General features: G+C 44.0%; 3 protein-coding genes across 6 annotated transcripts; 1 reads left to right on the top strand and 2 right to left on the bottom strand.

Moving 5' to 3' along the window:
* Positions 1-1,017: 1,017 nt before the first annotated feature.
* Positions 1,018-11,492, bottom strand: usp38 (ubiquitin specific peptidase 38). Its single transcript, XM_070986629.1, has 11 exons — positions 11,341-11,492; positions 9,395-10,085; positions 7,965-8,100; positions 7,723-7,852; positions 7,069-7,170; positions 6,508-6,666; positions 6,199-6,392; positions 6,028-6,121; positions 5,772-5,878; positions 3,533-4,880; positions 1,018-2,947 (listed from the first exon to the last, which is right to left on the bottom strand). Exons 2-11 carry the CDS (start codon positions 10,074-10,076, stop codon positions 2,780-2,782), a joined length of 3,120 nt encoding a protein of 1,039 aa, XP_070842730.1. The 5' UTR covers positions 10,077-10,085; positions 11,341-11,492; the 3' UTR covers positions 1,018-2,779.
* A 971-nt stretch (positions 11,493-12,463) lies between these two features.
* smarca5 (SNF2 related chromatin remodeling ATPase 5) lies at positions 12,464-20,694 on the top strand. Its single transcript, XM_070982084.1, has 24 exons — positions 12,464-12,729; positions 14,027-14,152; positions 14,244-14,410; positions 14,509-14,609; positions 14,714-14,814; positions 14,916-15,095; positions 15,765-15,920; positions 16,023-16,154; positions 16,253-16,321; positions 16,476-16,585; positions 16,694-16,920; positions 17,114-17,235; positions 17,332-17,484; positions 17,599-17,731; positions 17,924-18,072; positions 18,167-18,289; positions 18,386-18,493; positions 18,601-18,714; positions 18,812-18,934; positions 19,041-19,173; positions 19,273-19,391; positions 19,549-19,761; positions 19,845-19,955; positions 20,193-20,694. Exons 1-24 carry the CDS (start codon positions 12,658-12,660, stop codon positions 20,256-20,258), a joined length of 3,108 nt encoding a protein of 1,035 aa, XP_070838185.1. The 5' UTR covers positions 12,464-12,657; the 3' UTR covers positions 20,259-20,694.
* Positions 20,695-20,889: 195 nt separating this feature from the next.
* Positions 20,890-49,517, bottom strand: frem3 (Fras1 related extracellular matrix 3). Of its 4 annotated transcripts, XM_070981163.1 has the most exons (25): positions 44,489-49,517; positions 44,042-44,131; positions 33,799-33,945; positions 32,804-33,034; positions 32,581-32,706; positions 32,020-32,271; positions 28,863-29,012; positions 28,567-28,776; positions 28,071-28,268; positions 27,821-27,985; positions 27,266-27,448; positions 27,051-27,181; positions 26,278-26,436; positions 25,883-26,186; positions 25,669-25,800; positions 25,236-25,567; positions 24,248-24,440; positions 24,050-24,154; positions 23,761-23,763; positions 23,547-23,692; positions 23,324-23,458; positions 22,937-23,063; positions 22,653-22,840; positions 22,409-22,555; positions 20,890-22,318 (listed from the first exon to the last, which is right to left on the bottom strand). In XM_070981163.1, the coding sequence occupies exons 1-25, from the start codon at positions 49,515-49,517 to the stop codon at positions 21,758-21,760; spliced, it is 9,444 nt and encodes a 3,147-aa protein (XP_070837264.1). In that variant the 3' UTR covers positions 20,890-21,757. The 4 variants fall into 4 exon arrangements, with proteins under 4 accessions (XP_070837264.1, XP_070837239.1, XP_070837247.1 ...); XM_070981138.1 differs by lacking the exon at positions 23,761-23,763 and having other exon boundaries at positions 23,547-23,703; positions 24,037-24,154; XM_070981146.1 differs by lacking the exon at positions 23,761-23,763 and having other exon boundaries at positions 23,547-23,682; positions 24,037-24,154.
* Between the last annotated feature and the right edge of the window lie 12,038 nt (positions 49,518-61,555).

The raw sequence follows: 61,555 nt of genomic DNA, 5'->3' as shown, positions 1-61,555 counted from the left end.
TGTGGGTTGTTTTTAAACATGTTAATTTAACATGTTTCTATAATTTGACTTGATCTGGTTTTCTGTATCTGATCAATACATTGGGCTCAGCAGAGCATCTAGGCTGTTACTGGTGTAATTCAGTGGAGCCCGCGCCGACCAAGAATGGTATCTGAGGAATCTCACTGGTATGCTATTGTAATGGTAAACGCTCGTCCAAAAGGATGTTCCCCGTTGGTCTATGATTAATGACTTTGCCATTGCACAGGCACATTACCTCTTTCAACAGCCCCAGTATTGATGAAGAAACAGGGAGCAATTAAAGCCTGTAGACACATTACACCAATTCCAGTTAACACATTATTGTTCATGGTACCATATATTTAAAACTACAGCCTGAGTCAAACAGCTTTGTGTGCCGTGTCCCTGGTGCATCAGCTTTCATGAAATTGGTGTGTCTAACAGTCATTTGTGTGTGTGAAGCAGTGTCTTTAATGCTGTGTTTAACTCATTTGTAACCACACTAGATGATCAGACCAGCTCTTGTTTCCTGTCTGCACATGCCAAATGAACATGTGCACATACAGAATGTAATGTTTGCAACCACAAAAGCCTAAAAATTATGTAAACACTGTAAAAATCTCCTATGTCATTACATTTAAAGGGAAGATACAGCATCATACCATTCCCAAGAGTTAACATTTCAACAAAAGTGAGGGGAAAAGTGTAATGGTTTGGTTGATTAATAATTGAGAATTATTGATCTATTCCAAATGCCCTTTGAAAGCTTTTGTACTACTGCAATGTTTTTACTATATCAGCTGCTAATTAGTAATAAATGGCACCTTTGCAAATAACTTGCAGTCTTTGTCCTGCGCCTGTGGATAAAGTGTGTGATTGCATGATTTCCCAGTTCCCTTTTCAGTCGCTGCTTTGTTTATAGTCACTTCCATTTGTACAAAAATATTTTGCAACACAAGCAAAAAATGAGAAAAAAAACGATGCTTTTGCTTGTTTTGATGAATTATGCAACACTTTACACTTCTGCATTTTTTAATCAACAAAGTCACACCAAAAAAATTTGCATGTTTTTGAGTGGAATTCTCCAGGTTTTCAGTGTCAATAACAACCACTGTCAGTTTGAAGCATTGAAATCATTAGAAAATGTATAATTTGCAGCTTCGATTCCATCTGGCCACACTTAGATCTCGCTGCCTGGCACCGGTGATGTCAGGGTCTGTACATACTGACAGAAAGAATATAAATTATGTACAGTAGGTGATCTGTTCAAGTGAAAATGAAGCACTGGAAATGGCTCCTAGTGGTCAAGATGCGGAATAATGGAAATGAGACGAGTAAGGTGACGCAGACATTGAGGTACGTTTGAGCGTAACAACACACTAATAACCTTTGGTGTCTGGCTCATTTCCACAGAAATTAATTTGTTTCCAGAAACCATCTGCTGCTTCGTCTCGCCATTCGCTCAATTGAGTATTTATTAATCGCCTCTCATATTCATCATGTCTTATTTTTATCATTTGAATCAGCATGTGTTAACCGTCACATTTATAGCTTAGTCCCCAACATCTGCCCACGTTGGCAGACAGACCACTCTTCGCTTTACCTTACATAACCGGCCCGGTTAAGTTAAGACGATACAACAAATGCTGATTTCTCTTTACTGTGAAAAGTGAGGCCGTTCTGAGCATCAACACAGTACATCTGAGGTGCACATCCTGACAAACCCCTCTTCAAAAATCTGCATTAAATATCAAAAGGCACATAAAATCAGCATGAACACAAAAATCCCCCTGAATGACCAAATCAGAGGAATACATGCCGTCAAACAGCGGACTCCCGCCAAACGTGTTTAAACAAGCAGTTCTGTTAGTGGGAGAACAGCATTAAATACTCATCTTGAAAATGCCTTTATGTTGGAAACGTCCCCTAAATCGTAATAATCTTCCACGTACAGCTCTGTCGTCCGCGATTCTTCAGAACACTTGAAGTCATATGTACATTTATTGCATGGGATATGAAAACTATAAAACACCAAAGCGCACGTCAAAGAAAAGAGTCAAATGTCTCGGAAATTAAAACTCCACAGCCCGCGAAGAAAAGCCGCATGCAAGTCAGGTAAGTAAACAAAGGTTCAGATCTGTGCGTTCACAACTACGAATCAGAACAGTGTGTTTGTCTTACAGCTGAATGCTTTCCTCTGCTCTGTGCACTGCTCATGCATGTATCTGCATGTGTGTGTGTGTGTGTGTGTGTGTGTGTGTGTGTGTGTGTTTGCATGTGAGGTAATATTATAAACACTCTGACAAGCCGAATAATATGAACATGTTCTAAGCTGAACCAGTTCTACATATTTATCGCATATGTGAAGATTCATTAGAAGACTAATGGCTGAAGTTATTTCTAGAAAATGAAATTATATTCAGCTTTTATTTAAAAGGGGTGAAAACATTTGGACCAATCAGTGTTCTGTACCTCAGGGTCTGAAATTTGGAGGATTAATGCGGGTTTAACAAAAAACAATGTAAAAAATGTTTTAAAAGCATTAGATGGTGACTGAGGCAGAGGTGTAAAGACTGCTGAATCAAAACTATCAGACTTTAGCAAAATCAAACGTAGGATCAGAAGCAGTGCAGACGCTGTGTGTGTGAATGAGTGTGTGTGTGTTTTCAGATGCTTTCAGTGCTCTTTTTACGAGGTTATATGCACATCTATGGTATGACAGTTCAGGACTCCCTTCGTGTCAGTTCATCTAGGTTTCCTGCAGCATTTTTTTCTTTTTTCAGAAGACCAGTCTGCTAATGGTGTTGAAGCCCCCTCCCCCTCCTCCTCCTCCTCCAGATGGGCCGCAGCTCCCTGGTGGGTTATTGTCATCTGAACCGTTGGGCCTGAACGAGCAGGAGGATGACGGGGCCTGCAGAGCCTGGGTCCGAGCATTGAGCTCCTGTTCCTGTTGACAGCAAGGAGGGAGGAGATGTGTTTCCAGGTTAGTGTACATATGCTCAGCAGCATCACTACAGCGCCCTCTGGTGGCGAGTTACTTCAGTCACTCATACGGTACAAGTAAGCTGGAAAGTCAAGTCAACACAGCACAGTTCAATGACTCGTGAAATTACACCTCACGTCTTATAAAGGGACAGCTCCGATTTGGCTGCGAGTTCAGTCAAAAAAAAAAAAAAAAAAAGAAGTGCTATCCTCTGCAGGCGCTCAGTTATCTGTAAGAGTACGGTCTGTTGTCCCACAGCTTCTTTCCACTTGAGAGGGTCTTGTACAGTCCTTGACTTTCATAATAACCTCACACTTGGAGGGGTTATGGTGGTAATGATGTCACACGTCAAATCCATGTAAAGCATTAAAGTAAGCGCAGCGTGTCGGCCAAAATATCCACTGAACCTCTCAGTTTAGGTTGAACACCTGCTCGAATGCTAATCGCTTCACACTTGTCTTGCATGTATTGGTGTAATCTACAGACTGATTTCAACGGGTAGAATAATGCCTGAGATGAGTGTTTTTTTTGTTCACCCCCCCCACATACCTGTAAATAGAGCTTGTTGTCCTTGATAACAGCATCCAGCAGTTCTTTCTGCAGGGGGGGCTCAGCACTCAGCCTCATCCCATTTGCCATCAGTCCCCCATTTACGCTCTGCCCCGGTAGCTCCTGTTTCCTGTACATGAGCACATACGCTGTGTCCTTGGGGAAGCGATTAGTAATGTTCTGCACTGATTGGAAGGATGAGAATGTCACTCTGCTGTCGTTGAAGAGCAGCCAATCCTTCGCCTCCTGGCTGCTGTTAGGTACTGCGTCTCCATGTTCAGGTGGAAGCGAGAGAGCTGAGCAGGTGGAGAGGCCACCTTCAGCCTGGCCATTTCTTAATTCCTGCTTGAGGGCAAAGTGACACGCCGGATGCTGCGCTCCATCCGCTCCGTTAATGTTGCGACCGTAAGAGTAGTAATGGCCGCTCTCGGACGATACGCCAGAGTGCATCACCACTGAGCTGAGAACGTAGGGCACCGACTGAACAGACATCTCTCCTCCTCTGCTCATCTGCTCCGCTCCATCGATCCGCTCCTTCCCCTCCTCCTCCTCGTCTTTCTGAGATGGTTTGAGCTTCTTGGCCAGATTCTCGCTGCTCTCAGGAGAATCCACCTGCAGAGGAGAAGAGGTAGAAGAGGAACATTGTGTGGGCGTCGACGGGGCATGTACAGGAAGTCTCATGAGCGGCGGGATGGTGACGTTTTCCAGAATCTTCCTCCGGATGTGGCATTTGGCATCGTATGAGAATCGCAGCAGGGTAAGGATTAAGTACTGAGGTGCTGACACCACCTTCATGGTCCTCTCGGCCCGCTGGAGGGAGCTACACTTCTCACAGAAGTAGGCGTTCTCTTCGTCCAGGATCTCTGGAGCCAGGAAGTAGTTAACCAGGTCAGGCACAGAGAGGGGAGGCTCATTCGTCGCTGGCACAAAGTGGGCACTGCTCGCCGGAGCTTTGGCCGAGCCCGGCTCGGGAATCTCACTGCCGCCGTTGACAGATCCCTGACAGAGAACCTTGGGCTCCTCTGAGGGCCCCCCGGGTTGAGGGCCGTCCTGTGCGGTGGCAGGAGGACAGAAGGCCAAAGAGAGGTCTGTGAAAGGCTCCTCCTTCTCAGAGATGCAGTTACACTGCATGCAGCGAATACCTGTGATCAGTTTCCCACCAAACATCGTTTCTATCAAAGTCCTCCGGCCATCCCCACATTTGGAGTCTCCTGAAGTCAAACAGGTCTCTTCTCCGTCCTCTGGGGAAGTCTGACCTGCTGGGTCTTTGCTGCTTGTGTCAATGGAGGGGGCAACCTTTGGCTTAGTTGATTCAAGGACCTGAAGTGTTTTCTCCTCCTCATGTAACCTTGAGATGAGGAGACAGAACGTCCAACATTAAAGGAGTAAAAACGACAGTGCGCTGATGTTAATTTGTGCGCTGCTGTGACTGTGTCCCACATCTGTTCGCTCCACATTAAACCAGCGTTGGCAATCTGCACCGGTTACACACAGAAGGCAAAATAGATTTTTAAATTCTTTTAATCACCTATAAAGCACTTCACAGGCTGGCCCCACTTCATTGTTTCTGAATTAGTGTCCCCTGGTCACAGTGAGCTCATGCAGTCTTCTGACTGAGGCCTTTTGGCTGCCCTGAAATCGAGGCTTAAAACCAAAGGTGACCGAGCTTTGCAGCGGGAGCTCTCACTCTCTGGCACCGTCCTCCTCAAAAAATACAGACTTTTAAGCTGTTAAAACTCACTTCATTGGTAAGCACTTTGTCCTGTAATGTGTGCTTGCCTTCTGTGTGGTTTTTATTGTATTAATTGTTTTTGTTCTTCCCATTTTATCTACTTTTTTTTCAGTGTTTGCATGACGCAGCACCATGCCACTCTGCTTTTGAAGGGTGGTTTAAAAATAAAGTTTATGTACTTACTTTGCTTTCTAAACAAAAAGCCCTCAGTCGGATCATTTCATTTTAAAGAGAGTGCAGTATGAATTAGTAAGCCCCAGGCATGCACACTCAACACTCTCCATGCTTTAAAATGCATCGTGTTCTTAATAGCAAAGTGTTTTGTTTTCTATTTTTCATTTAGTGACACACAAATGATGCACTAACATTGTATAATTTTGCCTGATTTCCTTCATTTGGCAAAGAGACAACAAAGGAAAAGCAATTTTGTACTTTAAATTTGAATCTCTAACTTGATGCAACCTTATTACTATTGATTCATGCAGTCTGTTTGGAATGCGGCCGCACCTGTCCAGAAGAAATCTGAGGTACTCAGAACAGTCCTGCTGAGAGCCCATGTTGAACCAGGGAGGCCGAGATGCTTCCAAGAAGTTTCTGGGGGCGTATGCTGCCCTCTGCAGGAGACACACATGCACCACACACACACACACACACACACACACACACACACACACATACACACACACAGATTGGTCGTGTCATCAGTCATTGTTGACATCAGTGATAACATTCGGTAATATGTATTACACGGGACAACACTGACCTGGGTGTGTGCAAGGAAAGCAAAGAGCAGCTGGAGCTTCTTCATTAGTGCGTTGGAACCGTTCAGATGTAATGATAAAACATGGCGTCTGAAACTGAACAAAAGAACAACAAGTTCCACTTAGACTGTCCACATCTACGCCTTTTCGATGAAAGTACACACACAACTCACTCTGTGGCCATGAAGAGGGTCTGGATGATGCTGTTCATGTAGCAGGTGTTCCCCAGGTTGACCAGGCCAGTCTTGCCTGTCTCAGACTTCCCAGTTTGCCTCAGAAGACCTGAGGCAAACGAGTTGGACTGAGAGGTCCAGGCACTTTGGTTCAACACCAACTTGATCTTCTCTTCTCCGGGTTTCGGGAGATCCTGAGAAGACGAATTGATTCTATATGGAACACACTTAAGAAGCTCACATCCTTTTTATTTATTACACAGTTTAAAAATGACCTGAGGAGACTTATAGCGTCCCCCATTCCTTTACCTTGATGGCCTCCAGTATGTGGTCGTAGAGGTCAGGGAAGCCGGAGTACTGGTACATCATGCAGTGTATGAGCTCAGTGAACTGCAGCAAGAAAGCTTTACTGGTGGGGAGACCGTCTGTCCTCAAAGACTGGACAAGATGCACCACATGTGGAACAACCTGGGACAGTGAGAGATGAAGCTAAGAGAAAAATGTAGAGGACACTGTGGCGCTGAAAACGTTGGAAGGAGCTGCTGCTATTAATCACACGAAACTGCCGCACGGTCAGCCAGAGGGTAGCTGCACATCAGGAAGCCTACAGGGTTCAGTCTCATTTACCCAGTGTTTTCAGGACTGTTCGTGTTTTTAGATACTAATGAAATTGGCCAACTCAAAGGCCATTGCTTAGCATTAAATGTTTCACACATCATTAGTGGGAGAGCGGTGCCGAGCCCGGGGTTCAGGGAAGAGAAGTCTGTGCAGCTTTGAGGTAATTTAAGCCAGAAGAGAAGAAAATGAGAAAGCCAATAAAGTGGCCATATGAGAGGGAAATGGTCTGTGAGGAGACAGGAGATCCCTTACCAAATGGAAGGCCTCGGGAGAGTGCTGGAAACTCAGCAGCATGTGTGAGAGCACAGCTAGCGCCCCCTGCCGCACAATGGGGTACCACAGACGACTGAACACCTACGGGTTAACAAAGAAATCTTTATGTCATGAATACATTTATGTGAACTGGGGAATTTGCTTCGATAATTCAAGTTAGCCATTTTACCAGCCCGAGGTGAAATATCTTTAAGAAAAACGGCTGCAATCGAGCTTAATTATACTGCACTTTAAAGGTGGGATGAGTCATTCTGGAGAAAGATTGGTGATATTTATCTCCTCACGGTGCTTTCAGCGTGTGCGCTGAAAAAAAAAAATCAGGTTTTTTGTACACAGGCATGGTTCTATAAAAGGGAAACAACTAAAGTGGTTCAGATCGACTCACAAAGCAGTATTCCAGCCAATCAGGGACAGGCGGCGTCCATGCTAATGCACAGGACACGAGGACGGGGAGGAGTGAGAGACACGGTAGATCTGGCATGCTAACGTCAAATCACACGGTGAACAGGAGAGGTGGCAACAATCTTCCTCCAGAATGACTCACCTGATATCGAACATCCAAACCACTCTGAAAGATCCACACAGTTTCCTGAGATCCACAGTAAATCAAAACGAGGAGCTCTCACTACAAACCAGTTCAATTTTAAGCAGAGTGACGTCTATGAGGATGGTGAACTTCTGAACTGCAGCCAGTCCTTTGAGCAGAGCAATGACCCAGGTATCAACATGTTGAGCCAGAGGCCAAGAAAGCCAGTCAATCATCCTGGAGCAAGAGAAGAAGAAGATTACATGGCGTGTAAACAAGGTGCAAAAAATGCAGTAACATTATAGCAACACGTCACATTCATAATGGACGACTGGGTGCGTGAGGTTACCTGCAGAGTGCTTTAGTCATGCTGGCATCTTTGACGTTGTGGTCCGTGGTGAGACTCTTGATGAGCACTGTGATCATCTGGACGGGGATGTGCTGGACCAGGCTGGCCAGAGCAATGGATGGGTCAAAGGAAGGGTCTGCCAACAACAAACCAGAGCAGAAATGCTGCATGATTACACAACCCCACCTTCTCTCTTTCTATCAGTCAGCAGGGGGAACTGTGATACAATGCAGTGCGATACCACCGCAAACACTCTCATTTATTGCAGGCTGTTTGGTTACTTTTTTTCAGGTTGTCCTGTTGTTTTGTCCATCTCCTGTCAAAGCATGTGAAAAACGTATTTCTTCATACATATTACAGCCACACAGAGCAGACTGACATTGTAAACTCTGCAGCCCAACTTTCCTAGATGGGTTCCTGTAATATTTTGTGTCGTATCAGAGTGTTTGTTTCGTATCTGAGAAGAGGAGCCTGGATCTGACAGCACCTTCCCCAGCATGAACTAAACACTGAAGCTCAGCAGCACACTTTAAAAGCTCAGCTCACCTGAAAAATGTCATTGAAATGGAGGCAGAGTGACCTTTTCACCCACAGCGGCTCCGCTCGCATCGCTCACTGTCGCCTGCCGTCAGTGGGCTTTTCAATTGAAACTGCTGCCCGCTGTTTGTTTATTTTGTGCTGCTCCACAGTTCAGTCACAAAGTTGCAACACTGCACTGTGGGCTTAGGACACGTCTAACATTTACCATCAACAAAAGACTGCAGCTTTGACTTCAGCTGAACGAGCCTGAGCTCAAGAACAAAATGCTCGGGCGAAACACTCTCCTTGAGGATTTGAAGGTAATTTCTCCAAGCAATGACAAGTGTGTAAAATGAGACCACAACCTAAAAAGTGAAAATAATCAGTGTGCCAATAATACTGAATATTGCTGGATGAACATCCAACCCATACAAATGAGAGAACTAAGCCAAGGGATCAAAGTCAGTTATTGGCAAGGCCCTGGAAAACCAAAATGAACCAAGTTAACTGTTCCCCAGTGCTTAATCATGCACTAAAAACCCTGATATTAAGGCCAAGATTTATGGAGGGAAGCGTATAAGGCTTGGCTCCATGCTGCCAAATGCAAATACTCTTTTTTTCAGTACTGGTAGGCAGACATCTATAAAATTATGGATAAAATCCAAATTTGTTCATATTTTGAACTTATGTAGGACATCTATGACTATTCCATGGTATGTTACGCACTATTAGCCTGCAGAAAAATGAAGGCAGTTGTCAAACAAGTACACATTAAGATACTTTTTTATTCCTCTAAACTCATATCTCATGCATCATAGCCAATTTATGTGAACAGCAGGAAATATGCAGTACTTACTTATGAGGATTCAAAATAAATACAATTTTGGAAGGAAAGAAGGAACAAGTCTCACCTGTGGAAGAGATAATGGCAAAGACTTCCTGCAGTGAGGGAAGCAGTGTGGCTGGGTCAGTCTTCCAGATGTTCTGCAGCAGCGTGCTGACCTTGGTCACCTGGCCGACATACTCTCTCAGCTCTCGCTCTTGGGTGGCGAAGCAGTGGAAGTAACTGATGGTCCTCACCAGCTGCTGGCAGAACAAAACGCCCGACTTGTCCCTCGGCATGCACTGCACAAAGTCTGACAGCAAAGTGTTCAGGCGGGCGCAAAGAGCAGGCTCTGGACGTTCGCACACCATCCTTAAAACCTCCACCTGGATCACGCTGAAGATCTCCAGCACCGAGGGGCAGCTGATGAGCAGCCGCAGGCAGCAGTGAATGTAGTCTATAATAGCTGGGTCTTTGCGGTCCAGCTGGCCATAGCCCTGCTGGAGAAGACCGAGGACAAAGTCTTTACTGAAGAAACGCTCAAACTCTGGGCGGTGGTAGCGTGCGTAGGCATCCAAAACCTGGAGGCCGATCTGCCTCTGAAAGGCATCTTCACCGAGGAGGATGAGGCGGGTGGTGAGAGTGAACAGCGACTGACACTGCTCCTCAGTCACCTCCTTCTCCGCCGCTTCCACTACCTTCTTCACAATGGCTCTCTTCACCGGCACAGAATGATCGGAGCTCACGAGGCCCTCCAAAATCTTGTCCATGATGGCGATCTGTAGGAAAAAATGACACTTGTTAAAAAGGTCACAGAACGTTTGCACTCATACTCAACGATAAATAAGCTTTAGGCTTTACTGTGACGTGACTACTGAGGCGAAGAAGTTGTTGTACACCATTTGACGATTGGGCCTTTAAGTATGACACAAACACACAACATAATTGCAGGGTTTTTTTGTGTACAACTGTGAAGTGTACAACACAGGAAATAAATATTCTATTATAACACTTGGCACCATGACAGAACACAATATCAACGACTGCTTTTAAACTACAAACTAATTTGAGACAAACTGATTTTTTTAGGTTTTTTTTTAATTATTATTATTTCTTAATCAATTTGATATTTGAATAATGTCAGAAAATAGTGGAAAATGCAATCCAGAACTTACACAGAGTGGATTTACAATGACACAATACAGAGCGAAAAGCAGTCAATTCTTACATTGATAACTTTGGCATTAAATTTATTTAGACATTATATAACTTTATGTGTCTTTGTAAATTGATTTTCTATTGTTTGGTAATCTAATCGACTAATCTTTGCGGTGCCATTCATTACATTTAAGAATGGATATAAACTGGAAATCAAAATAAGATTTTTCTATAGACTGAGCCCCGTGACGGCCAGTTGTCAATTAATACACACATCCCTTTGAAAAACGGATTATTTTCCAAAACATTGGAGATGTGGACAGGCCTGTTACAGATTTGATAAGTGGTTTCAGTCCAACTCTGGCATATTTTTGTCCCAATTTTGGAGGTCATAACAGGTAACTAAAACTGTATATTCTTTACTTCCCTCCGTCCAACACAAAGATTCAACTATTTGCCAGCTGCCGTAATAACTGGACATCAGCGTAAACGACGTAACTGATCAGCATATTATGCACTTAATACTACTTTATACCTGATTGTTTTCTCCTCGCTTCAGAACAGCGACCAACCGCTGTCCGTTAGTGCTGTGTGGATATAGTGGCTAGCATGCTAACGCTAGCTGTAACGTTAGCATTAACTGATTTCTCTATACGTCCGGCATTTAAAACATAACTCACATGCTAAATACGACTAAACCACCCGAGCCCATAGTAACCCATAGCGACAGTTGTTACTAACATCCCCCTGTAACGAAAAAATGAACAAAGCACCCAAACAGGCCTGTCGTTAGCCGAGTAGCGTTAGGTTCCACTGACTTAGCATAAATACCGCAATGTATGAGCGCGACACAGAGGCTTAACGACCTGTACTTACCCAAATAAAGCATGTCAACCGTATCCGATCAGAACATTGTCAGTTGCCGGGAGATGTTAACCCTGTTTTGACAGATTAAACCGCGTTATTTTGGTTCATTTGGTCGCTCAGAATCAGCTGATTAACCTTCCATCGACGTCACTCCTGTAGCCGGAGATGTCGGTAGGACCTTTGTGTGAAGTAATTTTCGTCTAAACATTGCCTGTGATGCAGTTGTTGAATTTTTGGTAATAAAGTCAGTGATTTTACCGTGAACGATATTTTTTAACGTTTCGAATGACAACATTTAAATGTAGTCAAATTCTTATCATGTTTTTTTGGAGTTTCTGCTCCGTTTCTGTACCGTTGATGTGCCACATTCAAATACTCTTCGTACATCCGAATTTTGGGGGTCTTCGGTGAAATTGACTTTTGGTCGAAAATAAATCAGCTATCAAATTAACTGTCGTTCTTTCGGTGTCCCCTGTGAATGATACTCTCTTGTACATTATCTAGTGTATAGTGTAATAGTGTAGTTTCCTGAAATTCCATGTTAGAGGCACAGTAAATACTGTGTGTGTGTGTGTGTGTGTGTGTGTGTGTGTGTGTGTGTGTGTGTGTGTGTGTGTGTGTGTGTGTGTGTGTGTGTGTGTGTGTGTGTGTGTGTGCGCGCGCGTGTGTGTGAAATATATTTACGTATACAATTGTAGCATGCCAAATAAATAGAATCAAGCATCAAGAAAAACAATATTGAATTGATACACAATTAATACAATAACTACATTTATATGTTGTGGTATACACTGTATATTCATATAATAAATTATGTTAATATGTATATTTTAAAGATAGAACTTTTTTGTAGGGTGTTTTACTGAGGAAAACAGCACTGTGAAGCATTGATGTACTGATTATTTATTTTTTTACTTACTTAATTACAGAGTGACAGTGTGGTCTGGTTTAACCAAACCAAAGCGTTTTGTTTGGTTCAGCAAGCTGTTTATCAATTATTGTTTTAAAGCATATGTTAAATCAGCTGTATCTGAACTAAAATGACAATACGCTATTTTGATCTGTAAACCAAAACTTCCAACAACTACTGAAGGCAGCATACTCAAGTCTCGCGATAGAGCGCTGTGAACGCGGGTGCCCGAGAACAATCTTCCTAGCGCGAACGTGCTGCTTCCGACCAACCGGTGTGTCTTTCATTATAAACAACGAGATAGTTGTCATTTATCGTGAGAAAGTTCGGAAAATCTTCAACATTTCTTATACGGGATCACTTAAGGCACCAAGTAACGGACGAGATATCTGAATCGAAGGGGAAAATCGGTAAAAATGTCCGAAAGCGCAAACTGCGTGGAACAGCGGGAAGAGCAGACTGAACTTGAAGAAGCCGGAGGAGCAGAGGTAAGGTTTAAAATGGGCATTGTCTTCCTCTCAAAACCGTGTACATCTCTCACAGACCTGTCACACAAGCCTCTGTCTCTGAAAGCTACCCTTACCTAACAACACCCGTACCTCAAATTCCTGTGTGATAAACTTTCACTTTGTCAACGTTAATGCGGGCTGTTTGAGCTAGTTAGCTAGCCGCGGCGGTGCTATCATTAGCTCACGACAACAGCAGCTCGGTCCCATCCACTCGGGACTGAAGCTAACGTTACAGCACGCAGCAGCAGCAAGGCCAGCCTGTTTCATAAGCGCTCAGGCTACTAGCTTAGCCCCGCTAGCCACTCATCGATTTTCGCTCTAAGAGTCCCGGCGTGCTTTTTGTTTACTCCCAGGCCAGATTCACTCAGCGAGGCGGTTGTAACTGATCAACCTTATGGAAAAACCTTGTGAAAACAGCGAAGAGCAGCGCCCCGCTCCAGCTGTCCCATCCGCGGCTTTGTTTTCAGTGGGACAGCGTTGGCTTTTGTGACCGAGCTACAGCACTGCCTGTCTGTAACTTGCTTTCCAGTGCAGTTTGGGTTGAGTTTTGTTTAAAATCGTGAAATAAAACGGAAGGGATTTCCAGGTGTGCAGCTCAACAGTTGAAACGAGATCGGATGAAACAAACTTTGTTGATTTGAAATGTCACAGCAGTTTAAGTACAAAAACAGACATAGAGTATAAAGAAGTAGCCTTAAAAGCTATCATGGGCACCTACTATATACAAAATAAAGTTCGAGAAATAACAACAGGGGTACTAAATACAATACATGCTTACATAAACAGTCACAACACATGTACAGAGACAAGAACAATTCATCTTAATGCAGAAATAGCACTTCAGGGAATCAAGCTGTGTGGTTTGAGTGTCTTGTTTTTGCAAATAGCAGTTAGCAGCATCACCTGCAGTAAAACAAAATCTGAAATGTTTGTTTTATAATGTAAAGGCAGTAGTGCAGAAGGTGGGGGACTGTGATTGACTTGCACTGCGGTTGTTTTGGTCCACAAAAAGCAGCGGTGATAGAAGAAGAACTGACTTAAGATGATGTTCACACTGCAGGATGAAGGGTCGGCCCAGAGCGTTTAAGGTTTCAAACAGGGGACGTACGGAGATGTCCTCCATGATAGCCAGGAGTTTTTCCATCATGTGTCTCTCTCCCACTTCCTCTGTGGGGAGCTGGCTGTTTGTTTAGTCTCTTCCTGTCTGCTCTTGTTGGACAAATCAGAGGCTGTCCACTAAACAAGATGGTTTCTGTTTACGTTTTTTTGTGCACAGGAGAAGTCTGACTCTTCAGATGCTGGAAAAGAGTCATCCTCAGATGCTGGGCCTGATGGACAAGATGGATCCTCCTCCTCCTCGTCCAAAACTAAAGACACTGCTCCGGGGTATGAGGAGAAAGTGGTAAGGACGCTTTTTTCTATGACTTAGATGACACGGCTCACTACTTTGTTCTTGGGTAAATATGTTAACGCGTCTGTCTTCCTGTATGTAGCAAACAGACCGGACCAATAGATTTGAGTACCTGTTGAAGCAAACAGAGCTGTTTGCTCATTTCATCCAACCAGCCGCACAGAAGACCCCCACCTCCCCACTGAAGATGAAGCCTGGACGCCCTCGCATCAAGAAGGATGAGAAGCAGAACCTGCTGTCTGCCGGAGAGTGAGTACACGACCACATAATACAGATTTGTTTAATTTGTATTAAAGTTATTAATTTACTCATTGTGATTATGACTTTTTTTGTCTTCTGTTTGACAGCAATCGGCATCGTCGCACTGAGCAAGAGGAGGATGAAGAGCTTCTGAACGAGAGCACCAAGACCACTAATGTGTGCACTCGCTTTGACGAGTCTCCGTCCTGTAAGCAATGACTTGATTTTATTTAACAGGAGGGCACATGGCAAATATATATGATGAGCAGAGGTCATGAGTTTGAGTTTTTCTGTTTGTTTGTTTTTTTCTAGACATCAAAACAGGAAAAATGAGAGACTATCAGGTCCGTGGTCTGAACTGGCTCATCTCTTTGTATGAGAATGGAATCAACGGCATCCTTGCTGATGAAATGGTCAGTGCTTTCAGTCAAAACCGTTACCTCTGAGATTAAGGGAGAGTGAAAAATATCTGGCATGTTGTATTTACATGTACTGCTCCATCTCATACACGCAGGGTTTGGGGAAGACTCTGCAGACCATTTCCCTGCTGGGTTACATGAAACACTACAGAAACATCCCTGGTCCCCACATGGTGCTCGTGCCCAAGTCCACCCTCTACAACTGGATGAATGAGTTCAAGAGATGGGTGCCTTCACTCCGGGCAGTCTGCCTGATTGGAGACAGAGATCAGAGGGTAGGCTGTGTCAGAATATTATGTCTGAAAGGCCAAATTTAACTGGAAGTACTCAATGTATTTGATATTGATTCATGTTCATATTTGTTTGAAATTAATGTCCTCATCTTGTCAGCGTTCATAGTTTTCATTTTGCAAGTCAGTTTTTTTTTTTGTGCAGAAGCAGCATTTTTGAACGCATCAGTTGTTCGGCTGATGCCTGCAATAGCACAATTACAAGTGTGATTGGATTTCATGTGCAAAAGTGCTGAAAATGGCCTTCGGTTTGGACGTAATGATATGGACCCAAACCAGAACAACTGACGCAGATTTATTCCAAGTTACACCAGCAGTTATTATAGACACTTCAGATCATTTGATTGGTTTCTCTGGTGGGTTACAGTGAGTGCTGGATGTATGTAGTGTACATCTCAGCAGAACTGTGTGTTAAGTCATGGATTTTACTGACTGAACTGTATGTGTGGAAGCAACCAGGAGTGAGGGGACACTTCAGCATGCACATGACAATCTGTCACAGAGTGCTACACCAAACTTTTGCTTCTCTGATAGATTTATTTGCTAGTTGTCTATCCAGAACATATTCTAGCTGGTACTGATGTGTAAGTTTGCTGTGTGATACTCCTCTGACCAAAGCTAAGTTATGTATTGTTGGTTAAACGTCACTTTCAGACTGCCCTGATCAGAGATGTGCTGCTGCCTGGAGAATGGGATGTGTGTGTCACATCCTATGAGATGCTCATCATTGAAAAGGCGGTTTTCAAGAAGTTCAACTGGAGATACCTGGTCATTGACGAAGCCCACAGGATCAAGAATGAGAAGTCAAAGGTCAGACAGCCACTGAAGTAAAACAGATATTTACATGTCAGAACCGCTTAGTGTTTTACGAGATCGCCTAATGAAGCAAAAATGCCGTTTTACTTCCCATAGCTTTCAGAAATTGTGCGAGAATTTAAGACCACCAACCGCTTGTTGCTGACTGGAACACCCCTGCAAAACAACCTCCACGAGCTGTGGGCTCTGCTCAACTTCCTGCTGCCTGACGTCTTCAACTCATCAGAGGTAAGAGTCACCTGGAAATGCACAATATCAGCAGGGAATTATTATTTTGAAGAAACATTTTCTGCACTTTGGTACTAATTGCATTTATTTCTCCAAAGGACTTTGATTCCTGGTTTGACACAAACAACTGCCTGGGTGATCAGAAGTTGGTCGAACGTCTTCACACTGTATGTATCGAATGTTCCTCTGACTAATCAGCTTCTGTTGTGTGCGTGAAGCACTTTCTAACCATGTTTTATACAAAGCGCTATGTGATTGAAGCTTTTCTGACTTACTTTTAAGCCATCTTAAAACACTCTCGACTTGCTGTTTTTCGTGCAGGTTCTGCGCCCTTTCTTGCTTCGTCGTATAAAAGCTGACGTAGAGAAGACTCTGCTCCCAAAAAGAGAGATCAAGATGTATGTGGGCCTGAGTAAGATGCAGCGAGAGTGGTAAGAATCCTCCTTAAATTACTCCTACACAGCTTGAAGCTACCTGGATACTGACGGTAAATGATTGCACGCTACATTTTAATGTGAACTCATGTCACAACTCACCAGGTACACAAAGATTCTGATGAAGGACATTGACATCCTGAACTCAGCGGGTAAGATGGACAAGATGCGTCTGCTGAACGTTCTCATGCAGCTCAGGAAATGCTGCAACCACCCGTACCTGTTTGACGGGGCCGAGCCCGGCCCCCCTTACACTACTGACCTCCATCTGGTGGTGAACAGCGGCAAGATGGCGGTGCTGGACAAGCTGCTGCCCAAGATGAAGGAGCAGGGTATGTAGATGGGTATGGTGTGTTTTCAGCAGAATGCAATGTTAGGTACAGTTTTTTATTACAGAATAGAATATCAGGATTCAGTCTAACAGAATACCACCTGTGTTTGTGACCACACCTGGTCACGTGTTTATCATTCATAAGCACTGGAGGAATCAGACAAAATGATGCCACTGACTTCCCCTCCTTCCAGGTTCTCGTGTGCTCATCTTCAGCCAGATGACCAGGATGCTGGACATCTTGGAGGACTACTGCATGTGGAGGAACTACGGCTACTGTCGCCTGGACGGCCAGACACCGCACGAGGAGAGACAGGTGTGCTGCTGGTTTAGGCCCATCCATCAACTCAGGAAACGCAAGATGAGTTTAGCAAAGTAAGTTTCATTTTCACATATGTTTGTGTGTCTTCAGATCTCCATCAACGCCTACAACGAGCCCAACAGCTCCAAGTTCATCTTCATGTTGAGCACCAGAGCTGGAGGCCTGGGTATCAACCTGGCTACAGCAGACGTGGTCATCCTGTACGACTCAGACTGGAACCCTCAAGTCGACCTCCAGGCCATGGTTAGTACTAGTACTACTACTACTTAATCAACAGTAAGGAGTTACAGGATCTGATATTTTCTTTCGAGCTTGGCTGCCTCATCACTTCAAGGACTTTTTTTTGTTATATTTCAGGACCGAGCTCACCGAATCGGTCAGCAGAAGCAGGTACGCGTCTTTCGTTTCATCACTGAAAACACGGTGGAGGAGAGGATTGTGGAGAGGGCGGAGATGAAACTGCGCCTGGACTCCATTGTCATCCAGCAAGGTAACTCCTCTCTCCTCTTACAGAAACATTGCTGTGTTAAAAGTACATAAAAACAATGAGTTATCACGTTTTATTTTATGTTTTGTACAACGTCCCAGCTTTTTGGGAGTCACCTTAATTCATGTGTTACATTACAGAAAATACCAATAGAGATTTGAGTGAGCCGTTAAGTTGCCTCGATTTGTTTAACAGGAAGGCTTGTGGACCCGAGCGCAAACAAACTGGGCAAAGACGAGATGCTGTCCATCATCCGTCACGGTGCCACACACGTGTTTGCCTCCAAAGAGAGCGAGATCACAGATGATGACATTGATGCGATCCTGGAGAGAGGTGAAAGGAAGGTGAGCGTGGATGCGTTTGAGAGAATCTGTGGACGTCATGTGTTTGTGTCTAGTTTTCAATTTGCCATAAAAGTAAGACTTTGTCATCTTCTAGACTATGGAGATGAAGGAGAGGCTGGCGACGCTGGGCGAGAGCTCTCTGAGAAACTTCACCATGGACACAGAGAACAGCAGTGTGTACACGTTTGAAGGGGAAGATTATAGAGAGAAGAAAAAGGTAAAGAGGTGACCAGCGTCAGCGTTTAACAGCCTGATTCCAGCAGCACGAGCCATCGAGTCTTTACCTCGTTTCCCCTCTTGTGTCTTCATTCAGGTCATTACCAACTGGATTGAACCACCCAAGAGAGAAAGGAAAGCCAATTACGCTGTGGATGCCTACTTCAGAGAAGCTCTGAGAGTCAGCGAGCCCAAAGCGCCCAAGGTAGAGATGGATCACCCTATCATGACCTGCACAGCGTGCCTTTGGTGCTGGATGACAGGCTGTCCTGTTCATGGAATAACGTTTGTGTGTTTGACTCCTCTTCCCAGGCTCCTCGTCCTCCCAAGCAGCCAAATGTCCAGGACTTCCAGTTCTTCCCTCCACGTCTTTTTGAGCTCCTAGAAAAGGAAATTCTGTTCTACAGAAAGACAATAGGCTACAAGGTACACAGCTGTCTTCTCACACGAGGACTGGATTATTTGTCCTAATCTGGTTGGAGAAGGACTGTCTCTAAATCAGTCTGTGGCTGCGTCTCTTTAGGTTCCCCGTAATCCAGACATGCCTAACTCGGCCCAGCTGCAGAAAGAAGAGCAGGCTAAGATCGATGAGGCGGAGGCTCTCACAGAGGAGGAGCTGGAGGAGAAGGAGAACCTCCTGCAACAGGTGCTGATTACTCTCACTGAAATTCATCAGTTCATGGCCGTTATGCTGCAAGTCAACATTAAACGTTTGATCGAGCTTATTTTGATCAAGTGTACCTTCGTTGCAGGGATTTACTATTTGGAACAAACGTGACTTCAACCAGTTCATCAAAGCCAACGAGAAGTGGGGAAGAGATGATATTGAGAACATTGCCAGAGAGGTCGAGGGGAAAACTCCCGAGGAGGTCATGGAGTACTCAGGTGATGACTCCTTTTTAGCCTCTGTTCAACAGAAAAAAATCCAGACTTCTCACCTTTTTTAACACGCTCAGTGAATTCATGTGTGTGTTTGTTTCTCAGCTGTGTTCTGGGAGCGCTGTAATGAGCTGCAGGACATCGAGAAGATCATGGCTCAGATAGAGAGAGGAGAGGCCAGGATTCAGAGAAGGATTAGCATTAAGAAAGCACTGGACTCAAAGGTAGCTCACCGTCAGCTGTTTGTCTGTTCATTTCTTTTTTTCAAACTACCCCATGAACACTTAAACTCTACATGTTGCCCTGATCTCTTAATTATCTCTTCATCATCACATTATCTGCCCTTCCTGATTCATTTAGCGTGTTTCTCTTCTTGCTCAGATCGGTCGCTACAAGGCTCCTTTCCATCAGCTCCGCATCTCCTATGGCACCAACAAAGGCAAGAACTACACGGAGGAGGAGGACCGCTTCCTCATCTGTATGCTCCACAAGCTGGGCTTCGACAAGGAGAGCGTGTACGACGAGCTGCGTCAGTGCATCCGCAACTCGCCTCAGTTCCGCTTCGACTGGTTCCTCAAGTCCAGGACCGCCATGGTACGTTTAGACTTCTTTAAGACGTTTCTGGTTTTCATGATGTGTCGAGAAAAAATTGAAATTATGTTTTGATGTGTGTGTAGGAGCTCCAGAGGCGATGTAACACCCTGATCACGCTGATCGAGAGAGAGAACATGGAGCTGGAGGAGAGAGAGAAGGCAGAGAAGAAGAAACGGGGCCCAAAGACCGGCTCAGTAAGTTACAGAGGAGTCTCATTTCTCAGGAAGCAAGCCGCTGTTCACTGCTGCTGAGTTGTAGAAAAGTTTATTAGTTAAATTTGCCAAAATAAAATGCCAAATTAGAGATTAAAAGTCTGACAAGGCCTTCAGTGAAACTTTCGGTGCTTCTTATTTTGATGCGTGTCTGACAGGCTTTGAGTTTTATGCCACTGCTCGTGAAGTCTTTCCTAATAATGTCCTCCTCTTGTCCAGGCCCAGAAACGGAAGTCAGAGGGAACCGCAGACGGCCGCGGACGCAGGAAAAAGCTCAAATTGTGAAGCTGTTCACCCTTTGAATCTACTGCACAGTGTCCGAGTTGGAGAGCAGCAGCCAGTGTTAGTCCTAGTGTCTGTGTTCGTTCTGCAGGTTGTGATGATGTACTGTGTAAAAAACCCTCTGATGGACTGATGTCGTGGTCTTAGGTTTTAGGAAGTGCTCCTTTACAAGCCTGCCTTGATGTCACTTACCTAAACGCTGCAGCTGTGCTGGTTTAGTTGTTTGCTAGTCCTTTTTCTTTGTTTTGTTTTGTTTTTTTTTACTAGTATTAACTTGAAAGAAATGTATTTATGCCTGTTGGTTGTACCACATTCCATTGCTTGAAACAATACGTACCCTTTTTATTTTTAAGAAAACATTTGTTCTTTTATCTTCCTATGTGAAGTAGAAAATGTCTTTTTGAACATCACAAATAAAAGTTCCCTTTTTGTAACAATGCGTGCGCTTTGATCAATAAGACACCGATTCAAAAAAGGACATTTATATTTGGCAGTTGAAGTGTACAAACATCCAAACTCTTTAGATTGACAAAAAATGGAGAAGCCATAAAAGTCGAACAATCGGCACAATAAAATAAACGTCACCTGTAGAATAATTCTAACTTTTATGCTGCACTTGTTTTTTTTTTTTGTTTTTGTTTTTTCCAGGACTTGATCAACAAACCAGAAAGACATATAGTTCATCATTTTTCAAGTTTCACCAGGGTGTAATAATACCTTTTTTTTCCATAGTCCTACATTGTTATGTACACAGTGTTATATCTGATTTCAGCCACATTGACCTGAAAAAATGTGAGACAAAGACGTAAATTTCTGCTTTCTCAGAAGACTAAACTGACATTTACAATCCCTTTCAGTGACACCGTGTTGGTACTGTTACTCGGCGGTGGGCAGGTTTACTGCAGGCTTTTTAAAGCACAACAGTGAAATATCAATACTAAAAATCATTTCACGTTATCATTCATTAAGGTCAGCTTCAACTAACATTCAGTTCATTTTGCTCTGCTCTCCACAAAAATAATGAACACAGTCAATTACAGTAATAAAAAAAACTTGGTAAACTAGTTACTTTGACAGGAGGAACATAGAAAATTATTTTCTTTAATGAAATTTAAACTTAGGAAATAATTGCTAAATTGGGATTTTCATGCATTTGCAAACATTGGATAAAGCAGGATATTTTACAACTTGGCAACCAATGAAGCAGGTGAACTGTTTTCAGGGGGCTTCGACGTACATCCATGATTAAAAATAGGTTGCAACAAAAGAAACCTACAGTACATTACAGCAAGAACTAACCGTTATCAGAGGTCAATAGGCCTCTGAAACCTCTGGTGCGTTCTCTGCGGGTACGCTCCAAACACTGACATTTTGTGCTGTCCACAGGTTGTACTGGGCTCTATTCAGTGCTACAAGAGTTGGGCTTTGAAGGCACAATGGTGGAGGAGACTATCATAGTCTTTTTAATAGGGGCGGGGGCTTTAGGTGGAGGGGGTCCACATCTAGACCTCAGAGCTGTCTGCACTGCTCCACATGCTCGCTGGCTGGCTGTAGCCACTGTAGGCAGTGGAGGAGGAGGTGGTGTAGGGAGGGAGCTGGGTCTTCTTTTCCCTCTTCTTGCGCCGCAGCAGCAGAATCACGATGGTGGCGATGAGGCAGATGAGGAGGATCAGACCAGCGAGGCCCACTAACATGGGCAGGGTGGTGGTGTTGGCCGGCTCTCTGCCGGAGCTCTCCAGCAGGGGGCGCTCCAGAGTGGGGTCACGGTTAGGGGACCAGGGCTGGCGCTGGCTGACCACCATGCGGTCTGCTCGGTCCAGAGCGATGTGCTGGATGTTGGTGCCCCGGTTGTTTTCAACGCCAATGTCCTGGGCAGGGGTGGAGAGAGCAGGTGCGGCACGGCGGTGGCGGTGGGCGGCCATGTTGGCGGTTTCTGGCTCGTCAACAGACGAGATACTGTGACGCAGGTACTCCACGCTGCGCTTGCCAATGTTGCGGTTGGCATTTTCTCGGGAGCGGACAGTGTAAATAGCGTGGATGAACCACTCTCGACCAGCAGCCACCTGCAGAGGAAACACGTTTGAGTCCGTTTCTTATTTCTGGACGTGTTCATGCAAAACATGCAAATACTGCATTTTGAGAATCCAACAGACCTGGAAAAGTGGAGATGAGGAGAGTGTGAAGCCATCGGATCCTGGCTGTCTGATCAAAGACAGACTTCCAGGTGTGTCTTGAGCCAGTGTGGCCTTAAAAGCAACATCACCAAACACTGTAGCTTGAGTCTCTGGTTGGGCCTTGTCCTGCAGACGACACACAGAAATCAGATAAGATGACTTTGGCTTCTTCCTGTTCTCCATCCACAACACACTGAAGCTCACTGGACTCATTGTGTCTTACCAAGATCTTGAATCTATAAAGCAAAGAGGGAGCATCTGCCAGGCAGCCATACTCCTTGTTGGTGGGGTTGTACTTGGGGACGTAGCCATCTGCTCCAGTGCAGAGGAAGACTTTCTCAATGCTGCAGGAGAAGGAGTCACCCAGGTTCTGGACCGGGTCCACCATCACACGACCGTAGATAGTGGATCCTGAAGCAAAGAACAGATGAGTGAGTATTCTCAGAGGGTTAATGCTCCTCAGCTGTGATGTTTGCTAAAATCCAGCAGGGGGCAGTGTTGTAGTACCGTCTGAAAAAGCAGCATCTGTTCCTTCTCCAAAGCCCATGGAGCCATCAGACAACCACAACTCCTTCTTAGAGAGCAGGAACATCTGAGTGTTGAGGCTGAACTCTGCTGCAACTGGATCACTCACCTGAAGCACAGAACGAGGGTTACCATACAGACAACAGAGCCTGTGTGTTCATGAACGTGGCTGAAATGGCAAAAAGCAGCCATCTTCACATGTCATTTTGGAGTAAGTGTTGTAATGAATACTGAGAATCTATAATGAGGCGTCCATGCAAAGAATCCTCCTGCATGTCGTTCTAGTAATAAAAATCTGTGTTCTTAAATTGGATCTGACTGTTGTGAATCCAGAACTACAAACTACCAGGGTTTTTTTTCCAGGCTAACCTGCTGGAAGCGAATGTCCATGTCAAACGTAAGTGGCTCTCTTGGGTGGCACACAGGAGGGATGCTGAACTCCCCGTTGGGTGACGCGATGCAGGGGATCATCTTCACTGTGTAGGTCCCAGAGTAGTCTCGCACCTAGAGGTGACACAGGCACGATGTTAAGGCGAGACGTTTGAGATCGTTTCACCGCAGCGGGCAAGTTTTCGATCGCATTTGGACTCACGGCAAAGTCTGAGACAAAACTCCACTGCTGCATGGGCTGGTTGTACGTCGGCTCAGTCCTGACCAGGGCGAGCGTGAACGTGAGTCCGGGGTGGTCGGCACACATCACCATGGACGACACGCTGGTTCCTGAAAGCAATCGTAAATCTTCAAAGCTGCTTTTTGTGTGTCTACCTTTGTATTTATAGAGTGACCCTCCACATTGTTTGAGTCACTTGCTTCCTAACTGTAAACACTGTGGGGTCATTTTGACATTTGCTGAAATGACCTCAGGCACTTTCACACAGGAAGGACCCAAAAGAGAAGCTCCAGAAATAGATGAATAGAGGATATGGGCCACAGGGTAATCCAATAGGAGGCCGCTGTATAGTGTGACCACATTGGATAGATTTAGAGGATGTGTGTGTGTGTGTGTGTGTGTGTGTGTGTGTGTGTGTGTGTGTGTGTGTGTGTGTGTGTGTGCGTATGTGTGTGTGTGTGCATGCATGGGCGCCACTCTCTTACCTGGATGAGACATAACAAACTGTCCCCTGAAGCGAGCTTCTGTCTTGAAGTTGACCACCAGTCGTCCCTCCTCATTTATACGCATACTGGTTGGGTACATGGCTCCTGTGAGAACAGGGAACAAAGTTTTACAGTGCTTCACATGTGGACTTCAATTTTGTTCCCCTCCTGTGAGCACCAGCAGGGGGCAGCACATACCTTGCAGCTCAGCCTCAGGTGGGCTGCCGATGCCGTCCTGCCACAGAATGGCAGTATCGTACACAAAGGTGAGTTTGAGCTCTGACTGGAGGTCAAAGTGCTGCCAGCCTCCCACAGCCACTGGAGAGTGGAAGACGTAGGACACGAACAGAGGAACACGCAGGGTGACGTAGGACTGGACCAGGTTCAGCACCTAAAGAAGAGGAAATGTTTAAAAGTTTTAAGGCCTGATCGCACCAGAAAGTGACACAGTGAAAATCATCCACCATCATAAATATATGGTTCTACAAGCTTGGTGACAGGAGTGGTTGGAAAATTACAGCAGCTGTCAAGCTAGCCTAGCCAACATGCTAATGCTGTCATTAACTATGGCTCACACAGCTTCTTTCTATTTTCTCTTTACTGAGTGATTTAATCCCTTCATTTTGTTTCTTTCAATTGTCCATAATTCAATTTAAGAGTTTTTGAACAGGAGGAATAAGCTCTCTGAGCTAGCTAGCTTGCTAACCAGTTAGCTTTGTCCATTTTTGGATTAGCCTTGATAAGATGCTAACAGCCGGAGCCACTGACACTGAGCTTCACAATGGCTCTTCAGAAACCTATGGTCCATGTTTTTAAGTCTATGACTCCAACAGAGGAGGTAAAGGGGATGGTGCACCACAACTAACGGGCCGCTATTACAATCACAATTAGTCATTTGGCAGACGCTTTTATCCAAAAAAAAACAATGGCACAGCATCAGGGGCAATTTTTTGGGGGTTCAGTGTCTTTCCCAAGAATGCTTCGGCATGTGGACTGCCAAGGCCAGGGATTGAACCACCGACCTCCTGATGGGTGGGCGACCACAGCCGCCCCATACTATACTGTCAAGACAGTGTGCAACTGGTCAATGGTGTTTGCTTTTACATGTCAAAGATCACAGAAGTTGTCATAAAGAAGTTTGAGCATGTTTGATTTTCTGTAGTTTTGGCCTTTCTGTGCGTCTGACCTGTCCGTCGGTGCCTATGGAGCCTCCACAGTCATTCAGCAGCTCTGACATGTCGTAGTAGCTGGTGAACTCCCAGAGGCAGGCCTCTAAGTTGAGGTTCCTGTAGAAGCGCAGAGAGTTGGCGGAGCGCATAATTGTGTTGTACTGGTAGGGTGAAGTCTCGCCAATGATTTCAGGGTTCTTTGTTGCATCGGTGATGAAGCCGTGGCCAGTCTGGATCTCATTGAAGTCCAGCAAGTTGGAGCAGCGATGGTTGCCCACACGTGTGCCGTCTGGGCTCAGGGTGAGCTCAAAGTTGGACAGGGGCCTTGTGGAGATCACTGGCAACATGCCTGTCGAGAGTGAAAAGCTTGTTAAGTTTCCAGTTGTTTGTCTGGATTGTGAGGCAGTAATGACTATAAATCAATGGATGAAACAAATGTTTACTGCCCACCATCCATGTGAGGCATGTTGACAGTCAGTTTAATAAGGTTGGGGAAGTCTGGGTCATCTGGACCGGTGTAGCGGATCTTAGCAGAGAAAGGTTCAGCTCCAACGGTGCCGGCGACACGAGGCTGACACATACCTGCAAGAGGTAAAAGTCAGACAAATCAATGAACTCTGTGCTCAGCATAATTTTGAGGCGGTCCCATCAGTCCTGCACCCACCCTCCTCCTTGCTGATGACAGTAATGGGGCTGGACAGCTCCAGGCCGGCGTCTCCGTTGGCATTGAAGGCTCTTGCTGCACACTGAACCCTGGAGCCGGCCTGGAAGTAGATCGAATCCAACGTGACGGACTTGGTGTTGGTGAAGAAGGTATTGGTGTCCACCTCCCTCATGGGGCTGGTCACTCCATCAGACCCCGTGGGGGCGCTGACCAGCCAGCGGTATTGAGTGAGAGTGTCGTTGATGTTCTCCACGGAGCAGATGGAACCGGTTTTGTCAAAGTCGTGGTACTTTGGGTTGCAAGCCTGCAAGAGAAGACGAGAGACGTCAACTGACAAATGAAAGCAATCCGGAGGTTTGTGTTGCTCTCATAAGGAGCAGGAGCATTAAACTCACCGTCACACACACAACAGGGTATCCATTGGGCGGGTGGGGCTTGTCTTTGGTTTTAGTTGTGTCGTCATACATGAGCAGGGAAACCACCTGGGGCACGGCAGGGAAGGTGACGTCCGCCACACTGTCCATCTCCTCGATGTACACAATGGCCTTGTTCATCTAGGAAGAAGACAAAAGGCAACGTTAGCTGCTTATCAAGTTTAAAAACTGACTTTGAATGGTCTAATCTCATACTTCACTCAGTACGACTACCAACAATTACATCTGATTATATTCTGATGCTTTACAAGAGCGATAATGCCCAAACCAATGTAGGTGAGGTGTACATGAAGCACTTTCTGGATGCCTTGGTTCAAGACAAACCTCTGCGTATAATGTCCTTTCCACCTTTTCTCCAACAGATTTCCTTCTGCCGTATCTTCCTCAGATTTTGGTACCTGACACAGTAGAATTTGTCATGTGGGCGGCACATGCCTGATGCAGATTATATGAGTAGAACGTCCCAGTTCTGTTTATAGGTTTGTCTACTGTTTGGCTCTGCTGGGACATTCCCATCAGCATCTCATTCCAGTGGGAAAAGCTTTTTATAAGACTCTGTGGTTCAGGCGTGCTGACAGCAATGCCAGCTGCTGCCTGGCTATTTTAACACAGGCTGACACGACAGGGCGTGTGCTCACGTGTGTCGATATGCAGCGCCGTACGCGTGCACAGCAGGACCGGCTACCGGTTTGTGTTTGTTTGTGCGTACGCACCGTGTGGCCTTTGTGTGTCACCTGAATTTCAGCCACCATGTTGTCATCAGGCTTCATATGTACAGTGAAGGCCTCTCTCATCTCTCTTTGGCCATCATACAGGATCTCAATCTCCACAAAGTGTTCCTTCTCACCCTCCTTGAACTCGACATCTTAAACGCACAAACAGCATAGTGAGAAATGATGAAAAACATGTATGTTATAGGCAATGTGCGGCCACTAAACCGGGTTCTTACCCTCTGACAGCGGGTTGTAGTCCTCTCCGGAGGTTGCCGAGCCGTCCTTGGTGTGCACTCTCACTACTGAGACCTTTGAGGTGTCTCCAACGCGCAGGACAGGAATCTTCAAAATGGCTATGTCACCTTTGACCTGAGGTTCACGCACACTGTACTTGATCTCAGAGAAACGGATGATGGCCTCTAGAGCAGGAAGAAAATGTAATAAATAAACATAAACATGAGCCAAAAAGCCATAGTCCCCCTTTTGGGTCTCTGGCGTTAATGCTGTTAACTGCAGGAAAATACTTAGATTCTATACAGTTTCTATGATGTAAAATTAATTTGCATGTATTTTCATTATATATGTATTGAATTTGCAGCAACATCCTGCGTCATATTTGTGGCCTGCCTGGTAAAAAACACTCTGCACTGACTGGCCCAGTACTTAGGAGTGAAGTGCTGGGCCACTCACATTTTTTAATCCCTCTAGGGATTAAACTACACACTCCTACTATTATTGAATTTATTTGTAATGTTTGGGCCTTGTGTGTCATTAAATTAGTCTGTACATACTGTCTTTCTCATCTGTAATCGTGACCAGCGCCTCCTTCTGCTCCCCGATAGAAGCTCCATAAACAGACTTGCTCTTCGGAGTTCCGAGGACAAGGCGGAACTCCTCATCCTCCTCATGGACGGAGTCGTCCATCAGGCTGACCACACACGGCTTCTCAATTTCACCTGGAGAGAAGTGGTTAACACGCTCAGGTGAAGTGCTGCAGGGCGTCAAGGAACACAGAGATTGGGCGAGAGAGGGAGGTCTCACCTGGCAGGAAAGTGATGATGGATGCGTCAGTGTTGGGCCTTTCACTGTAGTCCATCATGACCTGAGCGGAGCCTTGGCGAGTGTAGCAGCGCACCGTGGACCTGACGTTAACGTCTCCACTGCGGTACACTATGGCCGTCACCTCCCCGGCAGACTCATCCACCTTGTAGCTTCCTTCCTTAAACTGAACCTTCGGCACTGCAAAGGCAGCAACCAACTTGTCACAAGAGAGTCTCGCTGCGTTTGAGTGAAGCTATGGACTGAAAGTTGCTTTATATATATTACAGTGTGTTTATCAACCATCTATTAACTGTGTATGTACTGCTTATTAATGCTATACAGGGGGATAAAAACAGCGTCATCAGTTTCTCTAAAACTGAATGTAAATGACTGTATTTCAGTTTCAAAAAACTGCCAACAATCACAGAACTGTTATGTTACTGTGATCATAGACACGCATACATAATCAGGTTTTGTGTGTGTGTTTGACACTCACAGTCGGTGACTGTGTCATTAATGGTGATGGTGGTCTTGCTTGGTTCTCCCAGCACAGCATTCATGGGCATCCGTAACACGAGGTCAAAGGTCTCGGGCCCCTCCAGCTCCGGCTGACCCAGATCATCCAGGATGGTCACTCTGAACGTCTGCATTGTCACTCCAGGGGCGAAGTCGAGATTACGACTAATGCCGACGTAGTCCAGTCCAGCTGCAGAGAGAGAGGAACCATGAAGGAACGCTGTGATGGAAAATCATGACTAAACGCTGTTGATTCACTAAAACTGCTGATTTTACCTTCTGCAGAGACGGGATCACTCTTCCTGGAGCGGACGGTGACAGTAGCCGTCTTGGACAGGTCAGTTCCTGTCCTCCAGACCTTCACTTCAACGTAGCCTGAACTCTCATCCACGACATACTCAGGCTCCCCAAAATACAGCGAGGGCTCTGTGGGATGGGACAGTCAGTATCTTTTTAATGAAATAATCACATTAGGATAATTCCCAAAAAAGCAAGAGAAATTTGTTTATCATCATTGTATTTTGTTATAATCTTGTGGACAATTTTCAGCACTTTGCTTTTTGCTGGAACAAAAGTCTTATTGGAAGGACAGAGCGACATAAGCTTTTAATCCATCCTGGACATTTGGATGTTTGTGGTAACCTTTAATCAGGCTCAGGGACAAATCTTCATGAATAGCTGAGCAAACTCCCTCTTTTCTGACTCAGCACAGGAAGAGAGCTGTCATCCCTCTTATCCCGTTCTCCTTCAACCTTCCTCCCCCACTTATCTAAATCCAGACAGCTCTGTCTGAACTCAACGCCAAAGGGCTGAGGATACACCTGAAGAACAGGGTGTGCGCTTGTGTGTGCACAAATGAAGGGATGTTCCCAGTTTCTGATGATAGAGCAGCTGATAAGCAGTATGGCGAAGGTTTGGCAGAGACAGAGAGGCAACCATCCACTTTGCAAAGGCAGAGGGCAAGAATTCAGACCCCTGGAACACACTGTCAATCCATCTCTCCTCACTTCTGTATAAAGTGTGTTTTCATCACACTCTTAGAGATCAACTGATAGAGGCGCAAATTCAGGCTTAAAGCTTTTATCTGGGAACGTAAACTAAGGCAGAAAAGAAAAGAAACTTTTTCTGAAAGAAGAAATAAAACCTTCTCCTTCTTCTAAAAAGTTGAATTCATCAGCGTCTTTGCCTTACTTGTTCTAGCATGACCACCTGTAGCTTATTGTGGCTAATGTTAGCTAATGTTAGCAAGTACATGTGTTTGGGATAAGGTCGTGTGTGTGTATTTGATGAACGTGATGACAACCACAGGCTAAAACACGTCAGTTCTCACAAAGACGCTGCTCTAAATCATCGGTGCTGGAGCAGAATTTGTAGATCTCGGGTTCATCCAGAAGTTGACTGATGCTGCAACAGTCGACTGATGCTGGAAGAAGGATCTCTGGCACACGTTCAACGCCTTTCAGCCTCCGAGCCGGCTATTTAGTACCAGAGGGGATGAGGAGGGGGGGGTCGTGTGAGAGGAATGAGTGCCAACATGGCAACCTTAAAGATCAGTGTGAGGAAGAGCCAGATAAATACAGTAACAATGGAGGCTCGTTGCTGGCGAGAGGCCAAACCACAAGTTTACTCAGGCAGGCAGATGGTTTTACACACACACACACACACACACACACACACACACACACACACACACACACACACACACACACAAACACACACACACACACACACAGATTTATGGTGGGGTGTTACTTCAGGACCCACCAAGAAGTGTACCACAATAGAGGTTTACACTGAGGAGTCTTCTCTTGTCTCTTCACATGTCTGGGAATGCACGCTGATTATTTCTACATAAAGTTCAGTCGTGCTCCTGTTCCAAATTGGTTGGGAGGGACGCTTGCTCCATGAGCAGGTCTGTCACTGCAACAAGCGAGTCCAGGAAATGAGCCCCGGTGAAAGGCTGGAGGTACGGAGGAGGAATGTGAGGAGGGCAAAATGACCAAATGAGTCTGCGATTACTGGACGCAACGGAGAGACGAGAAGGGTCTAGAGGAGAATTTGAGGGCTGCGATTAGTCAAATTTGTTAAGACATTTTCTTTGACGGGTCAGATCAAACCAATGACATATTTGTGATTTATAGCTTTAAAAAAGAAAAAACATTCCCTCTCATGCTGAAATCTGAAGTCTAACATAAACAGGCAAAACAGGCCTGAACACCACAGAACAGGGGAAGGAGTAAAAACACGCCAGTCATTTGGATTCCCGGCATAATGGCCCCCCTCTCTCTCCACCACCTGCCTTTTGGTCCCTGCAGACAAAGGGATGCCCTCTGTTTCCCCTGAGCTCCCCTGAATGCCAATGAGGACAGAGGTCGCTCAAGGAGCACATTGAGGTTTAAAGCCCTTTTATCTGTCAGACAGGCTACAGTGCAGCATAACATCCACTGAGACCGCCATTCTCCCTCTCAACACCTGTCTATTGTTCTCTTGCTGCATACGCTCACTCAGGCTGACAGAGGCAGGCAGAGAAGGGTGGATAAATGAAGCAGAGTGGGTAAACAAAGCAGCCAGATTCAGGCCCGGGAAGGGTAAGATACTGCAGACACTGCAAAGCCATTAAGACATGTACAGCATCCAGGGCTTTTTGCTCTGTGAGTGTTGTTTGTGAGACACCTTTGGTGGCTTAATGGCAAAGCAGAGAATTAAAGAGCAACAGGATCACCCATGACCTTCAGCAGCACTGTAACCACATCATAAATAACCCGTGAGTCCATTTGCCTGCAAAAAGTGCCCAGATTTGTATTTTATGAAAAAATGGCAGACTTTACAAAGGAGCACCGAGCAGGACACGAATGAAGAGAAAGAAAGAAAATGCAGATAGACAAACAAAATGCTTTCAAAGCAAGGAGCTGCCTTTGGGCTGTAAGCTGTGAATGAGAATCACACCCAGACCTGGATGCCAACACAAATATTCAGAGTCACAGAAATCAGTTCAGTAAAAACATGATTGTGCAAATATCAGTGCTCTTCTCTAAAGCTGCAGAGTTGAATAAAAATGCTGTAATTTGTTCATAAATCAGCTCGTCGCTCTCTTGCCTGGTCTGGTTGGCCTTTATAGCCATCAAATGCTAAGACAAGATGCATTTCTTCCTCCTGTAAATCCATAAATGTAACTTTATTAGATTATTTGCAGGTTTGTTGGTAGTTTTTTAGTTTAAAAAGGTTTTATGGACAGATGAGAAGACGGCTTTGGGATTGTTTCTATCGTTCACGTTCATTCGTTTGTATCGTTCATCTGCTAAACTGACCCCATCCAGACACATGACGCTTTCAGGGGTGAGGAAAGTGTCATTACAGCAGAACAAGCCCAGCTCTGTTCACATTATTGGTGATTAATGACTCAGTTTCACAGGCGAACACCGGCTCCACTCACCGTCGTCGCTGTCTGCCAGGATGGTGACCTTGGCGGTGGGGAAGTTGGCGCCCACCTGGCCTCCCATGGGCATGCTGAGGCTGACGTTGAAGCTCTCCTCCTCCTCATACAGGGAGTCGTCGATGATAATGATGCGGCAGAGTTTCTCCCGCTCATCCTTGTCAAAGCGCAGCACGCTGGTGTGGTCCTCGGGTCGGGTGATGTAATCGGAGTAGGACAGCACGGTGCTGGGTATGGTGCCACTGGCCGTCGCTGAGGAATCATGGGAACAGGGAGAGGACAGGAGATTAAACCTGAAATGTCAGTTATTCCTGTGGGGATGCGAGCAGCATGAAGTCATAGGATTCAAAGGGGAAAAGGTCATATATTACATACTCACAGATAAAAACAGCAACAAATATGGAGTGAAAATAATTATAATGGCAGCAGAGACAGCAGTAAAAAATTGACATATGAGCAAAATTAGGTTATTGCACCTACATTTTAATTACCATTCATTGGTAACAAGGTTTCTTTGGAAGCTTTTCTTTGGCCACAATCATTACAAACGCTTCATCTCACCTTGCTGAGTGTAACAGACGACCATGAGCTCCTGGCTGGCATCTCCTGAGCGTCTCACCGGCACCAACAGCTCTCCAACATCCTCCTCGATCTTGAACTCTGCTTGAGGAATGAAGACCGTCGATTCTGTTTTGGAAAGAGAAACGCAGATGGTGATGAGTAAGGTTGACACTGCTTCCACTCAGGTCTTTGGATTGAAGAGGCTGTTTTAAAAGATTCCTACCATCTCCGGGATCCACGATCTCCACCGTTGCTGTGTCGGGAAACTCCAGCACAGCCATGACTGGGTCTGACAGCTGAATCTCGAAGGTCTCCGAGGTCTCGAACTCCTGGTCTGTGAAGATCTTCACCTTCCAGGTTGCCGTAGTCTGGCCGGGGTTGAACTGGACCTGCTTCTGGGCTTTACCGCGGAAGTCTTTGTCCTTCTCAGCTGTTCCATCCTTGGTGGCAATACCTGAGAGAGAGGGATGTGAGCAACACGTGTCGTGATCTGATTTCAAAAACCACAGAGCCGCAGAAGTCAACATGCAACAACTGCTTGGGTTTATATTTGGATAAAATCTGCATCTGTAATGTCATTCATAGGCGTGTTCCATTGTTTCCGTTCTTGCATCTTCAAAGATAGAAGTGCAGACTGTAACATGTGCTGCTGTAAATCTGCTGCGCTCAAACGTCTGACGCAGCCAAGCACACCAGAATGTTGACATTTCCTCGCGACCTTTACCAGGAAAGGTTGTACGTGCTCTCAATCACACCTCCTTCAGACAAGAAGGGAACTCAAGCAGCGGTCAAACAGGAACAGAAAAGACTCACACCTTAAGCGACACAGCATTGTCATTAGTGTTAGGTTGGTTTTAAATCTGGCTGAGTTTAACCGAAGACTTCCTGCAGGTTAACGTGAATCTGCAGAGATTTTAAATGAGACGTGTGGTGCTGATGGTTTATAGCGAGGCTGCCCTTTGAAATGGCACATAAATAACAGTCTAAGGGGCAATAATTCCTTGTTAAACTGTCAGTTTAATAAGGGCATGTTGTGTAGCGTCCTCATCCTTCATATCAATTCACTGCTGACAGGAACAGAAACACCACAAATTCTCACGCTCGCTCTCAATCTAGCCATTAAGTTACAAAACATAAAGTCAATCCATTAAGTTTAAATTCCAATGAAAAGCACCTCCATTCGTGACACATGCCAAACAAAGGGCCGTCAACACTTACTGACGAAGGAGGTTTCCCCCAGGAAGCCTCTGCGTTTGAGCGTCACCTCCAGGAATTTGGCGTCCTCATCCACCAGATAGTATTCCTTCTCCAGAGAGATCCAGGCCCAGTTGAGCCGGAATGGCTGAGGCTTTAGTTTGTTTCCACCTAAAAGGGCGAGAAAGAGCTTATTCCAGCAGGTCTGTGTTTGGAAGACTTTCCCCGCTGCACAGTACAATGAGGAAACAATCTAGTTTGTTCATGTTCGGAGCCGCTGAGGCATATAAACTGCTGCCTGCTCTGGGCTCCAGGATAAAAGAATCAAAGGGGCATTTTAATTTCGGAGGGGAAACATGATAACTTAATGCAGGGCTTCCCTGAACCTCCCTTCACTGAGCCTCAAGCCTTCTTATTCCACCTGGACGTTCACACTCTCAACCCTCAGCAGAGCGCGTACAAACGTACATATCCACGATCTGCTTTTGGAAGAATTCTCTGTATGATTTCTTTAATGAAGCTGGCCTCATCGTGTCCACGCTCTGCTGCTCTGCCTCTTGAACAAGGTGAAGGTTTGAATGTGAGAAGTGTATTTTCAGGGCTGAGAGAGCAATGAGGCTTCTTTTGCTCCAAAGGGGGACTGCAAAGACAGATTTTTACCCTCTCTTAAACTAATAAAACCTTAACTTACCTCAGCTTCTTGTTTGACAAACTCACATATTCTGCACTCAATCTGACTTTGATTTAGCACGTCTTTATCATGTGTGAAAGAGGCCGTGCTCATAAAACACTCTCCGGCAGAGTCACCTGCCACTGATCCACATCTTCAGACCCAATCCTGTCCTTAATCCATACTATCTCATGACTCATGTAATCCCTCAAACTGTCAGCTCAGTTTTGGTTACTGATGCGATTCTGGCCGCCTCAGAGATATTTAAGATTATAGGTTCTGCTACATAATCTGTTTTTTTAACAACAGCGGCGAAAGTCCCAAATGTCTTCTCCTTCAGCGAGGCGAGCCCGGTGACCTGTGACTTTTGATGTGAAATGGGTCAAGCTCTGCGGGTTCTTCAGATCAGGGAAGTTAGAAGAGTGCCTCTCTTTAGTCTTGCACGGCCGGGCACACCGACAGCGGCCCTGTTGACCTAACTCTGCTAAAGACGCTTAGACGAAGGGAACTTCACAGGGTCAGACGAAAACGCGGTGTGGGAGGACAGCTGTGTCTTTCTTAAAAACTAATCATGCTTAATTTGGTGTGATGCATGTCAGAAATTGTAAACACGAGGGTGAACATAACATCATGCCTGTCAAAATAGCTTGAAAAATGAAAAAGTGTACAGAGAACAATGGCAAGGAGCGCCTGCCTCTCCACACAATGAACCAGCATTGAGCTCAGTTTTGCCTCAGTGAGGAGGAAAGAGGCTGCAGTCTTTGTGCTGTGTGGCTGGGGAGAATGAAAACACTGGGGGGGGGGGTTGAGGGTGAGCATTCAGGATGGGAAGGGGGCCACTTCCTCACACCCACATGTCAACACCGAAGTCGAACCTGGTCAAGTCAAACGGGGCGACCCAGTGCTCAGATGGAGCCGATAGCATCAGGTGGATTTTCTGGGACTGACAGTAAACATGGAGGCCCTTTTCAGCAGACTGAAGGCGACTGCAGGTTCAGATAATCGCAGTGCCGTCCTCCACACACACAAAAGGACACATGAACGCCTGGTTGAAGGCAGGCAACATGGAGCCGCAGCGCCCAGCGGGTGCAGCGACCCTCGACCAAGCTCCACGCTCAGGTTTCCAACAGTCATGGCTAAAAATACAGGAAACATGGATCATGTCTGCTTTTGCTCAGCCTGAATTCCTTTTTAGTGTTTATACAGGACATACATACAACGATAAATTTAGAAACCATACAGTGTGACTTTGTCGTTTTCGAAGCAGAAACAACACACACTGACTGTATTCTGAAAATGTACACAAACCTCTGACCGATAAGACTTCAGCTCAATCTGCACTGCTTCATGTCCTGAATGGATAACCGGCTAAAGAAAACTCCTTGTTGAGGCCTGATGTCTGTCTTTGACAAACTTCAATTATCAGGTTGTTTCTGAGCTGGACAAAGTGTGTCCTGGCAGCCAGCCTTATTTGGAGCTGATATGAGGAGAAGCTTAGTCCGTGGCTATCAGCGCGGATTATCAAACGAACACGGCAGAGACAAAAAAGCTGCCTCTGTTTTGCCATCGAGCAATCAGGCAGCTTTGGGTTTCTGCATCGCTGCAGGGACTAAAACAATGGAGGTTTTATGAGTGAGACAAGAACGCTGCTATTGCATCTGCATTTCATAGACTGTTAGACTACAGAATACTCTGCTGAATAACACCCTTTTAAGAGGTTTACTGCAGTACTGTGGCACTCATCTGTCATAGTGTCCTTCTATAACTACATTTTAAACTTTTTTCACAAGATTATGTCAAAAATATATAAACACCGATCAGATTTACTTGCATAGATTGACTCAAATGTTGCCTGACGTGTATTTGCAGTCCAAAGAGACTTCATTCGTCTTCATTGCTGTAATTTAACATTTGATTTTGTGCAACAGCTCATCTTCCGCTTTTGTCCAATTGCCATTTCAAAGGTCAACAATAACACTTCAATCTCAAATTATGTCTCCTTTTTTCATTAATATAACCTTCACAACTGAATGAATCCCGGCAGGAAGAGGAGACCAGCGAATGAGCTACATCTGCCATTTTCCTCGACATGTGTACACTGTGTGGTCAACAGGTGCTGCTGCTTTGCAGTACAAGCAGTACTTTTGTCCAGAATAACCACTGTCAGGGTCGATGTCTCTCTTTCTCACCCCTCCAAGGAATTTCTAAGGCATCTCATTCACTGTTAACTTCTCATAGTGGCATTAAGTCAGAGGGAGGAATAACAAGTAGAACAGTTTTCTGGCTGAGCTCAGCAGTGTTAAAGCAAAGACTCCCGTCTATCGCTCTCTGTCTTTGTCTGTCTGCGTCCCACGAAACCTTCCTTCCCGCCAGACTCCCAGATTATGTGGAGCAGAGTGACAGCTGTACTCCACAAACCCCCCTCCATGTTCCCCTTCCTCCCTGTGTCGGCTTTGTTCGCTGAGGGGCTGGACAACTGAGAGCGACAGCAGGCCACAGTCTGGGTGGGCCAGATCTACCACCATGGCATGTCTCCCTGCCTGCCTCCGCATTGTTCACAGCAGTGTAAGAGAGGGGAATCTCCCTGTTCTCTGACTTCTATTGTCGATGTCAGACACTGAGGCTGGAGCTGGCATGAGTCTCCACAAACCAAGAAATAATCAAGATGCCAGACTTCCCAGAGTAGCACAGATGGAGTGCTTCAGGAAGGAGATGGTTTGGCTTCCCTCAGAATAGAATTGAGAGAAAGGTCTTCAAACACGGAAGTCAAAATAGCTTCTCTGACACGATTTTAGACATGATTAATGAGCTAATTTTTACGACACACATACTATATTAGCCTGGCTATCACATCCAATACATACAGTCGCTGCCCGGCTCAGCTCACATTTCCATTAGCTTTTCAAACTGGCAATCATCATAATTTCTGCCGGGATGAAAAGTTTTATAGCACCCACATGTTTCTAAACGTCCCTGTTAGCAGCTATTTAATAAATTAGCCTCAGTGTGATTGATGCTATGCACTGACAAGGGAAGGCAAAGAATATTAAAGAAGTATGTTAATGTTTTCCTGTTTCAGGACCTGAGTGAGACCTCCTGGATGCCTTCTAGATCTACGCTTGACTTATTTTAGTGCAGGAAGTCTCATAGTGGTACATGTAGCGATTCTGGTGCAGCATTTAACCAAAAAAGATCAGCTCCAGAAACACAAAGCTGTAAATCTGTGAAGGTCCAGCACGGTGAAATGACTCAATGACTGAATGCACTTCAAGTATCCAAAATCCTGCCTCAGCAAAACAACATCCAAACACACGCAGGGCATTATAGCCTGAGAGTTTTCCTGCAGCAGCCTCCTTTGATAGCACATTCTTAATTAGCACCCATTTACACAGCAGTGCTGCGTGCACCATACATAGACGCAGTGGGATAGTGGGTCAGGCCGGAGATATGATTGGAGCGGAAGGTCAATGTGAGGCTTTGACGTTCACCAGCATGATGCAAGGAAGAGCAACCTCCTAAGAATATCCACATCAAGTGACAAGCGTCACCATTATTGCATTTCCTCATTAATCATCCTGTTGATATAAATACTGCGGAGGTTCCAGTCTGCTATGCAAGGTATTTAAATACCAGTTTTTCAAGTATGGTCTATTAAATCACTGGGATGTCAAAAATCGATGTAAACAGAAGAATGTTAACTTTTCTTCTTTACTTTAACATCTTCGGTATATGAAGAGATTTTTCAAATAGTGAAAACTATAGCTTCCTCTCTGCGCTCCCAAGTATTCATGTCAGGAATGCTGCATGATTATCTATATTAATAACTCTTATCATTCCTTCCGGACAGCGCCAGCATGTGCTGTAAATCGACACATCGCAGCGGCTCGATTGCTGCTTCAGGGCAGTACAGTGAAGCTATCTCTGCAGGATGTCACAAATCATAATCTGTCAGGGCCTGAGAGCTTCATCCTCTCTGACCCTCGCTTGCAACACTTGGCAGGGCGACACAGATTCTTGCAACACTTTGGATATAAATCTAATAACATAGCAAATGCGGTACTAAGGCTCTTTATCCTTTGTCAAACTACTCTGTGTAGAATGATGAATAACGATGCACGAGCAGCAGACATAACTAAAAACGCTACAGATGTGCACAAACATTATCCAAACTTATTCCACAGCAGCACACACAGATGCCAAGTCATGCACCGCCTGCTCAAAGTTACAGTTATGTGGAAACACAACAGGATGAGGCTGTAATTAAGCACAGCGGTGCTCTGAACTCAACGTCAGCATGCTAACATGCGGATGCTAACTGGAATAATGTTTACCATGTTCATCATCTTAGTTTAGCATGTTAGCATGCTCACGTCTGTTGATTAGCACCTAACACAAGGCAGCTTTGGATTTTGGCCTTGATGATGCCACTGAATAGAAAGCAAAGGGATGACCCAAGATATGATACCCTACAGGGGGACATGAATGTCTGCAGCAAATTTCATGACAGTTAATCCGAAAGATGTTGAGGAATTGTACTCAAAACTGTAAATTTCAACTTCATGGCGACGCAAGAAAAGTAATGGTACCACCATAATCAGCATGCTTCACCCTTTGGTCACAATGGATGTCTCTACCAAATCTAACAGAAATCCATCAAAACGTTTCAGTCTGATCTAAAATGTCTATTTGGCAGACAATCTGACAGAGCGACACTGCAACAGTGCGAGCGCGGCTAAAAAGAAAAGGACAAGGAAAGGAGTGCCGGTAACTCAATGACAGCTTGGCTGGGGGCAGCAACAGTTTTGCCATATGAGAGCAGATAAGAATAAACGCTGTGGCCATACATCATAACTCCCCTCCCCTGCAGCCCTCCAACCACCATAAATCAAGGCTGAAGAAAAAAGTAGAAAAAGAGAAAGAAAGACAGAGAAGTAGGCGATATCATGGGTCACTGAAAGGGATATGGGGAAAACCCAGCAAGGAAAGAAAAGGGACAGAAATGGAGAAGAGGTCAAAGATGAAGAAGAAAAAGAATAGTAATACCAAGAAGGGGTCTTAGAGGAGGAGAAGGTGTGGTGGAGGGGGACCAGGCCTCAGCTTCCAGTCACAGGGGGCCCAGACTGTGGCACCATTAGCCAGTAAATCTCCTGGTGACTGTTGACACGGGTGACATGTAAGATCCCCAAACACAGTTAGGAAGTTGGGGTGTAACGTGGTCGTGTCAGTCAGCACGCAGTTCCACTGGACACCAGAGTGCAGCAACTGTGCTGAGGAAAGTTCACAGAGGTCTAACTACGGTACAGACAAATATATAAATACACATTTTCCTGCTCTTTTTGCTCATTTTCACGTTCGTGGTATCACTGCAGCCCCTGGGGAAGTGCCCCTCCAGAGCAGGCACCTTCGCAGGGGAAGTTTGCAGGTTATCGGGCTATCTGAGATTGGGTTGGATTTCTGCAGAGCTGGGAGTGGGGTGACGGGGGGGGGCTTTGAAAGGGGATCCCCCTGGAGCCTTCCCTCTCACGTACACACCTGTCTGCTTGGGATACCACTTCACTTCCAGGCCCTGCTCTGTCTGTGGCTCCGGAGTCTGGAGTCTCCAAGGAAGTGCATTCCTCTCCCGGCTCTGAATGATCACATAACACTCAACCCACAGGGGTCTCTGATCCCGCTCCAGAGCTGGAAGACTATATTGTTGCTATTGGAAAAAGCACAGAGGCCGAATGAACTTATCTGAACGTAGAGGCTCTGTTCTCTCGCACTTCTCATCTGTTAATCAGCAGAGTTTAATTAGTACTGCCGTGAAATCTGAGGATATCTTGCACCTAAGGTTCGCAAGTGAAGGCAGCACTTATGAAGACCACTACACTCCAAAGTTAAAAGAGCTGACATCAATTTACTCTTAGTCCTAAGACTAAGCAATGAACAGATGTCTCAACATGTCTAACAGTAAGTAAGGGTCCCCTTTCTTAGCCTGTAGCTCACTGGGCCCATGTCTGATGGACAAGGATATATGCGAGCTGCGTATCCACTTGTAAAAACAAGTATTTATTGCCTCAGTATGCCACACTTTGAAAGGCTGCAGGGAGTTTCAGCCCTGGTCACTTGCATGCAGGTCATTGCTTTTCAACCCAGCAGATTCCCAGCAGATAGACAGAATGACAAGTTGAACTGCTGTTTTTGTTTGAGGTCATTGCCACACCACAACAAGACAGCTGCACTGGTTTTTCAAACTGTGTTGTGGCATTTCATCAGCTATTCTAAATATGAAGGTCAATGACCCAAGTTCAGATATCAGATAAGATAATTTGGTAAAAACTGTTCAGCCCGTCAGTCAATGTTTCTTCATCCCTCCCTGCAGCTCTCACACAAAAACTGTTTGATTCCTCAGATAAGAGCTTTTGTGGGTCATCAAATCATCAATGGCCACACGTATGAGCTTCTTAAGTCCTGTTAAATGATGGATTTTACTTTGGAGGCAGCAAGAGCTCAACATCAGCATTAAGGAAATATTTCTCTGTAAGGTGATGCTAAACATGCTGAAAGTTATGAGACAGCAAATGTTTATCTAATGATATATAAAATCATATTCTGTGGATGTGAAAAGTGCCCTAAATGCACAAATATTTCCATGTAAACTAAAATATTTCAGCACACAAAGGGAGTTTATGTTTGACTTAATTCATGTATTTAGTCGTCTACAATGCACAAACTTGTGAGCAAACATAACATTCCGCATCTCAGCTTCCTCAGGTAGATTCTTTGTGTTTCTGCTTGTCATGTCAATGATTTATGCACCTCCACCGGACTTCTGCAAAGAGGTCACAAGCCAAAAAGCCTGCTTTATGTGTCCTGACTTGATAGAACTACACTAACTTTTTCCCCAAAGTCCAGAATTTAACTGCAGACCAGCAGGTCCACACTGAGACCCTTGATGTGAAAACTGAATGTCCACCCCTGACTTCTTACTAAGACAACTGTGCCTGGCCACACTCATGCCATTGCTACTTCACACAAAGCACATTCAAGACTCTGATTAAGATCTTCATGTATCTGTAAGATACATATTATATAGATAGTTTTAGAAACATACATGTAACATGCAACACGTCTCCTGCTGCAAAGTATGTCAACCTGCTATATTACCCCTTCAAGGTATGTTAATGATTTCGACTCAGTGCATTTGTGTGTGTATTCTTGACTTGTGAAGAAGCATCAGTGCAGTGCATGTAGTGGCAGGTACCCTTTGCAGGCTGCTAAGACCCTTAAGCAGCTGCCCATATCAGTGCATCTGAAGGGTGTTTCCTAAAATGAGGTCACACTCAAGCCATGTTGAATTTAAGAACTTACTTAGCGAAATAGCTCTGAAAATGCTTTGTGCAGGACTAAGCTCGACTCGGGGTAAAAAAGCATTGCTGTCTATGAGGGAGGATTACAGCTCATAAGATCATTGTGGACCGTTCTCTGGATCATCTCTGATCTGCTACTAGGTCACTTTTCTCCCTCTGTCCCTCTTTGTCAAACTACTACAAACCAAACAATTGAAAAATGACAAAAGAAGCAACTGTTTGGATTCATTACAAACTTTAAGATTAGAAATTGTAGTAATTTTTTCTAGTGATGGAGCAACAAAAAACAATTAATTCACAATTTCAGATTAAGAAGCGTGCTGACAGAGAGCATTTAAAGGGGATAATCTCTGGTGCAAACTTCTAAAGATCCAGAGTTTTGCTTCTCACACAAACACACCTACTGAGATTTATTAGCAGATAGGCTGACCATCAGCATGCTCTCCGCCTGCATGCCACTACATGTCCAGGATAATGCTGCCTCCCCCCAGGAGTCACCTCTTCAACACCTCACATTAGTGATTCACCGGTTGGCTTAAATGGCTTTTATCTGTTATTTGATCTTTTTTCCGGAAGCGCCTGTGCATTTGTGCGTGTCTGTGTGTGCCCCTATATATATGTGCAGTGAGTGTGCAGCTGAGCATATGCCAACCAGTTTATTATGTGGAATATGTGTATGCTATTAATTACATGTATGTTGTGGTGTAAGCTGAAGCGTGTGGTCTTCACATGTGAACCGTGGTCCTGCAGAAACACGGTTCTGTTTTATGCCCCAGCCTGCACCACTGCACCTGGTTCAGCTGACTTGGCCGGAAGCTTAAACAATGTACAAAAGCAAACAGAAAAGGGCCTGTTGAGCTAATTGAAGCCCTTGTGTGCCCTTCCTGTGGTTAAACCTCCATTTGAAGACAGAAAGGCCAACCAGCTTTGCTTCAGGCAGATTAATAGGTCACAAATCTATGATAAAGAAATAATCATAATACTGTCGAACAGATTAAAATAATAACGTATGTGTTATTTATTTCAATCAACGTCAGAGCTAATGATGCTCATTAAAATAAATTATCACCTATTACTTACAGTCTGGGGAAAATGTTAATTACTGGAATCCTGGTGAGGCGAATGAGAGGCTTCACTTTGCTGACAAAAAGACAGTAATTTGACAAAAAGACACATCCTCCCAGTCTTGCCTTCTCAATGACCCTGATGGAGATAGTGGTGTTATCACCAACAAGGCCTTCAATCCAGCGTAATTATAGACTAAACTTTCCCTGCTGCATTGATTGCATTTCCAAATCTTGTTTTGTATTTTATAGCTGACACCAAAATAGCAAAGGCCATCTGTTGCATTTTATTACTTTGCATTTTCTATATTTATAATGTCATTCATGTAAATCTACCTAAGAGCTAGAGGTGACAAGCTTATACAGTATATGATCATGTCTGTACTATTTAAGAGGATTCTTTTAGGATAAACAGGATAAGAGCATGTTCACAGATAGATTGTCACGTTATACCTGCAGGTATTAATAATATTCCACAAGTGCAGTTCATATGACAGGGGTCTGTGAGGAAATACAATATTCAGATAGACTCAGAGTTACTGAAAACCAAAGCGTATGAGTGGAGCACCCAAGAAAAAGGAGAAAGAAAGGAATGGCTGTAATTTGAAGTGTAAAGGACCGTACTGGATGTTAATGGCTTGTAAAGCCGAAAGCAGAGACCAGAAAACAGAATATTTTCATTTGAATCACACTGAATGGATTTTGTGAGGCTGATTCCAAGAAGAAAGCATAAAGTGAATACCTCATCAGGCATACCTTTACACGTTTCATTGTGTCACTTCAAGCACAGGATGAAAGGGGACAAACTCAGAAAAGTACCCTGGGGGAGAGGATCCCATTGTTCCTCAACAATAAAGTTTAGAGCACGAGGTTGCCCCACCTCTTTCACTTTTACCAATCCACAGTCAGTGTTTGGCTAATGTCCCCTTTGACCCCGTCCTTTAAACCTGGTACTCTTTCCAGTGGGGCGAAAAGAGACGGTGGCTCTATACTGGGTGTCAGTCATGGCTAACTGCCTTAAGTCTTTGTGATGCAAACACTTGTGAGATTGACAGAGAGCAGGAAGTTTCAATTTTAAGAAGCCTACAGATATAGTTTGAGGACAGCCTTCAGGCAAATGATTCCTGAGTATTGAGCCCCAGTTTGGTGTTGGTGCACACAAATATGAGATATTGGATTCCTACCCTTGTCTTCAATTGTGAAGTAGAAGATGTCACTTGTGGCGTTGCTCCCATCCAACAGCACGTAACAGATCTTCATGTCATCGATATCAGCTGTTGGTATGACAAATATAGACAGATAGAGTGTTTGCTGAAAGCGTGATAACTGACAACTGTGACGACTAAAGCCACTTTTACAAGGTTTTAGTTTCAGCCCTCAGGATCCAATTAAAGTGACAAGGACCCCAGGAGATGGGCTTTGAAACATTCAGGACTGTTTTATGTTTTAAATATTTTGTCAAATACAAATATCTATTACAGAAATCTCATCTTGTTATTATAATGATGACGATTATCAGTTAATTATCAATATTATTAGTGTCATTATATGATCAGTTATTATATTATATGTGCATGGTATCTTATAAGCATAGTATAAATAAATGATTAAATGATGAGACATTATCTTACCTTGTGTGAAGGTCTTGATGCTGTCATTGCCCTGGGCAGTGTTGATGATGAAGCCATGCAGGGGAGCTTGAGACACTGTGTATTTAAGAACTTTCTGGTTACTGTCACGGTCCTCTGATCGAAGGGCCTTGCTGGTGATCAGGAAACCCAGGTGGCCTGTTTGGAGATTCTTCAGTGAGGCAGCGGCTTTGTTAACCACAATCTGGGGCACACCATTGTCTACAGTATTGATGTGAATCGTCATCATCTGGGGCTTGCGTGTCTCATACACAGTGTCAGGAAAGACATAAAAATCAGTATGAGTGCCATCTGTGACAGTGAAGGAGAAGCTGTCTTCGTTGGTCTCAGTGCCATCATGTTTATAGCTGATAAGGTTCTCGTTTAGGTCCTGTTTGGAAAAGGTTACAATTGGTTTGGTGTTGTTGAAAAGCAGCTGCCCATGCACTGGCACCTGGGTGACTATGAATCGCAATAGGTTGTCTGGGGTGTCACGGTCCTCAGCTGTCAATTCAAATGGTGTGATGAGCTTGGTTTCTCCTTCCTCCACAACCAATTTGTTTATAGTCAAGACAGGCTTCTTATTGTCTACATCAGTGATGGACACTCTGAAGGTACGGAAGACAGGGTTGTAACCATCTGTCACCTCAAACTCAAAGCTGTCCATTTTCATCTCATCATCAGAGGTGTGGATGTAATAGATCTTGTTACCAGCAAGCTGCAGTTGGGTGAAGGTGGAAATGGGAACACCTGGGTGGTCAGTGCTCTCTAAGTGGCCTCTACTAGGTGCTCTTGTGATGCTAAAGCTGAGGTATTCATCAGGACTGTTAATGTCAGTGGTGCTGAGGAGGTCAGTGGTAAGAGTTACTTTTCCTCCTTCTTTTAGAGTCACTCCTTTGTTGATAACATCTGGAAAGACCATGTCAATGCTTCCAATGTTGATGTAAAAGTAACGGTCAATAAGGGGATTGATGCCATCTGTGACATCAAACTTCAGCAGGTCACGGATTCCCTCCTGTCCTGTGTGTACATACTGGATGAGCTGTCTGTCGATTTCGTCCTGTGTGAAGTTCATCCCGAGGGTTATATTACCTAAAACATCACCAAACTTACTGATACGTTGAAGGTAACCTTGGCCCGGGCCGTAGCGTACAACATATGTTAATTCTTTGTCTTCAGAGTCAAGATCTGTGGCCTTCAAAACCCTGTTGCTGATGACTTTTGTCTCTCCAATCTCAACATCAAGGCCATCATTTATAGCCATTCTCGGTGTCTCATCGTCAACAGGAATAACCATTATAAGAACCGTTTTTTCCACTTTATGTTTCCCATCCGAGAGCCTGATTTCAAAGCTGTCCTCTTTGGTCTCTGAGTCATCGTGTTCGTAGACAATGTTGGATGCCTCTTTGATCTGTTCCAAGTTGAAAGTTTCCACAGGAATAGTGCCAGTGCTGAGCTGCTGAACTATTGTACCGTGTTTGGGGTTTTTGATGACCTCAAAGTGTAGCTCATCCCCAGGGATGTCAGCATCAGCTGCATTCAAAATTGGTGTGTCAATGACCAGACTCATGCCCTCCATTACCACAAACTCACGGATGAAAATCTCAGGCTTCTCATCATTGGCTGGAATGATGACTATGGGGAAGAAGTGGCGTTCAGAGAAGTTAACACCATCTGAGCAGCGAAAGGTGAAGCGATCTTCAACAGGTTCAACGCCTTTGTGTATGCTTTGGACATAGTAGATATGACCGAGGGCAACATCTTTAATGTTAAAGGCAGTGATGGCTGTCCCAGTCCTGGATTTCTCAGAGCCTGCAGCTGGGGAGATGTTCTCCACATAACCAGATGTCGGTTGGACAATGATGGTACACAGGATATCATCATTGTCAGTGTCGATATCCTCAGCTTGGATGTGGTCCAGAGTAATGACATTCTTTTCCCCTTCCACTGCAACAAACTGCTCTCCAACACTGACAATAGGTGGAATGCTGTCAACAGGAAGGATGGTGACATGAACTGTTATACCTTGGACCTTGTTGCCACCAACAACCCACTGATCTGACAAATCAGACAGAGTAAGGTTAAAGGAGTCGTGTTCTTTGATTGGTCCGATTTCACCAGATGTGTGAGCATACACCACTGCCCCATTAATGATGTCTTCCTGGGTGAATCTCTCAGAGGGAGCACCATTAACCAGGATCTCTCCCAGCCTGGGAGGCTCTTCAACAATGAAAGTGAGCCTGAGGTCATCTGTGTCTTCATCACGGCCCTGAATGACATTACTTGTAATCTCCGTGGCTCCATTCTCCAATACATCGATGGATGCTCCAAGCAGACCTGCTGGGAGTATAATAGTGGGGGTCTTGTCATCAACTGGCTCGATGGTGATCTTAATGGTGATGGGAACCTCGTGAAAACCATCACTCACATCAAGCTTAATGACATCACTGTGGGATTCCTCTCCACCGTGGATGTAAGTTAGGCGACCATTTGCGATGTCTTGAAGTACAAATATTTCACCATTTGACATGTCGATCCCCAAATACTGCAGCTGCCCATATGCTGGAGTTTGGGTCACGATGAAGACAATATTTTCATCCTCTGTATCTGTATCTGTGGCATAAAGCTCTTTTGTTGTAATGACATATGTATTTCTTTCCATAACAGTGAACCCTGTGTTGGTGATAAGTGGGGGTTTGTTGTCAAATGGTTGCAGGAAAATGGTGAAAAGTCCATCTACTGTATTACCAGAAGTGTCCTCCACAGTGAACGTGAACTGAGCCACTTTTGGAGTGATGCCCAGCTCCTGGTCTGGAGGCTTGTAAGCTACTTTGTGGTGATTAACCTGGGCCTGTGTGAACTCTGTAATTACAGTGTCAGGGCTGTCAGTCAGCACAATTTCACCCAAGGGGACTGGATTGTTCTCATCTGTGTCAGTTGGGGGCTTAGTGATGGTGTACTTCAGGTCCCTACCATCAGAATCGAGATCACTATAACATAAGAATTTCTTCTTGAAGTGTGTTAGCTCATACTCCTGAACCGTCATGTGAAGGGTGGTGCCCGGAAAAAGGTCTGGGGCGAGGTCATCGACAGGATGTATTTTGATCGTGAACATATGTTCACCTGATTGATTAGGAGGGTCATTATCATCTTGGACCCGGAACACAAAATGATCAATCACAGTGGTAGTACTATGGGGTCCGATGTGATGATAGAACAGTTTTCCATCAAGAATATCCTGCTGAAACCATTCAGTCACCACCTGCTCAAACATCTCATCTGTCTCACTGAACTTCCAGAGAGACGGGTCAGAGGGAGGCTCCACTTGCCTTAGCAGGAGTTCCCCTACAGTGGAGTAAGGTGCTTCCAAGACAAACTTAATAGTGGAATCTTCTGAATCAATATCTGTGGCGCTCAGGATGAGGGGAGAGATCTGCATGACTTCATTCTTGAATAGCACCAGGCCAGTGTTAGCATTGATAATAGGTGGCTCATCATCAGTTGGAGCAATAGTGATTGGGAACAGAAACTCAACTTCATTACTGCCATCAGTCATTCTGAAAATAATGTTGTCACTATAGGTATCGCTGCCATCATGTTGGTACACCACAATGCCTGCATCTAGATCAGCAGGTGTGAAGAACTTCCTGCGAGTGCCAAGTATGGTCAGGACTCCATGCTTTAAGCCATCAACAACAGTTATTCTCACATCTTCCAGGTTATCCTCATCACTAATCTCTAAATTCTGGGAGCTGGAGAGAGCTCGGGACTGCCCTTCAAACAATAGCTGCCCTGTATTTTTGGTCGCTACAGGAGCCAAGGTATTCATAGGCTTCACCACAATCATAAAAGCAAATGTATCAGACACAGCACCATCAGTGTCTACAATTTCAAGCTCTAGCTGGAAAATCCTCTCCACTTCTGAGTCCTCTGAGGGTGGCTTATAAGCTATTTTAAGATCTTTGATGTCTCGCTGATAGAAAGAGGTGATAGGCAGGTTCTGATCATCTGTGCTGATGATATAGCCCTGCTGAGGGCTCAGCGGTGAGGTAATGTTGAAGATTAAATCATCTGGGTCAGATTCAACATCTTCAGCAGCCAGCATGTCACTTGTAATAGCTGTCATCACAAACTGATCAACCTCCATCATCATCATAGCTACAAAGCTGGGTTTAGGGGCGGTATTCTCTGCACCCTCTCTGATTCTAACCATCATTTGGAAATGCTCTTGCATTATAGTGTTGCCTTCGCTATCCCGCAGCTCTACCATCATTGGAATATAGTCTCTGTTTGGTGAGTTGGTTTTAGCTGTGTGCTTGTAGCGTATGCCCAGTTTCACAAACTCATCACAGTCAACCATTTGGCCATTTGAGGGGTTATTCAAAAGAGTGCCATACCTGGGAAGACCTCCTTCGCCGATCAGAGTGGTGATCTTACACTGTGTGACACCATCCTCAAAGGAAAACTCCAGGCCCTTATTATCAACAGGGTTGCTTTCACCACTGAGCTTTTCAACATTAAGGGGCATATTCCTGGTGAGGATTTCAAGCTGCTGGAAAACCACCTCAACTTCCAGCATGAGAGGGATGATAACTGTGTCTGTCTGGGAGTCATAACGAAGTTGCAATTTCACGCGATCCTTGCTGGGGCTCCGGGATCCAAAATGAGTGTATTTCACGTCATCTGGTCCAAACGAACAGGGGAACTTTTTAGGAGTCAGCATCCCTGGTTTCTGGGCCAGTGGGTTGTTGTCCAAAACTGTGATGTGGCAGCGGTCACCTGGCTGCACTTCTGTTACCAGGTCATTCACAGGGTCCAGAAACACAGACCTGCCAAAAGGCACCCTGATCCCATTGTTAGCGATGATGATATTGTCTTCATTAGGTCCAGATCTATGGTGATAAAGATGACCTTGCTCAAATGGCTCTGCATGTACTGAGGCAAAACAGATGCTGAGAGCAAATGTCACAAGCAAGCATCTCAAAAGTGCCCACTTCTGACAAAGTGGGGAACTTTGCAGACAACCAGCCATGTCCACTGCTAGTTGCCTTGCAATTTATTTCACAAGTCAGCAGTAGCAGGCAGATTCCTGTCCCAAATAGACAAAAAGCATACAAAAAAGAAAACTCTCTCTGATGGTTTGGGTCTTGGAGTGTGTCCTCTGTGCCTCTCTCTGTTTCTATGCGGCCACACAGAGACACAAGTGTGGTGAATGCTGCAGGGTTCTGCAGGTAATAATGAAACAGTAGACAGTGACAGGCGCAGGCTCCTCCTTCTGTCAGCGCAGGGAGGGAGCCTCCTGCCCCCATGGCTAATTTAAGATAGACCATTGGACAAGACTGTGAAAGTGCTCCCTCAACCAACACCCACCCTTCTCCCCCTCAGTGAAAAAAAGTCAGGGAAAAAATCCAGTGCAAAAATCACTCTCACCTAAATTAGTGGAATCTGGGTCATTACATACATTTTCACTGTCTGTTTCTTATCAAAGTTTTAGCAAAATTCACAATTTTTATTTATATGTTGTAGATTAAGATAAGAAGTGCTTTAGTGGTATTTTCTTATTCTCTACAATGAATTCAAAATATGTCTGATCATTCCTTGACATTTTCATGGCTTACTTTTGAGAATGACTGTGCACGTGAGAATTTAATTGTATGAGTGAATTGCATTGGTGCCATGCCGCACTTAAGTTGAGTAAAGCAACAAAGCAATAAGCAGTAATTTTTGTGGATAATAAACACTTTGCTCAGTATGAAGTTGATTCTGCGAAAGTATTTCGACAAGTGGTTTAAAAGTCACTTTGAAGACAGCCACAGTATATGGCCTGTTGTATCATGAATGACCTGTGTGATTTCACACACTGCTTTGGGGGGGGGGGGGTGAAGGGGTCTAATGATAGCAACTATGTGTAGAGGAGAATAATTCTGCAGTGCAAAACTTAGCCTTACAACTCTCAGTTAAAGTGACACGCACAATGTAATATTTAATACGGGTTATTTTCTTCTTGTTTGCTCTAAAGTATAAAGAGTCTAGTTTAAATATGAAGAATGCAATACATCAGCAAGGATTTGAGTTCTAACGCAAACTTCAACAGACAAAAAATGAAAAGTTTATTATCACTATCAGCATAATCAGACAAAACACATGACCTGTGTTAAATGATCCTCAAAAGGCGTCTGAGGTCATTTTACTGAGAAACCTCGGCACCGTCCCACACTGAAGGACAATAACCTGACATCAGCTGGCAGGACAGGTGTATGGACTCTGTTTGGTCTCACACACACAGAGAAAACACAACGCAGCTCAAAATACTGCCCAGATACTTGGAGATCACTCATGTGGGCTCTCACATGTACAAGCCTGTAAGATAATCACTTAAGATAAAATTTAAACAATGCAAGACATACAAGTATCCAGTCTTTGAAGTCTCCTTTATTATGACAGAGCCTAATTAAATATATTTCATTACGGCAGATGTTACCTTTTGTTTGTCAAACAAACGTATAAAATATAAATCATGGTTTTAATGACACCAGAAATGTTATTTTAGTAAGAAGAAAACGCACTGAAGAGGCTTTTTCTGCAGTGGTACTGACGAAGCACAGCCTGGAGGAATCAAGCAGTCATACTGGATGCAGGGAGAATGTGAGAATGTGTACTCAGTATGGTGCACAAGGTCGCGTTAAGATAAAAATACCTAGTAGCCTTTTATGGGTCATCTTTTGAGTTGGGCCTGACACTCGATGAAGTGATCCGCTTGCATTGCTCAAACATTTTCACACAGTTCTTTCAATCACAATGGCTGCCACTTTTGAAACTTTTGACAGTGTTATTGTCACTGATGTCAGCAATGATATATTACGATATAGCGGGACACATCTTGTATCCAGTTACTTTTTCAATAGATAAATGCACCTGTAAACTCACCATGTTAACAGCTGATAAAAAGTGTTTATGATCAATGAAGCACAAGAGCGGAAGATTGAAAATCTGTTCCAGGAAAATATCTGGATGGATATCTTTAAGCAATTAATAGATGAAGTCTAATTTAATACTGTGACTATTACAACTGAAATCATCATTCTGTAAAGGTCTCTGTTTATTGGACATGATAATGCTTTTAGGACAACACTGTGAACCACTCAGCAACCTTCCTCAAAGTGTGGGCCAAATAGCAGAGATGCCACATGCATCCAGGCATTCTGTATCACACTTTTCATTGCATCCCCTAAATAAATCTTGCCCTCCTCACTTGACAAGCCAAGAATAAAAAGGGGACACACACTGTGGGGTGTAACTATAGAAACAAACACACCAACAAGCTTTTTATACTCTGTTACTCCTGGATTTCACTCACATTGTTCCCATGGAGGAGAAGTGAACTGCAAAATATCAAGACCTATGGACTAAACAGTCAGATCTGCATCATGAATCCAAAATCTCTTTAAAAAGAAATTATGTTTAATATTGATTCCTGAGTCATATGAGAAGTGAAACTACCTCACTGGCTATAGTTGAAGGGTTGATAAGGAAAGGAAAATACCTACTGAATGTGTCTGTTCTCAAGCAGAAGCATGGCATTCATTAATCCATTAGCGCAGCTTAGTCCAATTTAGATATTAAAGGCACGACATGCCTTTAATGAGCACCTAAGGTAAACAGGGAGAAAACTTGGGTCGAGGCCAGGCCCTGCTGCCCAGAATCAACTCCTCATCCATGGGGCACCTAATGATGACAGCAGGCAGTAATTACCTCATGATAGATGGAAAACAAAGCCAAAGCAGATCCCATCCCAGTAGCCCTAACAGTCACCCAGGAGGAAGACAGGATTTGCTTTCTTTCCTCTTGGTGTTGTTAAGCCTGTCAAGACGAAGCCTCAGCCAGATCCGTCTTTGCTATGCTTTTGAGAAAGATGCTTTCCTTTAATTAGCAATAGGCTACAGAACATAGTGCATTATAAAGAGTTGATAGAAAAGAAAAATACAGTAAGATTTAATATTGATTTAATATCAGTGTCTGTTGGACATGTGAACAAGCAACTGTTTGGTAACAAGTCAGCCATATCGACTTAAAAGATGACGATATGTAAATTTTGCTTTCACAACTTGTTCACAGCTTTAAGGCTTTATCTAGTGTCTTTGATGTGGGTGGCCCCCCAGGCCATACTAAATTACTGAACACATATCACACTAACCTCTGCCATGGCTGGAAATGTTTCCCTTTGGTGAAGCGTCAGATGGTTGTGATGATGATGATGATGATGATGATGATGATGATGATGATGATGATGATGAGCTGGTCCATATTTGGGTCAGGCAGTCAAATATGTTCTGCTCTTTTTGTTGGCTCTTCATGTCCCAAAACCTCTGGCCAAACGCCTGAGGGAGTCTTTACACTCAGCAGGATACTCAGATGTCAAGGCAGCTTCTGTTAGTAGGAACATGCAGTGTGTCATTGTTCCAGCTGCCACAGCTTTAGAGCTGAGAAGCTGCTGAAGGTCAAGGTACAGCGCTGAGAGGTTCTTGGTAATGTCCACCATGGAGGCCAAATCACGAACACTTGCTATTGTCGAGTTTCCACTTTAGGTTTTCCTTCATCTCTGTGAATTATTCCAGACAAACTGACACTTTGGAACAATTTTACTTTGTCCAGTGTTAGCAGCTCCACAGCAGCAACAAGGCTCTCCTTCACTACTTTCTTTAGCTATTAGCTTGCTCACCACTAAACCTGCCTCCATAACAGTGTCTCTGTCAGAATGAGGTCTGTGAAAGCTGCTTGTCGGGCTCCTGAACTCCGCTGAAGCGTGTTAACTTAATCCAACTGTCCTTGCTGCTCATCCAGATTAGCATATTTGTGCTGTAATGATGCTCGAGATTAGCCTTTTCATCAACGTGACCGTGTCCAAACAAATTTAATTAGAGACACTGGCTTGACTTTTACTCCAACAAACAAGCAATCGTTTGTCCATTTCTCTTGGGAAACACAGCACCCAGCATCTACTTGCTTTTACTAACAGGCGCCATATTGCATTGACGTAATATCAACCGCAACGTCTACGTTGCGTTCAGAGCCCGTTCGGAAAATCGTTTCCCCCAACGCAAGAACGTTTTTGTGTTTATGAATTGTCTCCTGGGCCAGAAGAAACGGTGTGATGGGCCGAAACAACCCGGATGCTGGCGGCTCACCCCCTGGTTTAGTGCTAATTAGCAAATGTTAGCATGCTAACACACGAAACCAAGGTGGTGAAAATTATATAAACATTATACCTGCTACACATCAGCAGACTAGTCTTTGTGAGGATGTTAGCATGCTGATGTTAGCAGTTAGCTCAAAGCACTGCAGTGCCTATAAGTTCAACCCCACAGACCAGCTAGCATGGCAGGGCCTAGCCTCTAGAGTGGTTTTTCTTGAGTGATAAAAAAAAAAAATGAACACAAAACCACAGCAAGGGGAAGCAAAGTTGGTTGTTATCATCATGTATCTCAGGCTGTACATTTCTCTAACACTACAGGCGTAAGGTAAAACTACACAAATGAAAGTACGAAAATTAAATATATGACTTCAAAGTCAGGAAATGTGGTGTAATAAACTTAAATCATCACAGCATTCCACACTCAGCACACTGACAGAAGCTTTAATTGATGTTTTCCCTTCGAGTAATCATTCTTCACATTCTGAGCGTGTCAATAACTCTTATCGCTGGAGAACATCTCAAACACTCATACAGCTGATGAACAGCTCAATCCAGCAGTGCAGGACACTTGTAGATACATATCACTGACAGGGTCTGTGTGTGTGTGTGTGTGTGTGTGTGTGTGTGTGTGTGTGTGTGTGTGTGTGTGTGTGTAAGCCTAGAGACAACAAATACAGAAGGTCAACCTCAGGTAAAGGTCTGGAGCATCAGAGCTACATACCTGTGTTCTAACTCCACATGCAGTGCAATGAGTGCTTATACCTCAATGATAAATATAATGCTGCACAAAGAATGTTGAACCTTGAACTCCATCTTCTAGCATTTTAAATTTGTAACCAGACAACCAGACATTTCTGACTGATGCAATGCTGTTTGTGCATGTGCATCCATTGCACGAGCGACTTATGTTTGCTGCTTGTCTTCTCTCACTGTGCTTCCTTTTGCTTGCAATAGAGATCTCAGTCTCACCTCGTCATATAAAGATTTCTATAAGAAAACATTTTAAAGGATCAACGGAAGACTGTGCGAAGCAGCTCACGAAAGCAGCTCTGGCAGATTCTTTGAAAACAAGCAGTGACATCAGAGAGGTGTCTCACCCCCAAAAAACTCGTTGTCTCCTTAGAATAGCCGAAGAAGATTGCCCCGACATTCTCGTCACTACGCGTTAGCATCCTAATCATCCAGCCTGTTGTAAATATACACAGCGTATAAATAGAGGACACTGAGACCTGAGACATTTGGATCCAGTTCCGAGGAGGAAGAGGTTTGTGTTCTGCTGCTCTGGATGATTTGGTGCAGGGTGTCCATGACTGCGGTCAGGTTTGAGGGGCGAGCGCACAAATTTTAGATCCGCTCCTGCCGTCACTGCTGCACCGCAGGCTCAGTGCAACATTTCATCTGCTTAATGGTGGATTAAAGCATCCTGCGGGCAGATTGATATGGCCCGGTGCTATCACTTGTCTTTAAAGGAGAGCGGAAGCCCATGGAAACAGGCTTGATATAGCAGCTGGATCAGGCCCAAACACTGGGCAACACATCACTGTAGATGGAAATTATAAAAATATTATATGGCTCATTAAATTAAACTGGGATTTTGATCCATATATATATATATATATATATATATATATATATATATATATATATATATATATATATATATATATATATATATATATATATATATATATATGCAAGACCTTCAGAGATGAGCTCCAACCCCACACTAGGGGTAATTGTGTTTCATTGTGTGAAATAGTGAATGATTGTTTTATTTTAACTACAGCTGAACATTTGAACTGAATGTTTGACAAATAGCATTGTAAAAATATGATTCATCCTCCATCCAAGTCTCTGTTTAAGGTTTAATTCACACCAATAATGACCTTACTACACATCTACTTCCAAAGTCAGAGAGCCGGCTACTGACCCAGGAATGTGGGCTGCACAGTGTCAGGGGATTCCTATCTTTTAACACTGTCACTTTGAACTAAATGTGTTTGCACCTGGAGCTCATGTTTGCACTTTCAGTAAAATGAGTCGGGGGTGATCTAAGAGAACAGTTGATGAAAGTCAGCAGAGACACAGCAGAGATACAGTATGATGTTAACTGACCTAACAATGATTTTCCAGGTCAAAGGTGCACATGAAAGCTGTAAGTTATGTGATTTCAGTGTGTGCCAGTATGAACTTTATATACTTCAGAAGCTTCTGAGTTGATATTGTTGAAGGTCACGTGGTGTTAAAAGTACTGACATATTTGGTGTACAAATTTGGGCAAATTATTTCCCTTTTGAAGCCAAGATTGGATCAAGACCATTATAAAACTGTAAATAATGGGGAAAAAAAATGCAAAAACATGTGGGACAAAGTCAGAACACTTTTCTTTAATACATTCAAATGACATTCACATCATTCCAATTTTTCGGCTTAACGGGAACTTTAAGACCACTGAATGGAAATAACACGGAAAAGCAAAATGCAGCATTACAGAAAATAACAATGCATCCTAAATTGATGCTGATTGGACTCTTACAATACTTCTTTATTCATATATTATTTCTATTCTTATTATATTTTACAAATGAGAACCCAAAATACTCTTATGTGACAAAAACAAGGAAAAGAAATCTCTAATATTTTGCTATGAAGTGTAAAGAGCAACTTTAGGTTACCAGGTTACAAGCCCACATTTGAAGATGCCAGTGCAGTGAATATACAATGCCAATGAATGTATTTACACTTACACTGCATGACAACAGCTTTTATTTATTTATTTATTTACATTATTTAACCATTAATAAGATCATTAAAAACAACCCAAAGCCTTTTGTTGTAAAGTTGTATCACTAACACTTAAATGTAAGCGTATACACACATTTAATAAGCAGCTATAAAGGCATTTTTTAATATACAGTATACATTTGAAGAGATGTTTTATAATATTACAACTGTGTTTTACTATATCATCATTTATTCAAGGAAAGTATCAGGTTCAGGTATTAGGTTAGACACCAGCCTCCACCAATAGGTGTCCACAGAATGAAATATAAATACATTTATAAACACTGATATCTGCTCACAACAACGTTATAGTTTGTGATAAACCATTAATTATACTTCTTATGGATGCTAAATGGGTAATTTGTAAAGCGCACAAGTTCAGTTATTGATAAAATACTTAAAAAGCTGAGCTCAGCTGACATTTAACTTCAAAAAAGCTGCTGTGTTAAAACAAATTAGTTTCAAATGATGAGGCAACAGCCAACTCGATTTCTCACGCGTTATGAACCGAAGAGTCCTTTTCCACTCCAGGCTTTCTTAATCTGAAAGAGACGAGAAAAAAGGCACAGAACGATGAAACAGTGCATCCTGTCCCACAGTCACGTGTCCTGCAATCACCTGCTTTTTCCACTTGGAACTTCTGCTTTGGCCAAGTTTATGTGGCCTTTGCCATGACCTTTGACCTCTATGGAGAAACATCTGTTTGAGGGAAAGGATAACTGACATAATCCTGCTCTACATCTATTGATGTGATTTACGCTTTACCGTAAAGCGGCTGCAAAAAACATGTCCTGAGGACAGCGAGGGTTGATCTTTGGATTTATCGAAACATTTCTCTCAATAAATCAATAATTAGATATTTCCGTTATTACTCTTTTTACAGCCCAACGTTAAGACACCTGCTGATACTTTCAACTGGTCTATTGCACTTTGACAATTATAAACTATATTTCAAAGTGGTATTTTGTTCTCACTAATCCCACAATCTCAAATTTGAGTTAGTCTGAACTGCATCCAATACAAAGCAGTTTGGTTTTAGACCAGTAATGGACTACTGAGGCTCAGGTTGCAGGTAAGACTTCACATTGATCTTAGTCTATACAGCTATTCTGAGTTTAGCCACAGGGATCTGTGGAGGCCAGCTAGCCACTATAGTGAACCCTGGCTGCTGAAAGATTGGGCATTCCAAGGGGGATTTACTGGTGTGGAAGAAAATGCTCAGTTGAATCCCATGCAAGGATGTTCATCCTTTTCAGTCACCCACGAATAGAAAACCCACAAATACCATTCAGGTAAAACAATGACACTTTGTGGAAAGCATTTTTGGGGTTAAGTAAGATCTTTCTGTTCCGTCTTCTGCATAATTTGGCATCACAAGGAGTTTCTAATAGCCCTTTGTGGAAAGAACAAGACTTATTTTCAAAATTAAAATCTTAATTTCACTTAAATCTCCGCTTGTAACATCGCTGTCATTGTAATAGGACACAGATCAGCAGGGGAACATTTGACTGTGTGTCACTGAGCTGAACTCGCGTGTAATTGGTGAAGTGATGAATGTCTTTATTGGGGCTATTGACACAACAAGGGGCGTGCACAAAAACAGAAGTTGGACCAACTGGAGGAATAAAATGCATCAGAACTGATGGATTGATTACTTTAAGGTTAGGTCTCCTGAACTACAATACAAAGCAAATGACAATTTATGGCTCAGCTGTAAATTATCTGAATATTAGTTCAAACAGTTTTGTGGAAAAAAATGTTAACTCTCAAATGTTGTCAGCTGTTTCTGTTTGATTGATGGTTTCCCTCTTTCTATCAATAAGGGCCATTTCACTATTTTTCTGAGATAAAAAAGAGCATAATTCAGACACCAAATGTCTTTTTTACATTTGAAATTCCAGCTGGTAATAGGCATTATTGTGTGCTCGACACTGAAACAGGAACCTTTCCCTTTTAAAATCTACAGATTTCAATGCTAAGCTTCCAATTTCTTTCACAAATGTCATATTCTTGTTGTGACTGACTAGTGCAAGTTTGTGGCTGGGTAGCATGTTAGCAGTTAGCCTGCAGCAGTAGCATTTTACCAGTTAGCCCCGTCAGTATTCACTATGTAACTTCACTTTCAGAACCACATATTTTACAGAGATGCACTGATAAATTATTGTGTGTTTTAGTCTGTTGAGATGCAGAAAAGCAGCAAATAACATCAAATTTATAAACTGCCTAGTGGTGTAATAGAGTGGAATATATGCTCATCAGGCTTAATGTGCAGCTGCTTCCGTCTGAGTCATCCAACATCAAATACGCCCACACGTCAGCTCTTATCACATGAAAGGAAACTACAGGTTCAACATTTTTAGAAACTTTCATTCAGCATCTTCTGAGATCCACCTGAGCTCTTGTAAACTGCGTGTGAATGATGACAGACTGAGATGTAATAAAGCCACGGTGTGACTCTGACAGCCTGACACTGCCCGAGGAATGCTGAAATGATGCCGGAGGCGATACCAGCAGGTGAATGAACACCCGTCTGTCAGCAGGCCTCCTGATCACAGCAGTCCTGCCAACTGCACAAAGCCGGGCCAGGAATGTCTAAACCAGCCTGGGGAGGACAACAGGAGAGGAAACTGTCCCTACAACTGCAGACCTCATGGGGTTTGCCTTCTGGAGGAGGCGCAGGTCACTGAAAGAGTCAGCTGCACTGGGATCTGAGCGTGTGGACGTGCAGTTGCATCTTCATGCTGTGCTCATGTTTTTAGAGCAAACTTTTTTTTTTTATTGCCACAGAAGTAGCTTGGCTCTAGAGAAGCTGTTTGATTGATAAGTTGGTTGGTGCACCATTTTGGTCCAGAAGTGATATACCTGTGTGTATTACCATTTGTCCAATACTTTGGTTTATGACCAAATACCTGCAAAACTAATGACATTCCCATCAGCCTCAGCTCTACTTTGTGTTTAGTGCATTAGCAAGTATTAGCATGCTAACACGCTAAATTAAGCTAATAAGCCTGGTAGAATTAAAGATCAACATGTTAGCATGTAGCATTTAGCTCAAAGCACTGCTGTGCCACCTGCTAGTGTGGTTGTGTACTTTACCAGTGGTTTGAGTGACTGATGGAAACAACAGTTCAATCATGACAAAAAGCTTAGCTTACTCAGAGACTGTGAATGCACATCCAAGCATACAACTTGATTTATTTCACACACAAACCTAAGAATAACTGATTTGTTAGACAGATTACAGACCTGCAGACACATTTTGGGCTAAAGTCTTAACAGGAGAAATGTAATTTCTTCATTCTCTTCAACATAATGTTAACATTGATCCAACCCTGTCCTCAGGGAAATCAGCAACATAAACAAGGCTTAAAAGGCCTGCACACACACGATTAAGACAAATTTCTAAACTACAGCAAGGTGTCATTATTTCAACATTAACTAGACTGCTCTTTTCTCTGTTGGTGAGCTGCACAAAGCGTCAGTAACCGGGCAGAGTAGAGACAACACAGTCAATAAAGCACAAAATGTCAAGGGTGTGATTGTTCACAGCAAACCCACTGTGACTCCCCATCAGGGGGCTGGAGTGCTCACTCTATTTCTGTGTCCTCTACAAACTGTAACCACCACCTCCCTCTTTTTCCTTTGTTGAGGAAGATGCAGCATGGCGAAAAGAAGTGGAACATGCATTACTAAATTAAGCCCTATGCTTATATTTTGCCGATCACCTACCAAAGCATGAACTGAAGTACGAAGGAAGAATCTAGAAAATGTGGCACCCTTGTTGTGAAATGCATGCGGTGTAAATAGTGAGGGTCAAGACCTGGCATACTTTGACAACTCTTAAAATAAATGGATGTATGTTAGAGCATCAGGGAAAGTAAAAAAGTGAGATTTTTAGAGGCCGCTCACTTTTACTTTCCTTCAGCTTCAGTTTCCTGCAGCAGGATAGAAATCAACTTGGACTGAATTTTCCATGCTTGAATATAAAATAATAAAAATGGTCTCAATGGTGAAGGAACCACTATGTTTCTTTCAAATATTGTTTTCATTTTTTTCAGGTGCTGTCATGTGCGGCGGCCTTCATTGAAATATATCTCGGTCTGAGCCGCACATCACAGCAGCCGCTGAGCATCCGATTCTGCAGAGACTTGCTCTACAGCAGGCAAAGAATGTGAGCCGGTTGACTCTGACATTGAAGCCACATTATTCTCCTGCAGTCTCTGTGTTCCCTTTAATTAGGATTGTCTGACCTATGACCTCTGGAGAGGACTTCAACCCAGAAGCCTCTGCAGGACCCGAAGCAGGAAAGGGATGAACCATTTGGACACAGGAAGCGAACACACAGCATGCACACAGTCACAAAGGAAGGTATCAGTTGGTGTGTGTGTGTGTGTGTGTGTGTGTGTGTGTGTGTGTGTGTGTGTGTGTGTGTGTGTGTGTGTGTGTGTGATGATGTCACGCTAAAAAGTTCTGCACTGGTTCCAGTTTTAAAATAATCACGCTCACCTCATTTTTCATTGTCTGAGCTTTTTTTTTTTTTTTTTTTACAAAACCACACCATGACCTCCAAACAAACTCACCAAAACTGTCAACCAGCTTATCCCCTCGCCTCATTTTATTGGGGGCACAGTTTCTAATATGTTGACAGGGCGTTAAAGGGAATGGCATCCTCAGGAGTCAAAAGCCAAACCTCACTGACAGTTTTACTTTGTCCACCAGTGGTCACTTGTATGCCTGGAATGACTAGTTAACATTTTCTACTTATACTTCGGAGCTTTAACAAGTGAAACTGTCCTGTTCAGCTCCACCTTTGGCACAGGATGTGCAATCTGCACCACCAACAGATCTGATTTTCACGGATTCAACGACAACTACAAATTCATCTCTAAAGCCCCTAAAAACTTGCCGATATTACAAATGTTAAGCATTAATCCACACCGTTAAATATACATGACTAAATAAGCAACAGTGAAAGTCAAAGCTCAGTCTTTAAGCTAAGCTACGCTAACTGGCTGCTAGCTTCAGTTTCATATTTCTCGTACAGATTAGAGTAAAATCGATTATCTTATCTTAATCTCTTCTAACCCGAAATG

Source organism: Chaetodon trifascialis, chromosome 2, assembly GCF_039877785.1.
Source record: "Chaetodon trifascialis isolate fChaTrf1 chromosome 2, fChaTrf1.hap1, whole genome shotgun sequence".
Taxonomy (NCBI): Eukaryota; Metazoa; Chordata; class Actinopteri; order Chaetodontiformes; family Chaetodontidae; genus Chaetodon; species Chaetodon trifascialis.
The sequence above is the reverse complement of the archived record's forward strand: the minus strand, read 5'-3'. Positions and strand labels throughout refer to the sequence as shown.

Coding starts and splice junctions, on each gene's coding strand:
- usp38 (XM_070986629.1), bottom strand. CDS start 10,076: ATGGACAAGATTTTGGAGGGCCTCGTGAGCTCCGATCATTCTGTGCCG. Junction 7,171..7,722: donor CTCTGCTTAAAATTGAACTG/GTTTGTAGTGAG, acceptor GTTAACCCGTAG/GTGTTCAGTCGTCTGTGGTA. Junction 6,393..6,507: donor ACATACTGGAGGCCATCAAG/GTAAAGGAATGG, acceptor TCGTCTTCTCAG/GATCTCCCGAAACCCGGAGA.
- smarca5 (XM_070982084.1), top strand. CDS start 12,658: ATGTCCGAAAGCGCAAACTGCGTGGAACAGCGGGAAGAGCAGACTGAA. Junction 17,236..17,331: donor CACCGCACGAGGAGAGACAG/GTGTGCTGCTGG, acceptor GTGTGTCTTCAG/ATCTCCATCAACGCCTACAA. Junction 17,485..17,598: donor AAGTCGACCTCCAGGCCATG/GTTAGTACTAGT, acceptor GTTATATTTCAG/GACCGAGCTCACCGAATCGG.
- frem3 (XM_070981138.1), bottom strand. CDS start 49,517: ATGGCTGGTTGTCTGCAAAGTTCCCCACTTTGTCAGAAGTGGGCACTT. Junction 28,777..28,862: donor TGATCCCGTCTCTGCAGAAG/GTAAAATCAGCA, acceptor CTCTCTCTGCAG/CTGGACTGGACTACGTCGGC. Junction 27,449..27,820: donor GATTACAGATGAGAAAGACA/GTATGTACAGAC, acceptor TTCCTGCTCTAG/AGGCCATCATCCGTTTCTCT.